Genomic DNA, 51,031 nt, shown 5'->3' with positions numbered 1-51,031 from the left:
TAACAACAATAAATGCTACGTATCAAAATTTAAATATTATATAGGTTTAACTCTAGTCACTGGTCAGGATCATAGTATGGAAACGCCATTACCACTACACTGCAAATCCATAAAGATTCATCTCAAGAACCACGAAATCTATTAATGGGATCATCTTGTATTGTATCACTGCACTTCACTAACCTGGCCAGTTACAATGAGGCAATTGTAAACCATTGCAAGCCATCTTCCCTCAAACTCAACTTTGATTTATTGATACCTTAGCATTTGATTCAGAGAATCTAATATGCTCCGGCATCCAGATTCCACCTGTGTTTAAACATTCTAATATAATGGACTGGAGATTTAGCATATGCCTCAAAGCATCTTTGTACATGCCTAGATCTCTTTCTTCATGAGGCTCCAAATTAGTCTGGGAAAACGTTATGTTTAGGCAGGAAGCAGACTAGTTATTGCATACTTAAAATGTTGAGCATAACCAAGATTACTAACGAACACTGGGCACCATATGGCAATAGAATTCAAGCAATTATTCTGACACCCGAGAAGTTGAGACTCGAGTAATCCTCTCATTCTCATGAGTGGAGACTAGATACAAAAATGGTTTATTCATTACCTATGTTTGTGCTAATGACTCCATTTTCTCATGTCTCCCAAAATCATGAAACACCTCATTTTTAATCTAAGGAACATTGATAAAAATTATAAAACGCCTTATATAATCTATGGAATATCGATAAGGGTTGTTGGAACGTGGGGATTGGGGAGAGGAGAGTAGAGTGGAAGGTAGTCGGAATATACTTAAATATCGTACATTCTACTCACTTTTCTCCTCTTCCCTCTCCCTCCATCCAAACAAAAGTAAGGGAACAAATGGAGGTGAATGAATAATGACAATCTGCTAAAGAAATCAATCTGATATCTTATTGCTTTGAATCATGCAAACAATAACAAGAACAAAAATGTTCAAACTACTAGACTAATATGCCGGTGAGATTTTAATCATTGAGTACTACACAAACAAAAAAGAAAAGGAAAAACATTTTGACATGGATCAAACCACTACAAAACAAGTTTAAATATACAAAACATGCCCAACTAAAGCGACAAAGCTTTGTCTAAATTGTCCTGCAGCAGAATGAATCTAATGCCTCTATAGATTCGCCTCAAAACTTCTCGAAGATTGGATTAAATTCTAACCTCAATGCCTTCCTGTAACAAGTGTTCTTTTACAGATTGTACAGGCACCTGCAACCCATAAATCAAGGAACACAGATGAAGTGATGAACCACTATGGCATTGACAGTAAAATCAAAGGTTATGCTGGTTGAAGGTTTTTAATATATTAAGATGATAAGTAATAAATTGAAAGAGGAGAGAAGTGGATGATGCTCATATTAAAAAGAAGAAAAAAAATTAAAATGATAAGGAATAGCCTCTATATATATATATATAAAAAGGTGAAGACAAAATAATGATAATCTCCATCAGCATTGGCATATAAATGAAGTTCAAGAAATATTTCTATAGTTTTGTACCTCCTTCCTATGGAAGATGCCAGCAGCAAGGGCAGCAGATGCATTTGTTTTTGTGAACACCTCTGTGAAGTGCTCAACAGCACCAGCACCACTACTTGCAATCACAGGGATGCTTACAGCATCTGAGATCAACTTTATTAGATCTATATCAAATCCTTTTCCTTGACCTGTAAAAAAATTTAACCATGAAACAATAAACTAATTTCAGAATGAACCAAGTACAAGGTGACTGATACAATTAAAGCTGCCATCTAGAGGAAGACAAAGAACTAGTTTAGTTTGTCAAACCTCCAAGAAGTTTGCATCTTATGGCCACAAAATCTTTACAAAGAAAAAATTTTGTGAAAAAATTGGATTGGTATACTGTATAGCAAAATGTATGGTGTAGATATAGACAAATGGGTTCTGTTACCAGTTTCGAATAAATGCTTCAAATATGATTTGATGGTCAAAATGAAAACCTATGGGGGCATTTTCTAATAAAAACAAGAGTTGGATTTACCATCACAATCAATGCAATTTAGCAGTATTTCTCCAGCTCCCAACTCTTCAACTGCTTTTGCAAGCTCATAAGCTCCAATTGGTCGACCTTCTCGCCCACCATTAACCTTAATGACAAACAACAGAGAGTTGAGTAAGACCAAAAAATCTTCTAAAAATGAAAGCAGGCAAGTAAAAATCTATAATTACAATGTAGAATGACATGTAAAACGTATCATTCCCAAAATACAATTGCACTACTACTCCATCAGCAGTGGAGATGAGTGCGCTTACAAAGAAAGCAAGGAAGACTTACAGTGCACTGGTACCAGGCATACTCTTCCCCATTTGGACCTGAATTCAACGTAAGAAAGATGGTTACAAACACACTTCACGAAAAATGGAAGACAAGTAGTACATCTTTGGACCTGCCTGGTTCTCTCTCAGATACAGGTAATTTGTTTTTCACCCTGGGGTGGAGAGAAAGGAGTAGCAAATTTTCTTCTTTATTGTTGAAAACTGACCATATTAACCTCTCATATTTGATAAAAGAATCTACTGGGTGGCCCAATAACATTAGATTAACAGCTTCCTAGGAAAACTAGCTAAAACTTATACTGACACCAAGTCAGACATGGCAATCCAATATATACCTAGCAAGAGAATTTTCAGTCTTAAATGGGGTTTTCCAAGCACTAAAAATATGAATTTACAGAGAAAATAAAAAACAACAAATAAGATTTTTTAAATTAATTTCCTTTTACCTGGGTTTTTCAACTTAACAGCCTTGAACTCTACATCATTGGGATTCTTGAGGTACACCCTACGAGGATCAATACTTACAACTACAGCCTGAAAAGTAAATAAATAATTAACCAACAGTAAAGGCAGCTTCAATCATGCATCTTGAGAATAATGACTTTGCAGTCTAAGCACACAGCACAAATTACATCCCCCAGGAATAATTACAAGATATGTGCTAATGCAACAATTCAAAATGAAATAATGAAAAATCCAGTATGTTATTTATGCTTTCAACATTAAACTTGCAAAAGGAAAAAAGTTTTTGCTAATATTTTATGTTTCTGGAAGATCACTGATTTTTCCAACGGACAAAGATGAAAGACCACGGAAACCAGAAACTGAAAAAAGTCTCAGCACAAGAAACTAACTAAATTTTACAGGAGTAAAACCCACCAAAAAGAATAAGAGAGGTGGCATATTTTTCCTTAATAGAATGTATATACATGGATTCTTCATGAATCATTTTATATACAGGAAGCACTTCTCTCCCCTTTTATGGATTCTCTCTGAATCATTTTAAGAACAAATGCAAAGAAATGCAACAAAAACATTGGATCAATTACTCTCGCATTTGTATGCTTAGGACATTTATTATGCTTTAGATTAATGCAAAGAATGTATATACATGGATGACGGGGGATATGGACATGCATACATTTATAGCGAGACATGAAGTACCTGATTTCCATAAACTCTTGATATCTGCTCTAAGCTAGTCTTTCCAGTCTTTACCTGAAATAAAAGACAAAGTTTATCAAAAGGGACACACACGCAAACACTCATGCACAGGCTCTCATGCAAATTTGCATGGATGGTTAGGGAATTAAAAAGTGGGAAGCATACTCCTGTTCTTAAATATTCTTCAGCAGCGTAAACAGCATCACTTCCAATGGAAATCTTATCAGCACCAGATCTGAAATATTCTGAAGCAACTTCCAAACTAGTATAGTGCCTGAAGAAAGGGAAATGGGGGATGCCTTAAATATGAGACTTCACTAAATTGTGAATGATCAAGTAAATAATTATAAAACTACAAAATCAGGGCATTTCTAAAGAGAACCATTGTTATGGAAATTAAAATCAAACATAATACACTAGCAACAAAAGTAACACCAAAGAGTATACCTTCCATTTGCATCTGTAAAATCTCTAATGCCACCGCCAACAGTTAATGGTACAAAAACATTTTCTGAAGTGTATCTTAATACCTACAATAGAAAGCAGATTAAAATCAGAGAACAGAATCAACATATAGCATTTGTAGTAAAATAAATTTATACTGTTACATGAAAAGATTAATGTTGGATATTTTTGCTGCAAAACAAACCTGCAGCATTGGCAAATCGCCTAGAGGAAAGTCTCGGAAACCAGTAATATTCAGAAAGCTAACCTGCAGTTTAATATTACCACTTTATTTAGAATATAATTAATAAGTAATGATGTATAAGCATTCAATTCTGTCCAAAGCATACCTCGTCAGCCCCATCTATGTAATACTGTCCAGCAAGCTCCACTGGCTTGCCAAGGTTTCTAACCTACAAAAGGTTTATGACAATTTGATTACATTATACCAAAATACAACGAATTTAGGAGGGAGTTAGAGGCAGCTCCCATATCATTTTATTTAATTCTCTTCAACTTTTATGACTTAATGATGCCAAATGAGTGCACAATGTCTGTACCCATAAATCAGATACATTACCTCATTCTCTTCTGTATGCTCTCTTACATCATATTGGTCTCCTTTCGTTACAACAAGATCACCTTTATCATTTGCCCTCACATCAAGACAAGCAATTACCTAGACATAATATAGTTAAACATGGAGCCTTTGTCAGAAGATCAAAATACAATAAAATGATGTAGCCACTAAAGCATAAAAAAAAAGGCTAAGAATTCTTTGAAGCCCCATGATAACATTAATTGGGTCAGGCCATAAAGGCTAAAAATTCTTTAAATCCCCATGATAACATTAGTTGCACCGGGCCATAAGTGGTGCATGGAGAAAACTAAAAAATTGACACGTGCAAGCAAGCGCACATACACACACACACAAAAAGGGGCAGTGGGAAATTTAAATGAAGAAAACAAAGGTTTTATTTTAAACTACTATTACCCTTTTTGCAAGTTTTGAAGCTTTTCCTTCAGTAGGCTTCTGTCTTCACATAAACATTTCAGAATGTTAGATAGTTTAACTGAGAAGTTGAGAAACATAAGAGATGCATAAATATCAAAGGTACGAAGGCTACCTTTGTCGTGGTTGACTTTGGATACAAGAATCTTCTCAATATTGAAAGACCAACATCTGAAACATTCATTTTCGGGTATTACAGATGTTAATGGAGTGGTAAACTGATTTATAATATGTCTACATCATTTTCTCAATCTATCTATTAATATGAGACTTGCAAAAAAAAACCTATTTGATAATCATATAGTGACAAATTATTACATAGCGAATCAGATCAGGAGGAATCCACTAAAAGGAAAATATGGAAGACTTTTACAATTATCTTCAATGCCAACAGGGCTGAGACAAGAATCTGTACACTTTGAGCTACCAAAAAGTGAGAGTAATAGATATCTTGCCTCCACTCTTTTCTGGATGGAACTGAACTGCATGCACATTTCCTCTTCTAATAGATGCTATAAAATTGTCACCATAGTTGCAGGTAGATGATATCCACTCTTTGTTGTCATCTGACTGGAGAAAAAATTGTCACTAATTTACATGCAAATTAATGTATGTGTAGTTGAAGCATGCAACAGCTAAGAAGACAACCTTATTAAGTTTAAAAGAAAAAAAAAATTAAAGCACATACTGGCATGGCACGGTAAGAGTGAACAAAATAGACATGGCGGTTTCCAATATCATCCAAAATTTCTGAGTTGTTTTTTATATGCAAAGCATTCCAGCCAATATGGGGTACTCTGAAGCCATTTGACGAGTCAAAACGCCCAACCACACCCGGTATTAAGCCAAGACCATTTACTGAGACATATATAAAGCTGTTAGTTGAAGGTAAAAGAAAGGAATCTGGAAGTACTGACTGTGTTTACCTATAAAGTGTTGAAAAATTGTAATACATTCAATTCCATTCACAGGGAATTTATACCAACCTTAATAGGTTTGTATATTTACAACTCTTTTGCTTCTATATTTTACAAATTTAGATACCTCCATAAGCTTCGCACACCTCCATCTCTCCTAATTTTTACCCTTTTCATATCATTTATTGATTATTTAATATCACCATCAAGATCATTATAATAAGTCCACTAAACTGCACAAAGCTGAATGCTGAGTATGCAAATAAGATAAAGAAATGATTATTGTTTTGTAAAGTAAATTTAAAAAATAAAATATAAAATCAAGCCAAGAGGCTTGTACTTTGGTAATAGTGCGTGATCGCCTTTTTGATGAGGACCAGGGCTCAATTTCCCCCTTCTTACTTGTTGTAAAAATTGAATTAAAAAAAAAATATATATATATATATATATATATATAATCAACATAGAGAAGGATTACATAAATGAATGCTTTCACTACCAAATTTTGTTCACATTTCCATACACTTCTAAATTAGATATATGTCACAAAGAGTCTTGTAGCTCAATGGCATTACTAGTTCTTCCATGGAGGAGAACCTGGGTTCAAATCCCTCCTCTCCCAGTTATTATAAGCCAAAAAAAAAAAAAAAAAAAACAGATATATGTTCAGAGGAACAAAAAAATTCACATAAATCAGATATGACTAACCTGGTCCGTTCTCCTCACTGGACTCAAAAAGTAACTGAAGTCCAAGACAAATGCCCAAAAAAGGGCGATCCTTCTCAATATAGGAACAGAGTGCTTCAGCCATCCTGCAAAACATCAAAACACCAAAGCATCTACACTGAATTAAAATATTCGTTTATTTTTTAGCTAAGTAGAATCTACACTGAAAATTGAGCATAAATAGCTTTAGTCAGATCAATAAATTGAAAAGCTTCTACATGTAGCTCAATTTTGGATTGCACCACCTAATTAACCTTAAAGTTTCTGTTCAAAGTGATTGATTCCAATATTACTACATGATTCTGTAAAGCAACTCACCCAATGGGTCTTGAACCAACGACCTCCCCATCCACCTTGCTCTTAAAAGGGAATGCTACAAGGGGATGAGGGAGGTGCCATTTGAGCTAGAACTCATGAGCTCTGTATAGCATCTGTGACCATTACTTTTTTTTGGGGGGTGATAAAAACTATGACCATTGCTTGTATACTTTACAAGGTTAATTTTTGTTTGATATACTTTTCATAACATTTGAATACAACCTAAAGCATTATAAGTTACACACTTAAGAGTCATTACCACTTCAAGGAATTAGACAAGCAATTGCTCCTAATAAATAGTGCACAAAAAAAAATTCAACACAAAAAACAAATACCCATTTTTGTTCAGCACATCCATGGCCGCCGCAAATGCCCCCACACCTGGAAAAACAAGTCGATCTGCCTTTAAAATGTCCTCTGGAGTTTGCACCTACATTTCAAATTACATAAAGAAAATTAATACACTATCCTATATTCATCCAATCTAGGAAAACTAGAGTTATTTGCACACTATACTTAAAAGCCTTATTAAAACTAAACATGCTTCTCTCTAATTCAAAAAACAAATAAATCAAGTATAAATAAATATAAATTACAACAAAAGCACTAAAAAAGTTGATAAGTGAAGCAATTCTACGAATTTAATTATAAAAAAAGTGAAAAAGATTACATCTTTGATGTCAAAGCCGAGATAGCGAATCGCATTCCTCACGCTACGAACGTTTCCAGCTCCATAATCAAGCAGCGTCACAACTTCAAATTTTTAATTAAAAAATAAAATTAATTAATTAAACAATTATCAGAAAGCTTAAAAATAATTTGTGTGAAAGAGAGAGAGTACCAGAGTCGCCGGACGCTCGGACGGAGAGGTTTCTAGGAGATTTGAATTTGGCGGAATAGTGAGTTTTGCTGAAACTATTGCGACGAAATAAGAGAGATGAAGACGAAGACGAAGACGACGACAATATTCGAGCTGTTGAAGATAACGGGGACGAAGAACAAGAAGAAGAAAATGGAGGCGCCTCCATTGTCAAAGCCCGAAACTGCCGCTCTCTTTGTCTCTCTCAGTCTGTGTATTGTTTGTGAGTGACGACTCGAAGAAGACAGCATGGTATGCGTTATATAGCTGTCTCTGTATGGGTGGGCTCGATTATTGATTGGGCTCTATGGCTTGTTTTATTTTGGGCCTTGGCACTATACAGGCCCACATTGGATCTGGTTTAGACAAGTCCATTCTTGTTTTGTTTGTTTTTGGGCCTGAACCCCATTCTGTTGGCACAAAAAGGTCATAATATTTTGTGTTTCACTTTGAAGCAATGAAGAAACTAGACTAAAATTAATATGAACGCTACAAATGTAAGAACATTGTGGTGGGCCTTTTTGTTATTTTGGGCTAGACTTCCTCCTACTGTATTGGGTCAAAGTATTCTGGATAAGAGAGTTGGGACCAGCCCAATTGCAACTCACTTTGATTCAACTTGCGCACAAACTATGCCTTCATTTACCGAAACTATTGTCACACGCCCACGGCAGACGAAACTGTCGCAGAAGAAAGTTGTGGCAGAATGAGTGCAACAAAACAATGATAAACAAGATACGTTATTGTTAAGCAAACTAAACAAACAATCTTTCGCTAAAATAAAAGAAAAGAAAAAGTTGTAAGAGTAATAATAAAGGCTGGAGGAGAAAATATAGCAATAATCAGTAAAGTCAAAGAAAAATATGACTACTTTGCCACATTTAGTTTAGATACGGGGCTGTGGCCAAGAAAGAAACCATTTCCTCAATGTGGGTAATCTCGCAGGAGCATCGTACCGCGGAAATTACACACTTTGAGGGAGCGGACTTGAATGGCTTGTGTCCGAAAGTATTGCTTAGCAAAGGGTAGGCTTTAAGAGGGAGAGAAGGAGAAAATTTCATTGATGCATGCCTGCCATTCTAATCTCTCTTACTCATTTTCGTTTAACTCTCTGTTTCTTTCCCCCGTTTTACTATTTCAATTCTTCTTTTTGTTTTCTCTCTTTTCTTTAGTGCTTTCTTGTGCGATGTAATGGTGATCACTCTTGTGGTGATTGCTACCGTTGCCTCCTTCCACTGTGCACGGCAAAGACTCTTTATATACTACCTGCCGCAACTGTTTCTTTACTATTTTACTCCTCAACAACCCTTGTTTGGTTTAGGTGTTCTTGTCGACCACTACTGGTCTGTCAGTGCCCCAACCACCACCACTTGTGCTGGTTGTGCCATTCCCCATTACCAGACAAAGAAGGTTGTTTTGTTTGTTTGCTCACTGTGGCCTTCTCATCTACCACGGTGTGGGTGTTCTCCCTTCCTATCCCTCATGGCATGCACCTAGTGGTTCCCGTTCATCCTCTCTCTTTTGGGTGGTATGTCATCACAACAGGACATTTCCCCCAAAAGAGTTTGAGCAGGAACCCCAGAATAAGCTTCCCTTCCTCTCTGCCACCAGACCATACCCTCTCTTACCTCTGACCTATGACCCACCACTTTTGTATTAGTTAGTACAGACTGGTAAGGCCTGGGTCTTGCGTGTGCTCCACTTCCTGTGTACATCCAAAATCTATTTGTTACTCATGCGTTTGCCATGGTCTAGGGCTTGTCTGTGCATTCTGCTGCCCATCCTTGACCTCTTATGACGTGAACCATCTTATGGTCTTTCATTCCTTATTGGCCTGCTTCTTTTCAAGGCCTGGGCCTTGCTTGGGTTTCTCCTTTTAGTCAATTTCTTGCTTCACCTGTAGTCTTATTGTCATTCTTGCCACACCATTCTGCTATTCTTGCCACAGTGTTATTGGACCCGTGTTTGCTGGGCCTCTTTGGGCCTACTGCCTAACCTTCTTTCAATGACTCTGTATGGTCATTCATGTTACATTGCTTTCCTAATCCGTTATATTGCTTGTGGGCTTTTTTGTCCCATTTCTTTCTTCTTGGGCATCCTTGGCCCATTTGTTTTCCTTGAGCACCCTCAGCCCATTTCCTAATTCTATATTCCCATGGGCACTTTGCTAACTCTTTTGGGCTTCCTTGGCTCAATGCTTGGGGCTGATGGGCTTTTCATCAACCCTTTTCTTTCTTACTTCATTACATCGGGCATGCTGTGGCCCATTCTTACTTCTCTTCATTACATAATGTTCATGGGTTTACTACTTCCTCCTTTGGGCTCCTCTAAGCCTATTCACTTTTCTCAATACCCATTTATTTATTTTTTGGGCCTATGATCCATTATTCCTGCTGTTAATGGTTCTTTCCTATCAATCTGCTAACTCTCTTCTTGCCCATATTGTTGGGCTTCTTCCTGCTGGTGGGCTTTTTAAAAAAATGAGCCTCAACAAATATTTTCAATAGCTTATCTAAATTTTTGTATTGTTTAAACGGTGAACAGTGACATTTAGTTTTTACTTACTTACTTTTTCAAATACATTTTTCAACAAATTCTCTATCATTTTCTTCATCTCATTTAAATATTATTTCTTCATTCATTCTTTTTTTTTTTTAATCATCATTTATTCTTCATATGTTCATTCCCAACAAGTATTTTTTTTTTTAATGAAAAGTGTTATATTCACAATATTTTTCACAATACTTTCACAAGAATCACAACAAAATCTTATGTGGAAAGTTGTTACTAGTTCCAATTTAAACCCACCACTGAAATTATTTTTTTACTCATTAATATTAGCTAATACCAATCTGTTACTTAAAATTTATTGTGAGAATATTGCGGTAACATTTCTTAATTGTCATTTCTTATTCTTTATATTATTTTTCCTTTCAATTTTATCCATACGTTTTTTTTCTCTTGTTTTTTCTCCACCACACACATATACCCACTCTAGCTTCCTTCTTTTTCCTTTTTTGCTTGATTCCAAATCACTTTCTCCAGCTCTCTCTCTCTCTCTCTCTCTCTCTCTCTCTCTCTCTCTCTACTTTTTCTTTTTTCTACTTGATTCTAGAACATTCTATAGCTCTCTATGTGATAAGAAACAGAGAAAGAACAAGCAAGAGATATCTTGTTTGCCCCATCGTTGATCGAAGGACACAGACAGGCATAGAATCTTGCTTGCTCCACCGTTGCTAGCTCTCTGTCCTATTTCTTTTTTTCTTTTTTTGCGTTTATTGTTATGATTTGATTAATTTTAAAATTGTGTTTTTGAGTTTGTATTTTGATTATGCTTGAGTTTTGAGATGTTTAAGGAAAGGATTGTTGTGTTTGTAGCCGTTGTGAGAGGAGAGAGAAAGAATTGTTTTTTATTGAGTTGTATGATTTTTTTAAGTAGAAAAATTTATTTGGAGTTACTACAGTATTTTCTATATCTAAAGAAGCACTGTAACAACTTCAAAAAAAATTTGGAAAAGTTTTGCATTTGGAGAGTTTGTTGGAGCTGATTTTTGGGGTTTGTTCTCCAAAAAATAGACTTAGCTATATTGGAGATTCTCTAAGGCCATGGAGGAGACCATTGATCAAGAAGCCATATAATAAGTAGCTCAAAGGTTAATCCAAACTAAAGCCAAAAGAAGTAAAATGTTCCAGAAGTTAAACAAAATGGAAAAACAATTTAAAAAAAATAGGTAATATAATAAAGTGACATGGATTTTTAGATACATAAAATGTTGCTAATTCAAACAACATGAGTGAACCTTGTCAGGAACCTTATAGTTTAGTGATATTGTTTACTCTCTTTTACAAGAATTAGGTTTCAAATTTCTCATCCATTGTTCTATCTATTGAATTATCAAAACATAAGTGAACCTTGTGTTTATATTTCATGCTGGAAATTTACTTTTCTAGTGTACATAAATGTGTAGATGGATGTGTACTTGCAATAATGTGGTGCATCATAATAATTCCATGGTATAAGATAACTAAACCTTGGTACTAAGTGTTTTAGTTCACAGAGATTGAGTTGATCAATTTTTCTATGTTGATGTTCATTTTGGGAAGCCCAGTAGGAAGAAGAAGCCCAACAACATGAGCAGAAAAGAGTTAGTAATTGGATAGAAAAGCCATTAAGCCCAAGCGGCAAGAATAATGGATCATAAGTCCATAAAACAAACAAATGGACTTTGAGAAAGTAAACGGGCCTAAAAGAGCCCGGAGAGAGAGAAGTAGCAAGCCCATGGGCAGTATGTGATTTAGAAAAGTGATAATGGGCCACAGCAAGCCCAAAGTAATGAAAGTAAAGAAAGTAAGGGGTTGATGGAGAGTCCATAAGTCCCAAAGATGAATGATAGAGTGATTGAGCCAGAGAAGCCCAAGGAGTTAGTAAAAACCCATGGGGAACGCAGAATTAGAAAGAGCCAAGGATGCCCAAGTAAATGGGTCAAAGATGCCTAAAAGGAAATAAATGGGACATAGGAGCCCGTAAGTAATGTAGTAAAAAGCCCAATGATCATACTGAGTCATTAAAAGAAGAATAAGCAGCAGACCAAAAGAGGCCCAGTAAGCTTGGGTTAAGTAACACCACATTAGGAATAGCAGAGTAGTGAGGTAGGAAATGGTAACAAGACTGCAGGAATGAACAAAAGAGTGGACTGAAGGAAGAAAAACCCACTATCAAGCAAAGCCTAGCCCCTAAAAGAAGCAAGCCAATAAAGAAGGGGTAATTAGAAAACAACTGACACCAAAAGAAGTCAAGGATTGACAATGGAATGTGCAGATGAGCCTCTAGACCGCGGGGAACGCATGAGTAACAGACAGTTTTTGGTCAAACATGTAAGTGAAGCATGCGTAAGGCCTAGACACTACCAGCTTATACCCAGACAATACAGGAAGTTGTCGGTCATGGGTCAGAGATAAGAGGGCATGGTCTAGCGGTAATGAGAGGGGAAAATCTATTCTGCGATTCTTGCTCAGGCTCTTTTGGGGGAAATGTCCTACTGGGATGACATACTGTCCAAAAGAAGTAAGGATGAGTTGGAACCACTAGGTGCATGCCATGAGGGATGGAGAGAGAGAACACCCACGCCGTAGCAGGTAAGAATGCCATGACAAGCAAACAAACAAAATAGTCATTTTCGTCTGGTGATGTGGAGTGGCACAGCCAGCATAGGTAAGTAGAGATGGCTGGGCAACTAACTGATCAGTGATGGTCGACAAGGACACCCACACCAGACAAAGGTGGATAAAGGCTAAAATAGTAAAAGTCAGCTGCGGCAGGCATTGTATAAGGGACCCTTAACGTGCACAGCATAAGGGAGATGACGAATACAGTAATAGTAACCTTTAGGAAAGAATCACAACAAAGAAGCAAACATTGAAAAAGAAAACGAAACGAAAAGAAAAGAATTAGAAAGAACAAAAAATAGAAAGCATAGAATGGCAGACATGCACCAAATAAGTTGATCCCCTATCTCCCTCTAAGGCCTTGTTCTCTGCTAAAGGCAAAAGGATTCTTATGGGCATAGACCACTTAGCCCCGTTTCCTTAAAGCGATTAATTTCTTTTTTTTAGGGAGATTATTTGCATTGAGAAAATGGTTCCCTTTTTGGTTCTGGCCTTGTGATATGATTTGGCACGGCAGACTGATATTTACCTCTTTGATTCAATAAACCTATTACTATTCTTTCCCCATTTAGTTCTGTTGTTTTATGTACGGGGTATCCTTTGTCACTTCTCTTTACTTATTCTGTTTAAATAGTGAACGCATTTCCTTTGTTATCGTTATTATATCTGTCATGGGCATGTGATCAAAACTTTGACAAACGGGACATGGTTTGTGCATAAGCCGGACCAAGGTTGGTTGCAATTGGACTAGTCCCAACTCCCTAATCCAGAACATTTGGGTTCAGTACAACAAAAGGCAGCCCAGCCCAACATTACAAAAAGGCCCACCACATTTAAATTGGCGACTCCACTGGGGAGTTGGGAAGCAGATAGGAATAGAAATCCTCGCACACAAATGCCCTTGAAATTCAGACAATGCAAAACATAAGCGTCGTGCCCTCCCAAGCAAAGTCTAGGCCAACGACGCCTCACCAGCATCAGCCTAACCAAGTGGAAGGCACCAACTGGCTGGGGGCTAAACCCCAACCACAGGCAAGAATCCCCACTAACAATGCTAATGTTTTTGTTGAGGTGCTGCAGGTGCTGCAACATTCACAACAGCAGATGATAGAGGAAATCCGTCAGTTGAAGGCAAATAAGACAAAAAAGAAGGGGAGCCAACACGTCGTAGAGCAAGTGGCAGACAAAGAGGAGATACTAGTTGAAGGTGCTCCGTAGAAAACAGGACAACGTTACATTACTATGGCTGACGTAGCGGCTTTCTTAGAGCAGGAGAGGGCTAGAGTGCCAAATGAGAGATTCTATACACGAAGGCCTCCTTACCCATTGAGGGTGCTCAACAAATCATACCTTGAGAGGTATGAACCATGAGCTTTTGCTCAATATGATGGCAGGAAGGGAAGTGTCATTGAGCACGTGAGCAAGTTTATTGATACTTTTGGCCCTTAAGCAGCAGACGTGGACTTATGTCTTCGGGAATTTTCTAAATCACTATGTGACCGTGCCTATACCTGGTATATCGGTCTAAAGCCAGGATCAATCCCAACTTGGGATGACATGATGAATGTATTTTGCACTAAATACTTCCATGGAGAAGAAACGGTAACACTGGCAACCTTGCAAGCAACCAAACAAAGAAGTGGTGAGGATGTAATTCAAAGACATAGCACTTGATTGCTATGATCATTATGAGGAAAAGACATTGGTAGAAATGTGTATGACAAACATGATTAGGGAGTACAGAGCCGTTTTGGAAAACCTGAAAATCTCCCAGTTTGCGCAATTGTTACAAAAAGCCAGAAAGACTGCTTAGTCAGTAAAGCCAAGTTCTAACAAAAGAAATGCTGCAAAGGCCATAGCGGCATCCACTAGCGAGAGAAAAAGGAAAGCTGACGGGAGGGAGTACGATACCCTTTCACCAATACTATGTGCCCTAAAGGAGTTAAATGTGCTCCTAGACAAGTGGATAGCAGATGGAGTCTTTAAGCCTAATCAAGTCTCTAGAAAGCCCACAGAAGAAGAGCGCAGGGACCCACGCTTCTGCTGTTTGCATAACTACGTGCAACATCCTACATCAGAATGTTAGGTGCTCCACAGACTGTTACACCGTAGGATTAAAGAAGGGACTCTAAAGCTATCTCAACAGGAAGTTTAAAGAAACTCACTCCCAAACCACAGAGGGAAGGGTGTAGCAGCAGTAGTAATTTGTGTAGATCCAGGGAAGACGAGGAGAAGAATCCAGCCCTGCCTGCCGCAGCAATTACCACCCTATAGAAGAGCTCTAAATTCAAAAATCTGTTTGACCAACTGGGGCTTACGACGAAAGAGCGAAAGATAGCCACAGAGGCCTTGGTGAGCATTGCCTCCTGAGTAGGAATAGAATGTTTATTAGTGGAAGCCACAAATGACAGAGCTCTCTTACAAGAATCAAGTGAAATCACTTTCAGTAATAAGGGTATGGAGGTGGGGTAACCCCGACCACAAGAGGCCCCTTTACTTAGCAACATCCATAAATTAAATCCCCATTAAAAGGGCCTTGGTGGATATAGGTGCTTCAGTAAATCTCGTTCCATTAAGCACTCTACAAGCGGCAGGAATTTTAGAAAGAAAGATTCAGGGGTGCCCAATGGAAAAGACCAGGTTCGGAGGAAATGGCGAATACACCGTAGGCCACATCCAACTATGGTTAAAAGTGGGCCCTATAGCTTCTTTAGCTCGATTCCATGTGGTGAAGACGGAGGCTTCATATCATGTGCTTTTAGGAATGCCATGGTTGCACAAACATCGATTAGTCTCGTCTACCTACCACCAGTGCGTGAAGGGAAGATTGAATGGTAGGATGATACGCATAGCAGCAAATCTGTCACCATTTGAGCAAGCAGAAGCCCATCTAGTAGAAACCATGTTCTACAACCAATGGGTGCCATATTTGGGGAAGGCTTAATGTCAAAACTACGAGGCATCTTCGTTCTTAGGTAGGAGGACATTCAGAGTGACTCGGAACCTGATCTGAGAGAGTTACTACCTCAGGGGAAAAAGAGGAAAGAAGCACCTGCTGTAGAGCTAGATGACACAATAGAATGTGTTAGGGTCCGAGGCCCTGATGGCAAGATTGTATACAAATTATGAAGGTACGCGGGGCCTACAAGTGAAACACAAGCGGGCCCCAGACAAAAGAAGCAGCACAAGAGCCTGGTGTGTTGCGTGGCTAAGAAAACTCAAGGGAAGGAAGTAACAAAGAGAAAGAAAAGGAAGTCGTGGCTGAAAAAGACGCACAAGTTATGGCAGAAGAAAAGCTAGAAGAAATTAACCTAGGATCTGACCCGTAGAAACCGAGACCCATCTTAATCAGTTCATGATTGTCGGAAGAGGAGAAAGCAGAATTGATACTGTTGCCGAACGAATACAAGGATGTCTTTGCATGGAATTATAGTAAAATGTCGGGGTTGGATTCAGGGCTAGTAGTACATACATTGAATGTGGATCCCGAGGCCAAGCCAATGGCCCAATCTGCCAGGATATTCCACATCGAGATAGAAGGGCAGATAGTCAAAGAGGTACAAAAATTATTGGCCGCAGGATTCATTAGGCCCATTCAACACCCACGCTGGTTATCCAACATAATGCCAGTAAAGAAGAAGAACAAGCAGATAAGGTGTTGCGTAGATTTCAGGAATCTCAACAGGGTCTGCCCGAAAGACGAATTCCCACTGCCAAACATGGATTTACTAATAGATTATATGGCTAGAAGCACCATGTTTTCATTCATGGACGGATTCAGTGGGTATAATCAAATTAGAATGGCGCCAAAGGATGCGAAGAAACTGCCTTTAGGACATCCATAGGCAACTTCTACTACATAGTAATGCCGTTTGGGTTAAGAAATGCAGGTGTAACTTATCAACGGACAATGACGGCTATATTCCACAACATGATACATCAGGAACTAGAAGACTATGTGGATGACATAGTGGTAAAATCAAAGAAGCGAGAAGAACATGTCCAAGTGTTGAATAAGGTATTTGAGAGGTGTAGAACTTTCAAACTAAGGATGAACCCTCTCAAGTGCGCGTTTGGAGTGTCCTCAAGAAAATTCTTGGGTTTCCTAGTTCACAGTAGAGGAGTAGACGTGGACTCGGCCAAAGCTACAACCATAGCAACCGTGAAACCTCCAGCCACGGTAAAGGAGTTGAAGAGTTTTTTGGGAAAAGTCTTAGATATCCGAAGATTCATCCCTGGATTGGCATCCATTACTTTTGCTTTCAACAAACTACTCAAGAAGGGGCAAAGCTTTGAGTGCGGAGAAGCACAGAAGACGGCCTTCAAAAGGCTACAACAGATTATGATGAACCTCCCTATTCTGCAAGCCCCAATCCGCAAGAAGCCATTGCTGCTATACCTAGCCACCAACTAGTGTGCCATAGGTGCGTTGATCACCTAAGAGGATGGAGATGGTATTAAGCAACCAGTTTACTACATCAGTCGTGCTCTAAAAGATACAGAAACTCGTTACCCAATGGCATAAAGGGCATGCCTGGCTATTGTGTATGCTTCGCAAAGGTTACGCCATTATTTCTTGGCTTATGAGGTGTGGTTGATGACTAAGTCCCACACCATCAAAGCCTTGTTGTGATAACCGATCCTCTCTGGTAGAATATTCCAGTGGTTATTACAATTGTCATAGTATGATCTGAAGGTGGGAATGCCTAAAGCTGTAAAGAGTCAGGCCATAGCAGATTTGTTGGCACAATTCTCAGGAGAAGAGGAATTCCCGCTGGATGATGAACTCCTTGGAGAAGTAGCCACGGCAGAAGAAGTCAGAGAGAAATGGGTAATAAAATTTGATGGGTTTTCTACCACCCAATCTGGGGGAGTGAGAGTAGTTTTGTATCATGAAGAAGACAAGGTTGAGGCATTATCATTCAAATTAGAATTTCCATGTTCAAACAACACGACAGAATATGAAGCCTATCTAACTGGGTTAGCCACAGCCCTCGAAATGGGAATCAAGCACTTAAGAGTAATGGGTGATTCGAACCTAGTGGTCTGCCAGACCTAAAGGAGCTTCACCTTGAAGGAATCCAGTCTGGCCCCATACAGAGCAATGACCCAAAAGATGGAGGAAAAGTTTTCAACCTTTGAAATAGATCATACTCCAAGGAGCGAAAACCGGTTTGCAAATGCATTGGTCGCATTAGGCTCATAAATAATTTTTGAAGGGGATAACACCAGGATAGAAGTCAGCAAGAGGAAAGAGTCTATTATTGAAATATTGAAGGAAAGGTTCCAGGAGGAACAGTGTGAAGGAGATTGGCGGATTCCTATAAAGGAGGCCTTGATAAAGGAAAGAAGTGCTGCAGAACTAAAGGTGCTAAAAGACTACACCCTGATAAGAGGAGAATTGTTCTGTAGGATGCCAGGTGGGGTCTTGTCTGGATACGTAGGGCAAGAGGAGGCCCAAAGAAAGTTGAAGGAAGTGCATGACAAGACTTGCAAATCCTGCGGAAGGATCAATCTTTACCGCAGACTTTAAAGGGTAGGCTTTTATTGGCCAAGTATGGACAAAGACGCGGATCAAGTCCAAACCCAATGCAAGACCTGCCAACTTGCGGCAGACAGAGAAGAAAGTTACGCTGTGTTCATCAGCGAAGACTGGAGAAGTCCATTCACGTAGTATTTAGCAGAAGGTATCCTGCCACAAAAGCACAGTGAAATATACAAGCTTAAGAGGTTGGCAACACGTTACTTTTTGCATAATGCAATCCTTTTTAAAAAAGGGTATGATAGGGATCCCTTAAGATGTCTAAGTCCCGAGGAAGAAAGAGATATGATGAAGGAAGTGCACGCAAGAAAATGTGGGGAACACCAGGGGAGGAAGAAGCTGTACAGATGCCTGCTACAAATGGGTTACTACTGGCCCATCATGAAAAAGGATAAGGCAGAATTCGTGAAAAGATGCCACAGTTGCCAAGTACAAGCCAACTTAATTCACACCTACCCGCATAGCTTACACAGTATGGTTACCCCATGACCCTTCCATACTTGGAGGCTTGATTTGGTGGGGCCAGTTAACCCACCATCACGTGGATACATATGGATCTTGGTGGCTACAGAGTATTTTACCAAATGGGCAGAGGCAGTGCCACTTCGTAAGGCGACAGGGGGAGTAGTAGCTAACTTCATCAAAGAAAACATAATTGTGAGGTTTGGGGTACCTCATTAGATCATTAGCGACAATGGCACGCCGTTTGTCAACAGTGACGTGAGGAAGATGTTGGAATTCTACTAGGTCAAACACCATCATTCATCACCCTACTACCTAGAAGGAAATGGGCAAGTAGAGGCGACAAACAAAACCTTCATAAAGATCATCAACATAATGAGCCAAGAGTATATAGAAGGATGGGCAATGCATCTGCTAGATGTTCTCTAGGCCTATAGAAATTCGCCAAAGTCAGCCACAGGGTTTTAACCTTTTTCCTTAGTCTACGAGATAGAGGTAATGAGCCAAGTAGAAGTAATGACTCCGTCCTTAAGAGTTATGCAGATGCGAGAAAAGAAAAAAGAAAAGGAGGTCTTTGCGACAGAAAGATATGAAGGCCTAGAAGGGCTTGATGAAAGAAGAGAAGAGGCTCAAGAGCACAACCACAAATATAGACAGAGGATGATCGAAACCTATGGCAGAATGACTAAAGAGAGAGTATTCGTGGAATGGCAACTTGTGTTAAAGGTAGCAGACTACATCAGGCGAGATATGACAGGACCTTCCAAGTTTGTACCAAAATGGGAGGGACCCCTTGTGATAAGAGAGACGCATCCAAGTGGGTATTACCGTTTGACCTAGATGGATGGAAAGGACTTGATGGATCCCATTAATGGGAAGTGGCTGAAGCGTTATTACGCATAAAAAAAAAAGAAAAAAAAAAAGAGGTTATGAAGTTGTCCCTTCTGTTTAATGTGTTTTATGTTTCCTTTTTTTTCCCCTTCAAGTGACTATGTCACAAAACAAGATTGTAACGTGCTTTTATGAAGTATGCAATGAAAAGTTACGAAGTATTAGAAAAGCATTCTATGTCATAGCAGTAGCGAAAGCGGTAACAAAGTGTAGTATTTTATAGTTACAAACCTAAACTGTGGCAGTCATACCAAACTTGCCAAATGAGTGCTAAAAAAAATATAAAAAAAAAAGGGAACCACATCATCATCAACGAAGCCCAAAGATAAGGAGCTAGTCTCCAAAATAGCTGGATCCACCAATGCTAGAAAGAAGGTGCTCACGACGACCCTCCAAGTCTGCCACCTCCTTCCTCAGAGCCTCAATGCATGTATCAATGGCATCAATAGCAGGTTGAACCCTCCTTATAAAGAAGGCTTGGGCGATCTCACGAAGATGATCTAGAACGAACTCCATAACAAAGCCCACGCTAACGAGCTCCCGAATCGCAGCCTTCCACTGCAGGATCCTTTCAGTAGAAACAATATTAACAAAATTATGTTCAATGTCATTCATCACACTCCCTAGTAGCTTCAAAAAGTGTTCCTTGGCAAAACGGTCAAGGTGGAACCCCTGCATAAACTCACCACGACTACTGTAGACCGCCTCCAGATGAGAAGCACAATCCTCAGGTACACTGAAGCTGTGGAAGTTAATGTAAAGAGGCCCAAAACCCCAGAAGTCTGCAGGATCAAGGTCATTGACCTCATGTTGGTCGAAATGAGTGAAGAAGGCTGCGGCCTCACTCACCGGATCTGGAACTATGGTAGAACTGTTGCCCACCTCAAATTGAGAAGGAGCGGTGGGAAGCCAATAAAGAAGCAAGCATTAAAAAAGAAAATGAAAAGAAAAGAAAAGAAGAATTATAAAGAACAAAAAATGGAGAGCATAGAATGGCAAGCATGCACCAAATAGGTTGATCCCCCTCTCTCCCTCTAAGGCCCTGTTCTCTGCTAAAGGCAAAAGGATTCTTTTGGGCATAAACCACTTAGCCCCGTTCCCTTAAAGCGATTAATCTCTTTTTTTTTTAGGGAGATTATTTATATTGAGGAAATGGTTCCCTTTTTGGTTCCGGCCCTGTGATATGGTTTGGCACGGCAAACTAATATTTCCCTCTTTGATTCAATAAACCTATTACTATTCTTTCCCCATTTAGTTTTGTTGTTTTATGTACGGGGTGTCTTTTGCCACTCTTTTTTACTTATTCTGTCTAAATAGTGAACGCATTTCTTTTGTTGTCTTTATTATATCTGCCTACCGTAACTTTCCATGGCAGCTCCACCTGTCATGGGCATGTGATCAAAGTTTTGACAAACGGAGCATGGTTTGTGCACAAGCTGGATCAAGGTGGGTTGCAATTGGACCGATTCCAACTCCCTAATTCAGAACATTCGGGCCTAGTACAGCAGGAGGCAGCCCAACCCCACATTACAAAAAGGCTCACCACACTCTATTATTTTGTTTATCACTAAATGATTGGAACTACCAAGCATTAAGTTTTTTTTTTTTTCCTTCTACTTGGTTATATGTTGTCAAAGAGGTCACACAATGTTTTATCAAAATGTATACATAGCATTTCAATATATGAATTCATTCGTGTTGGAAGAAATTTGGTACTGGAACAAGAAAATTGATGGCATTGGATCAATTTCATGAATTACTTGTGGTACCAAAATTTTATGGCCTATTTCAATATATGAATTAATCTATGTTGGACACATTTGGTAAACTAAATGGGGATAACAACATGAATGGTAATCTTTATTATTTGGAATAAAATGTGTTGTAATGGAATAACTAAACATATTTATAAGTTTGTTGTTGTTGTTGTTTTTTTTTTTTTTTTTTTTTTTTTGAGATCATAGGAATAATGATTACATTACAGTGTTTATTATAGTCTACCAAACATACACTAGATGTATTATTAATGACTAATGTTTCAATATAAAGGACAAATTTACACATAAGCTTCTATATATATATATATATATATATCAAACAAACTTGGATTGATGTGGGATGCAGGAGCTGTAAGAAGCAGAACACGTATTTGCTTATGAAAGATAATCTCTAATCCAGGAGAGTTCCTCGAATCCACTAGGGTCCTTTAGGGCTGGCCCTAGACATTTTGAGGCCTAAGGTGAGAACTAAAAATTAGGCCTTTTTTTTATACTTATATATTAATTAAATTAATGTCTATTTAATATTTTTATATTATAATATATTTCATTTAAAATCTATTTTTCTTGCATTTTCAGATGCAAATTGACTAATTAAATTTTTGTATTCAAGTTCTTATAACATCTCTTTTTCAATCGATAATATAGTTAATCCACTTAATCTTTCTTGGGATATTGTCAATCTTAGATATGATTTTATTAATTTTAATTTTGCAAAACTTCTTTCTGCAGAAGCTACTATAACAGATATTGTTAGTAAAATCCTATAAGCAATGCATGTATTTGGAAATGAATCTAATCTTTTTATATAATTTAATATGTCAATTGGAGTATAATCTTTTTTTTGTAAAATTTCTCTTAAAACTTTTAACTTTGAAAATAAATCTAAACCATCAATATCATAATAAACATCATGTTTGAGAAAATCTTCAAGTTTAAGACAGTATTTTTGTAAACTATCACTATCTAGTGACTTCAATTTTGTGAAGTTAAATAGAAAACCAAAAATATCTTCATATATTTGAAATTGTTCAAATCTATTCTCAATTGAACTAATTGCTTTATCTACTATATATAAAGACTAAAATAAAAAATAACTTTCAAGTGTAGAGCAAATGAGAAATAGAACTTGATTTATATAAAAAGTATTGTTGTAGTTTCACCAAACAATAACAATTTTTTAGCAATCTCAACCTGTATAAATAAAGACTTTTTAAATATATTACCACTCACTAAAATATATATATAAAAACACAAGATTAAAATTTTTTAAAAAAAATTAAGCAAAAGCATAACAAAACTTTAAGCACAACTATAACACAAGGCTTATTAATAAAACCCACCCACAAAAAAATACAAAACAAATCCTATCAAATCTATAACCCAAAAAAAAAAAAAAATGCAGGCTTTAAAGCACCAGCTCTGCAGCCTAATCTCTTAGCGCAACGCGGCAAAAGGAAGAGAACACAAATGCGGGGTAAACTAAAATCTAATAAAACAAAGGACATGTATCTTTATTACATAGTTCCTATCTAATCTATATCCCAAAAAAAAAAAAAAAAAAACATAGGCTTTATAAAATTAAAAAAAAATTGAAGGCCCAAAGGCCAAAACTAACAAACAAAACCAGGGGTCCAGGGCCCAATCTTATTACATTTACAAGTCAAAGTATTTATACCTGCTTAACAATGAACGGCTGAACCTGATACAGTGAGAGGCGGAGAAACCGATTTAGAGAAACTGAGAAAGAATGAGAGAGGTCGGAGGCAGAGAAACTGATTCAGAGAAAGAATGAGAGAGGCTGTCCAGGCGGAGGAAGCTTGCTGCCTTGCTTGAGCTGTTGAGCAAATGATAACAGGGGAGAGAAAGAGAATCAAAGAGAATGAGAGATAGAGAGAGGCGGAGAGTAGAGACTAGAGAGAAAGGTAAAATTTTTAGGGATTTGAGTTGTTTTATTTGTTTTGATTTGTGATTGTTTTGTGGTTAATATCTTAGACCGGATTTGTAGTTATCTGGTTGATTTTTGGTTTGTATAGAGGATAATAATGTTTGATTTACCAAAATTTTTGTTTTTTGGTTAAAAGGATGTGCCAAATTTTTATAATTCAACTGAAACTTTTTTTTTTGGCCCCCACTCTCTCTTATTTTCTAAAATTTTAGGGCCTTAAGCAATTGCCTAACTCGCCTAAGAGAAGGGCCAGCCCTGGGGTCCTTGAATCCACAAGGGAAAAAAGATTCTAAAGTCCATCAAAGAACTCAATAGACAAAATTTTGAGTTTTATTTTGATTTCTACAACTTGTACTAGTTTGTGGTGCAAGTCATCGGCGAGCATGTGTAGCACTTTGCTCTTGATGATCTTCAAGATAAACATAAATATATTTCCTAGTGGTTAACGCAGCTTAGGAAAGATGATAGCCCGTAAAACTTGATAAACAACAAAATATATTCTAAAATATATCCTAATTAATACCTAACCATAATATAAACTAAGTTTGACTTAAAAAGTATTTAAAATACCTTAAAAACAAGAAAATAAATACCATAAACCTAAATTAACGAAAATTACATTAAAAATACCAAAATTAATAAATTGAAAAAAATAAAATAACAGTTTCTATCCTACATCAATAAGTCGAGCATTCTTCAAACAAAAAAAAAAAGTCAAACATTCATGGAACATCCAAAAGTGTTTCAACTATTTATATTTGAACCACCGCGCACCCTTGGTGCGGTGGTCACTCTACAAGTATAAATACTTGTGGGGTGTGGGGGGGCAAGGGACGGGGTTCAAGTCTCCAAGAAAGAGCTTCACACATGTATACACTTAGATTAGGCTAGAGCAAAAACATAATATATATTTGTCATTTATTTGAGCTTTGTTGACAGTTAATTAGTTACCTGATACTTACATAGAAGTTAGAACTCTCACTAAGTTCACGTAAACAATGAGTTCTTTATTTTTGTTTAAAACAAATCTTGAGCTTCAGATATACTAAATTCATGTAATCTTGAGCTTCCGATATTGTAACAAATTCATGTAAAAATGAAAAATAAACAAGTCATTGTTTACCTGAATTTAGTACAATATTTGAAGCCAAGATTTGTTTTAAACAAAAAAAAACTTATATAGAACTCCCACCCAAAAAAAAAAACAAAAAAAAAACACTTATATATATAGAACTCAAGTTAGGGAACTTATCTTGAACATCGATCAAGAACAGCGATCGCTTCTTTCGGTCTTGAGTGCTAATGCAAAAATCTTTACGGCCACAAAATCATATCTCAGCTTCGAATGTTGTACCAAGTTCATGTAAACAATGAGTTGTTTATTTCAAAAATAAACAAAGTTACATGAACTTGGTGCAACACTTGAAGGCAAGATTTGTTCTAAACAAAAATAAACTCATATAGACCTTAGGGGAACCTCTCTTGAAGATCTATCAAGAACAACGGCCGCTTCTTTTGGCCTTGAGTGCCAATGCAAAATTTTTACGTCCAAAAATCATTTTGAACAATGGAAACCCAGTCATAAAGATGATGAATTTCACAAAAGATATATGCTTCATATCTTTCTTTTTCTCTCTCAAGAAATCACTTCTTCTATGGTCAAAATGACTGTAAACCTCAATCTTTATATAGGTGTGCAAATTTTAAAGGCTTTCAATTCAGCATTTAGATAATATAAAACATGTTACACGTTGTTATGTTACCAAGACTCGTCCATATGCTCAGAATTTGAAAGTAATCGTGTTGTTCCTTCTTGCACAAACCCAACTATGGAAAAACATTAATGTTCTCATTCACTTCCAATGTTTTACAAAATCGATTTTGCTAAGATTCCCTGCTAAAATTATAGATCTATATTAAAATTAATAATTAATATTTCATTTTTGGCTTGTTTAGGAGTCAATAATTAATATTTCATATTGTTTCATGTTTTTCCCTTTTAAGCAAAACGCAAGGAACAAGTAACGTGGTTTTGGCAGGTAAAGGAGAAGTAATCATGACTGTAAAATTGGACGGCATAATTGAGTGAGCGATGCCATTACTCGCGCATTCACCTTGTACAGAAAGAAAGAACAAAAGAGGGAGAGGGGGAAGGAAATTAAGAAAGAAATTTCTGGTTAGTTAATTTCATAAAAGACACGAAATCCATTGTTTAGATCTCTGATTTTGAAAGAAATTAAATAATTTAAAATGTAACATGATATTATATTAATATCTATATGCAATGAAGTACTGAATTAATTGTATTTTCGATATTGCATTATAAACCTCTATATACGATAGTCACTGGATACAGAATTTGTACTCAGGGCCACTTGTGCCATGATACCATAATAAATTGAGATTGATCCCAAAAGCTTAATCTATTACAAAATGATGAACTTAATAGTTAATCATGATTCAAAAGTATATAATAATATAGCTTAGAACCGTATGCATCAAGGCGAAACAGCTGGGGAAAAAATGTAGCAAAAAATGACCCATATGCACTAATTGATGGGGTTCCTCTTCTTATTGTGACAACAAATGGAAAATGAGAAAGATCGGGTAGTGTCATTGAACAAACACTACTCGAGACCTTGGTACATATATAATTTAAAGCAAACAATACTAACTCAAATTGCTCATAACTCAAACTGTATGTTGAAATTGTGATTGAAACAATTTGTGAGGTCAATGAAGGCTTAAGAAATTCCGTGATAGAAGGACCCATCTCTTATGTATTTCTTGATATATGGGAGGAAATGCATACAACACGGATTATGCATGTGTTTCATTTGATTCAAAATTTTAGAAACATTGTAATGTGGCATAAAAATTATTTTCAAAAATATAAATAAACAAGCGTATATGTATATTACAAATTTAATATAATCTTAATTTAATTTATGTAATCTAAATATAATTTTATAAGATCTTATAAGAAATCAACTATTAAGAATTTTTTTTTTTAATATATATCAATAGTTGGGGATATGATTTGAACCATATATGTATGTATCCATTGGAAACACTATAATGTGTTGGTTGAGTTATAAGGCTTCTAGCGACTATTTTCAAGCTTAATATATAAAAAGTAATTAAAGGAGATGATATTTAATATATAATAAAGTCACTTACTTGAGGAAAAAAACAAAAGCAAAAGGTTTTGTTGTCTCATATTATTATAATAAAAAATAAATTTTCTTTTGTTTATTTAAAATCTATAAATAAAAATAATATCTAATCATTTAAATTATTGATAAATCTTCATAGATGAAAAAAAAATTCAAGATTATAATAAAAATATGAAAATGTTGATGTTTAATATACAATAGTAAAACATGGAAATAAAAATTTGGATTTTGATAAATTCTTTGTCATATATAATAACATATCCTAAAAGTTAAACAATTAAATTGTTGATAACAATATTGATGTTCAATAAATTAAAGTATTTTGGTAAAAGTATAATACAAGGAGCGTTTGTTACATATTTTACACGTTTGAATATACAAATTATGTAGTTTTTAGAGTAATTTTATTTTATCCAATATATAAGAGTTGTTTAAAAAATGCATGTGTAATGTATAGTATAATCTACATTAATTTTATTGACTATATAATATGTATGACCGTGTTTACCAAAAAAAAGAAAAGAAAAAGAAAGCTATGCTTGATTGCTTCTCCTCCCATACTTAATTGAAAAGTAAAAGAATGAAATTATATAAATTCAATTGAGTGTTTTCTCTTACAAATGAAATTCTATGAACCAAACATATCATTTTATTTGTGAGAGCCTAAATACAAAGTCATCGACTCACCAACCAATGGCAGAAATTAATAATGGGTAAACCTATACATGTTTATCTTATACGACTGGTGTATATAACATTACTCTTCATATACGCAAGATCAACACACGTAAATCCTACCTGCAAGTGAGAGTATCATTATTACATATATTCTTTGCACAAAACTATCACCCCTTTTGATACACAAAATATTATTGCATATATTCTTTGCTACACAATATCACCGTCTTTAATTTTGTTTACGTAGAAAGTTTAGGTGCTTTTCTTTTCCTGAATAGAAAGTTTATATACTTGCATGAAGAGAAATCTATAAATTAAGTAAGCCATTGCTTCACTAGCAAAATACAATGGAATAGGTTAGAAGTCTTAAAAGAAATGAGAATACTCCATGGGGCAAAGAATATAATATTTGACTCAAAACACACACGTCCTTAGGAAATACATATAAAGCATGTTGACGTTGATTTCTTACTTTAAGCTATTGTGTGCCTCCTAGCCCTAGGGTCATGGAAAGTACATATTCTTGGATTGAACAAGGTGAATTCCAGAAGTAGATACCAAAACTACCATAAAATCATACGTAATATAGGCTCACTTTTTGGTCATCTACTTCATCATACAAAATCAACCATCATTTCTGCAAAAAGAAGTAAAATCTTTTGGCAAAAAATTAGCAAATATGATTCAACTTTTGTTTACGCTTGTATTGGCGGAAATGGCACTGATTATGACCCTTCTGATTAGAACCCCGCTAAGGAAGCTAGTAATCATGGGGTTGGACCAGTTGAAGCAGGGAATGGGTTCCTTGGTAGCAAAGAGTGTGGCAGGGACAATGGTGGTGGTGTTTGGGTGTAGCATTTATAGTGTAATGAAAATCCAAAAACGTTCTGCGGATGCTGGCATAGTTAATCCAACTGATCAGGTTCTTATGGCATATCGTCAACTAGAAGTGTGTCTTATAGGTAAGTTTCTATATGTATAGCCTCAACATTTTTTTTTATCCTACTTTTTGATAGATATGTTTTGTTTCCATTCTAATGTTCAGGCAATTGTGCCTGCCATGAATTAGGATTCTAACTATATTCATTATTGAATAGGTAGTTAATAATTTATTATATAATTTTTAGTTTAAATAGATTCCGAAATAATACTAATAAATGTTTGTTTAGATACCATGATGTGACAAAATTTTAACAACTGTAATTTAGATTTTAAGAACTCAATGTTAGTGTTACCTAAATAAATCTTATGTTTTATTAATGTTCTTGTATCTTTAACATTCATTATTCTATCATTTGTTTTATGTTTTTTAAGCATTAGGACTAATTTTTAATGTGTACACAACCTCAAGATGAAGCTTTCAAAGAGTGCATATTAGAACTGAGCCCCAGTTACGGTTGAAGAGGCTGAAAATTGTTACTAGACAAGTAGAAATTTTTTTGGTCTATAGATTTATCATGTGTTTCTCCTTTTAAACTTAAAGCTTATTAGTGAAAATCTTGTCCCTTGGATTGCACAGGGTTTTTCTTTTTCCTTGCGTTGATGATAGACAGACTACAATATTATATTAGAGAGCTCCAACATCTGAGAACAAGCTTGGAAATGACAAAGAAATTAATAGAAATTTGGATTGGTATACACATTTAGCCATGCAAAGAGTCATGTCCTCTTATTGGTACCACAACAGGAAATTTATGGCATTGGATTATTTTCTTGTTTACATGTAATATCAAAATTTCAGCCCTATTAATTACAAGGTGTGTCAGTGACCGCTGCTTCAGTCAAGAACCTATTAATGAATCTGTAATGACCCTATTAATTAATGAAAAGATGACTTCACACATAATATTCTACATCAAGCAAACTTGGACAAGTTGAACATTCTTGGGCCAGCCAAAATGTCCTAAAAATACTTGATCAGCCCCATGAGGTTACTTTGGGGTGCCCTGCCAAGTTTCCATTTGAATATCCTAGCATAGCTCAAGTCCATGTTATACAACATCCAAATTTTGGCCAAAATGGATATTTATTATCTACCCCTAATTTGAGAACTACGTAACAAAATGCCCATCTTTTGAAAATATTTAATAAAATGCCTTTGTTTTTGGAACTCGATTTTAATAAAATCGAGTAATTACATGTATAACTTGATTTAACTTTTTGAAATTTTAAGTGAAACTCAATATTGCTAATATCAAGTCTTACTTAAAAATATACATAGAATTCAATTTTGAGGATATCGAGTTCTATATAGAACTCGATTGTGTTAAAATCAAGTTCCAAAACATGGGCATTTTACCAAATAATTTCAAAACATGAGCATTTTTTTTTTTTACATAGTTTTCAAATTAAGGGTAAATACTCATTCCCCCCCCCCCCCCCCCCAAATTTTTACCTCCTATTCCTACAAAAAAAGTTACCTCATGTTTGTAGGGTCAATTTTAAAACCTCATCAATCAAAATTCTTAGACCACGATTATGTGCACAACTAACTCTCTTTTCTTTTTTTTTTTTCTTTTTTAACTTAACATATTAGATTTTCCTCTCTTCAAGACTTCAACAAAATCTAGATTTGGCGGAAAAAAAAAAACTAGAATTGTATTTTTTATTTTGTAGAAAGTTGTATTAGGGGCACAAAACTCCCCGGCCGCTTCTATGGACTTCCGAAAAGGTAATTAATTGGTAAGAAATATCATTAATACCTTTCATAAAGATGATGAATTTCACAAAAGATATGTGCTCCATCTTTCTTTCTTTCTTTCTTTTTCTCTCTCAAGAAATCACTTCTTCTATGGTCGAAATGAATGAAAATCTGAACTTTATTTATATAGCCGTGCAAATTTTAAACGCTTTCAATGCAGCATTTAATTTAGATAATATGTAACATATTAGTATATTACACGTTGTTATGTGCTATGGCTACCAAGACTCGTCCATTTGCTCAGAATTTGAAAAGCAATTGTGTTGTTCCTTCTTGAACAAAGCCAACTATGGGAAAATTAAACATTAATGTTCTCATTCACTTCCAATGTTTTACAAAATCAATTTTGCCAAGATTCCCTGCTAAAATTATATATCTAATATTAAAATTAATTAATTATTAATATTTCTTGTTGCTTCCTGTCTTTCCTTTTTAAGCAAAAAAAAAAAACACAAGGGACAAGTAATGTGGTTTTGGCAGGTAAAAGGGAAGTAATCATTGTTGGAGTAAGTGTGTTTCAAACTCTTAAACTATGCTTGTGTCCCACATTGGTTAGAGATGAGCTCTCATATAGGTTTATAAACCATAGCACCTTGAGTAGTAGATTGAAAGAAATGGGCTAAGGGTTAGAGTTGGGCTTGGGTTGAATTTAGACTTGTCTCTATCTCTCTTGGGCCTCATTCCTTATCTATCCTTTTGCCTTAGCCCAATCTGATTCTGCCCGTTGGGGTATTTAATGTGCAACCCGTTGGCTGCATAGTAGACGTTGGTGCACAGCCTAGCCCTCCCATCAATTAGTTTATAAACCCTACAAAACACACTATTCATCACATATTCTTCTCATCTTCTCCAGCCGTAGTAGTTCCCTGCCTCTCTGTTCTGTTTTTTTTTTGGCTGCATAGAAATTTTCTGCTTCATTTTTCTTAAGAAAAGGAAAGGCAAGTAAGGTTGTTCCTAGTTCTTCTTGCTTGAGTGTGTGATCAACTTGAAGAAATTACTATAGTCTAATCTTGGGGGGTTGTTCAGCCAAGAGAGCCATTCACACCGAGTTCTACTCCGAGTGGCACGAATCAACATTTAAAGACAACGCATTTTGCGTGATTCTATAGTTTGTGAGATTTTTCTAACTCTATCTATTTATTTTTGTCATTGCTAAATTTTTAGGGTTTGTATTGTTGAATCAAAACTTGTTTATTTAGACATTTTTTCCAACAATCATGACTGTAAAATTTGGCAGCATAATTGAGAGAGTGATGCTACATTCACCTTATATAGAAAGAAAGAACGAAAGAGGGGGGAGGGGGGGGGGGGAAGGAAAGAGAGAAATTTCTGGTTAGTTGTTTAGATCTCTGATTTTTAAAGACATTCACTTGCAATGTTGTGTTGAAGACTCATCTAGCACTATATGACCTTACCGGTCTCAGATGTAATAGATAATGCACTGAACCCGGCCTTAGGTCAACATCTACCATTAGCTTCTAAAAGTGCTGCTATAGGTCTTCTATAGCAACGGTTTTGAAAGGCATAGGAAAAAAAAAACCCTTATAGGACGAGTTTTTTGTAGTGTCCCTATTACCACACAAAAAAATAATAAAATAAATAATAAAAAATTGAGTGTTTTGTCTTTCCTAATACTATGAACCGAACATATTATTTCATTTTTAGGAGCCTAAATACAAAGTCATTGACTGACCAATCAAAGGCAAAAATAATGGGCAAACCTATACAAGTTGTCCAGAGGATATTCTATTTTTAAAAAGGCAAAAATGCAAAATTAACCCACTAACTTTCACGTTTTTTTTATTTCAATCCTCTAACTTTTAGTTTTGTCATTTCAGTCCTCTAACTTTCAATTTTTGTCAATGCAGGACTCCGTTACAACTTAATTAGTGGTTGCCGTTAGAATTCTTAAAACGACACCGTTTTGCATTTTTTTTTAAATTCGAAATTAAAAGAAAATAAGAAAAATCTGGAAAAAAAAAAAATCAAAGGAGGCAAGTTATTCGCAAAGGTCGCTAAAGGTTGATTCATCAAAGATCTCAGTCGGAAGTCTTTTTAGCAACTCATCTCCGTCGTCGGATTCTACCATTCGCGCGGCATCTTCCACCACGATCTCAAGCCAAAGAATCTCCTTCTCGACGAGAGCGGCAATTTGAAAGTCTTCGATTTTGGACTCTCTGTCGTCAAGGAGTAGATTCGACCTGACAAGCTTTTGCACACCCTATGCGGCACGCCTGCTTACATGGCGCCAGAGATTTTGACGAAGAGAGGCTATGACGGCGCGATGGTCTGGTTTGTTTGATGACTCGTGTAACTCGAGCGATAGTGGGCTACAACGATTCGTGTCCACCGAGTCACCGGAGAAGATCGTGGAGAAAATTGAGGACTTTGCAAAGGTGGAGAAGTTGAAGGTGAAGAGCAAGAAAGATTGGGGTCATGGAGTATTGGCTGAGGAGTGCTGATCTGCTAAATTAAAACAGTCAGGGATTTGGGTATTCTTTAGATCTTTGGTCCTTAGATCTGTTAAAAATTTGTTTTTTTTTTTTTTTTTTTTCAGATTTTTCTTAATTTCTTTTAATTCCATTTTTTTTTTTTAAATGCAAAATGGTGTCGTTTTAGGATTTCTAATGATAGCCACTAATTGAGTTGTAATGGAGTCTTGCATTGACAAAAATTGAAAGTTAGATGACTAAAATGACAAAACTAAAAGTTAGAGGACTGAAGTGAAAAAATGTGAAAGTTAGAGGGTCAGATTTGCATTTTTGTCTTTTAAAAATTATCTTATACGATTGATGTGTATAACATTCCTCTTCATATACTCAAGATCAACATACATAAATCCTACCTACAAGTGAGAGTATTATTATTATTATTATTATTATTACATATATTTTCTTTGCTAAACAAAAATATTACCTCTTTTGATATACAAACTATTATTGCATATATTCTTTGCTACACAAACATCACCTTCTTAATTTTGTTTACAGAGAAAGTTTATGTGCTTTTCTTTTCCTGAATGGAAAGTTTGTATACTTGCATGAAGAGAAGTTGACCTATAAATTAAGTAAGCCATTGCTTCACTAGCAAAACACAAAGGAATAGGTTAAAAGTCTTAAAAGAAATGAGTGCACATCGGGCAAAGAATATAATATTTGAATCAAACACATATTTAAGAAATAAAAAATGCTAGAACCACAACTTTTGTCATAACTTGCTCAAATGGCAAGTTGTGAGTGGTGGGTACACAATCTCACCACTCATGACTTGCCACATAAATAAGTTATGACAAAAGTTGTGACAAAAATTGTTGTCGGCATCACTCCTTAGGAAATACATATAAAGCATGTTTGACGTTGATTTCTCACTTTTAAGCTATTTTGTGCATCCTAGCCCGAGGGTCATGGAAAGTATATATTCTTGGATTGAACCATGTGAATTGTAGAAGTAAATACCAAAAGTACCATAACATCACACGTGATATAGGCTCACTTTTTGGTCATCTACTTCATCGTACAAAATCAACCATCATTTCTGCAAAAAGAAGTAAAATCTTTAATTTGGTGAAAAATTAGCAAAGATGATTCAACTTTTGTTTACGATTGTATTGGCGGAAATGGCACTGATTATGACCCTTTTGTTTTGGACCCCGCTAAGGAAGCTAGTGATCATGGGGTTAGACCAGTTGAAGCAGGGAAGGGGTCCTTTGGTGACAAAGAGTGTGGGAGGGACAATGGTGGTGGTGTTTGGGTCTAGCATATATAGTTTAATGAAAATCCAGAAACGTTCTACGGATTCTGGCATAGTTAATCCAACTGATCAGGTTCTTATGGCATATCGTCATCTAGAAGTGTGTCTTATTGGTAAATTTTTTGCATTTGTAGCCTCAACATTTTTTTTTCCTTAGTTTTGATAGTTTTTTATTTCTATTCTGAATTTTGGGAAATTGTGCCTGTCGTGAATTAGGATCCTAACCATTCATTACTAAATAGGTAGTCAAGATTTTATTATATAATTTTAGCTTAAACAGATTCCAAACTAATACTAATAAATGTTTGTTTAGATACCATGATGTGACAAAATTTTAACAATTGTAATCTTAGATTTTAAGAACTATGTTAGGGTTAATTACCTTAAGAAATCTTATCTGTAGTTGTTTTATTAATGTTCTTGTATCTTTAACATTCTTAATTCTATCATTTCTTATATGTTTTTTAGACATTAGGACTAATTTTTACTGTGTATACAATCTCAAGATGAAGCCCTCAAAGAATGCATATTAGAACTGAGCCCCAGCTATGGTTGAAGAGGCTGAAAATTATTACTAGACAAGTATAAATTTTTTTGGTTTATAGATTTATGCTGTGTTTCTCTTGTTAAACTTGAAGCTTATTAGTGAAAATTTTGTCCCTTGGATTGCGCAGGGTTTTCCTTATTCCTTGCGTTGATGATAGATAGACTACATTATTATATTAGAGAGCTCCAGCATCTGAGAAAAAACTTGGAAATGACAAAGAAATATAGCCAGGATTCTGAGCAACTGGAAATGAGGAAATTTGAGGAGACGAATAAGCCACAGGTTAAGCAGCTGGAATCTGAATCAAAACAAAGCCAAAACAGACAAATGTCCCAGAAACCAGCGCAGGGATGATAAAAGAAACAACCAGGAAGAGGTTGTGGAGGGCCTTATGGTTTGCTTGAAGTGTAATATATCTCTCATTAAGACCCAATGTGGATGTATGTATGTTTACTTATCCAAAAAAAGAAAAGAAAAAGGCATGTATTTTATTTATGATAGAGATGCAACAATGTTGTGCATCATATTAGATTATTAACTCCTTGGTATTCGATCACCTGTAAATTACATATACGTGGTGCTAATTGTTATAACTCTCAATTGCATTTTCCTCTTTCAATTTCTCAAATTACAAAGATGGGAATCATAAAGTATTATGGTGCTCCTATAATCTTGTGATTTTCTCCAGTCCTGTGAAGAGAGGTTTTACAATTACGTACTATGGTTAGGAAGGGCCACTCCGGAATTCAATCAACAGCCTATTTGCTTAACCGGTTGACATTGATCACTTAATTAATCAAATTAATTTTCAAGGGAAGGTGATTGTTCAAAATGATCATTAGGAGTGGACCATTGAAGATCTTGATTCCCAAGACAACTCTGATCTACTTGAACATCTATATTAATTAATTTACGTCATTATGTAAGGGTATAATCAATTCATGAACCCCAGATCAGAAAAGAAGTGAAGTAACCCTTTATTTTCCCTTTTTTCTTTTGAAACAGAATCATCAATTCTCTTATCTTTTGTCCAAAAATGCATATGGTACGTTTGGATGGAAGGAAAGAGAAATGGGGTAAATTAGAGTAGCGTAGATTTAGTACAAAATTAGTTTATTTTTAGCAAACTCTACTTTTTCTTCTTCCCCCCTTCATCCAAACAAGTCATTAGTCTAAAAAGAAGACACGGAACATCTGAATATTTTAAACTTTTTAGGCGGTTCCTTTAGTTATGAAATGACAAAGCAAATAAAAATAATAAAATACAATAATTCAATCAAAGAAATTCATTTTATTTATTAATGCACAGTCACACATAACAATAATTCGACACCACCGCTCCCCCTTGGTGCGGTGGTCACTCTACAAGTATAAATGCTTGTGAGGTGTGGGAGGCAAAGGCCGGGGTTCAAGTCTCTAGGAAGGAGCTTCACACACATATACACTTAAATTATGCTAGAGTATAAATTCTACCTTGTAAAAAAAAAAAAACAACAACAACAACAACAATAATAATTCGACCAAGGAAATCCATTTTATTCATTAATGCAATCACATTTGCTATATATATATATATATATTTCTAAAGCCAAATGTATAATATATAGTAAGGGAAGATCGTTCCTTTCATGCTTGCTCCTCTAAGTTGTATCTACTGTCAGCAGATGCACCTTCCACCCACCTTCTAAACAGATAATTATACTGATTAGATTCAAGGAATAAATAATGATTACTAAACGGAAATAAAGGATTATGTCCAATAAAATTTTAAGAATTGATTTAACAATAACAAATGTACAACTTCCACTTGAAATAGTCTTGAACTTTTTACATACCTAATATTAACATACAACAAGAGTTAGAGGAACCTCTCTGGAAATTAAAACTCTACCATGAATATCGATCGCCTCTTTCACCCTTGACCTTGACTGCCAATGCAAAAATCTTTACGTCCAAAAATCATTTTAAACATGGATACCCAGTCATAAACAAGAAGAATTTCACAATTGATAGGTGTATCACCTCCAAGTTTATATAAGTGTGTAAATACTAGAATGTTTTCATTACAAAAATATGCTCACATTACTCATTTTTACATACCATACATATACTTGTCAATATGCTCATAATTTCAAAAGTTGTCATATTTGATATTACTGTTCCTCCTCGTGTAAAACCAACTAAGAATTTTATTTTATTTTTTATTTTTCCCATTAACTCCCATGTTTTACAAAATAATATTGCCAAGATTACTTGCCAAAATTATCTATGATTGGCAACGATGATTAACTTTTCCAAATGCATGTCCTTCATGCTTTTCCTTTTTAAGCAAATGCAAGGGACAAGTAAACTATATTTGGTAAGTAAGGAACAAGAAATAATGATTGTAGAAATTTGGTAGGGTAATTGAGTGAGTGATGGTTACTTGTGGACTCACCTTGCATGAAAGGAAAGACTCGATAAAAAAAAAATTAAGAAAAAAAATTCTTCCTTCATTTTTTAATAAACATAATTCATTGTTCAGATATCTGATTTTTAAGGCATTAATTGCAACAAATTGATGTTTTCATAATTAGTGATGAAGACATGAATTTTTTTTAGGAATCGAAGCGCACTACAACAAAATGTATTTTCAGTGACGAAAAAATTCGTCACTAAAAGTCCAGTTTTTCGTCACTAAGAACCTTTAGTGACGAAATCGGACTTTTAGTGACGAAACTCATTTCGTCGCTGAAACCCCGTCACTAAAAGTCCTAGTGACGAAAAATTTCGTCACTAAAAGTCCGATTTGATTAAAAAAAAAAAATTTTAGAGACGAAAACGTTTCGTCGCTAAATATTTTCCTCGCTAAAAACACCTTTCAGTGACGAAAATATTTCGTCACTAAAAACACTTTAGTTTATTAAATCATATTTAGTGACGAATAATTTCGTCACTAAAACTATTTTCGGGTACATATAGTGACGAAAAAGTTCGTCACTAAAACTATTTTTAAGAAAATCCAGGCATATATAGCGACCAAAATTTTCATCACTAAAACCATTTCTTACCAAATTTTGCTATATTTAGTGATGAAATATTTCGTCACTAAAGCAATTTTTTATTGCTATATTTGTGACGAAAAAATTCGTTACTATAACTTATTACACACAAAGTATTTCTATAACAAGATCTCACATATATTATTTTCTTTTATATATGTATAACACAAATATTTCGGTCATTTTAATCTCTACAAAACTTAAAATAAATTTTTTTTTTCATTGAGTTAGTTTGTAAACTATGTGTGGGGGGTAAAAGGACCCAAGTGGGCATATGGGCCTTTGGACTGTAACATGGAGGGCCGACCTGCTCCAGAATTAAACTCTACGAATTGGCCCATACGTCGAGGATCCAAGGGTACAACCGAGAACGAGCTTCTCCTCGGACAAATCTAAGAGAACTCAAAACTTCATTATGAAGGTCATGGCATAACTCTGGAAAGACTAATGGTTAAAAGGGGACACCCTGAACCTTCTAGATGCACCAGCGTTAAAGAAAATATCAAGTGCAAAGGCTGCCACCTCCGCATTAAAGGCTCTGCACCTACCTCTCTGGCCGCATTAATGGGGAAGTGACTCCTGAACAGTAAGACTGAAGCTTCTAGTCACTGTCCCAAATGTATCAGGGAAGGAAGTATTTAAGGGGGGTGGAGGTCAGAGAAAGAAAAGGAGATCAGCAAAAAAGAAAGAAACTAAGAATTGTAACTTCTAAGGAAGAAATATCAATAATACAGAAGTGGTCCTCGGTTTATGTCCGAGGAGGCCTATTTTCAGTTATCCTTTGTTATCTACATGTGTTTGTAACTCTTAGCCCATTATTAAGTTCTCAGCGCTTCTAATCTAGGTTACAAGCCCAAGCTCTACAAATTTTATTGTCTAAGTCTCATTGGGCCTGAGCCCGTAGTTGTCTTTGGGTCCAGGTGCAATTGTGCTCTTACAATTGGCGCCGTCTGTGGGAAATCTAGTCTAGAAGGAGTTGGGATACTATGGCAGGCTTGGGTTCTCACCATGCAGAGTCACAGGGATCACAACCGGAGGATCTTTTCGAGCGTCTTGAGCGTCGAAGGGATCGTGAGGGAAGTGTCCATACAGAATACCCCGGGGCTAGCCATACTCATGGTGGGGGTAGCACCACCCATGAAGATGGTGCTAAAGACATGCAGAAGGAGATTAATCGTTTAAAGAGAAAGTTACGTCGCGCCAGACGCAGATCTTCACCATCCTCATCTGATCCTTCCTCAGAGGAGGTACGGGGAGGTAGCTATAGCTCAAGGTCATGCTCACCCCCCAGTGCAATGTCCTCTGGTGAGGAGGACAACCAGCCAGCTCGCAGACGCAAAAAGCTTCCTTCTAGGGGCTTAGGTAATGATGCTTTGAGTCGGGCGTTGCACCAACTCTCCAAATCTCCATTTTCACGGAGGATTGAAAAGGGGAGGCTTCCCAGGAGGTTTGCGCAACCCACCTTTACCATTTACAATGGCCGGACTGATCCGGTGGAGCACGTAAGTCACTTTAACCAGAGGATGGCGGTGCACTCTCACAACGAGACCCTGATGTGTAAAGTTTTCCCCTCTAGCTTGGGACCTGTTGCTATGAGGTGGTTCAACGGCCTTAAATCGGAGTCTATAGGTTCCTTTGGGGAGCTTACTAGAGCATTCGCTTCGTGGTTCATTACGTGTAGCAGAGTACCTCAGCCATTGGACTCGCTGTTATCTATGACCATGAGGGAAGGGGAGACGTTGAAAGCATACTCCGACCGTTACTAGGAGATGTTTAATGAAATAGATGGCGACTTTGATGAGGTGGTGCTCAATACCTTTAAGGTAGGTCTTCCTACTGATCACGATCTGAGAAAGTCTTTGACTAAAAAGCCCGTCCGCAACGTACGTCGCCTCATGGACTGTATTGACGAGTACAAGAGGGTGGAGGAAGACCAACAGCAAGGAAAGGGTAAGGAGAAGGTTATCCCGCAGGAAAGAAGGGATTTCAGGTCTGACAGGTACCACAATAACAAGCCGAGAAGAGATTATGTTGGGCAGCCCGGCTCGGCAGCACCTCAGGCCGTGAACACTGTGTTCCGAGAACCAGTACATCAGTTGCTGGAAAAATTTCATAAGGAGCCCTTCTTTAGGTGGCCTAGCAAGATGGCAGGAGATCCCACAAAGAGGAACCAGAACCTTTTCTGCCAATACCATCAGGATGTGGGCCACACTACCGAGAATTTTCGGACCCTTTAGAACCACTTGGAGCAGCTTTTCAGTGAAGGAAAACTGAAGCAGCACTTGTGCCAACCTAGCGGGCAGGGCAGTCAATCTGGTTTAAACAATCAGAGGAATAATTCATCTTGGCCGGCGTTAGGAACAATTAATGTTATTTTTGCTGCACCTGGCAGGACTGGCTCGGGTCCCACCAGGGTGATGGCAGTTTCACATCCTCAGGCCGAGGAGTTGGGCTGCAGGCCGAAGAGGTTGAAGCTAAATTTGCCCGTCTTGGGATTTTTCGATGAGGATAAGGTAGGGACTATCCAACCCCATGACGATGCTCTTGTAGTTACGCTTAGGATAGGGAACTATGATGTGAGGAGGGTGATGATAGATCAGGGCAGCGGTGCAGATATCATGTACCCTGATCTATTTAAGGGGTTAAGATTGAAGCTGGAAGATCTTACTCCTTATGACTCGCCACTTATAAGCTTCGAAGGGAGAGCCGTTGTGCCGAAGGGACAGATCCGTTTGCCCGTTCAATCCGGCTCAGAAACGGTTGAGGTGGATTTCATTATGGTCGACGCGTACTCTCCATATACAGCCATCCTCGCCAGGCCATGGCTGCACGCTCTTGGAGCTGTCTCCTCTACCTTGCATGTTAAAGTTAAGTTCCCCTCGGGGGAATGTGTTGAAGAGATCCTCGGCAGCCAGTCGGTGGCTAGGCAATGCATATCGGCTGCAGTGCTGCACCAGACGGAAGCCGAGTCTTTGGCTCTGATCACCAAAGACTTATAGCAGTTAACGCCCCGATGCACCTGGAATGGTGACAGGAGAGGAGGCTCATTGTGAGGAGTTAGAGAAGTTTCTGATAGCCGATGATCCAAAGAGGTTCTTCCAAGTAGGCATATGTTTGCCACACCAGGAGAAGATGGAGTTGTTGGAATTTTTGAAGGACAATATTGATGTTTTTGCATGGGACCCTTATGAGGCTCCAAGCATAGATCCGAACTTCATTTGTCATCGTTTGAATGTCAACCCTGCCATTGTGCCGAGAAGGCAGCCACCTCGACGTTCTTCCAAAGAGCATGCCGAGGCTGTAAAGGAAGAGGTGCTTAAACTCAAGAGGGCTAGGGCTATTAAAGAAATTTTCTACCCCGAATGGTTGGCGCATACGGTTGTGGTTAAAAAGAAGAATGGAACGTGAAGAGTATGTGTGGACTTCACAGATTTGAACAGGGCCTGCCCCAAGGATTCGTTCCCAATGCCGCATATTGATCAACTGGTGGATGCCACTGTCGGACATCCTCGAATGAGTTTTTTGGACACCTTCCAGGGTTACCATCAGATTCCACTAGCATTGGAAGATCAGGAGAAAACTACTTTCATTACTCCAATAGGAAACTACCACTATAAGGTCATGCCGTTCGGGTTGAAGAATGCTGGGGCTACCTACCAGAGAATGATGACTAGAATGTTCGAACAGCAACTAGGGAAGACCATTGAGGTGTACGTAGATGATATGGTGGTGAAGAGTAAAACAATAATTTCACACGTCAAAGATCTAGCCGACACCTTCCAGGTGCTAAGAAAATACAAGCTGCGCCTTAACGCCTCAAAGTGCTCTTTTGGGGTGGGGTCCGGAAAGTTTTTGGGATACATGATTACTCACAGAGGCATAGAGGTGAACCCAGTGCAGGTCAAGGCTATTCAGGATTTGCAGCCGCCTCGGAACCCAAAAGAGATCCAAAAATTGACCGGAATGATTGCCACATTGAATAGGTTTATCTCTCGGTCAGCTGACCGATGCCGTCCTTTCTTCCAATTGTTGAATAAATGGAAAGGGTTTCAGTGGACCGAGGATTGCGTGTTAGCTTTTCAGCAGCTTAAACAATATCTTTCTCGGCCACCCATCTTGTCTCGCCCCGAGGCGGACGAGGTCTTGTTCGCTTATCTGGCAGTGGTCGTCCACGCGGTCAGCCTGGTCCTTATAAGGAATGAAAGCGGGGTGCAAAGACTGGTCTACTACGTTAGTAAGTCTTTAAATGAGGCCGAGGTGCGCTATCTGCTCTTGGAGAAAGCGCTTCTGGCCATAGTTCACGCCACGCACAAGCTTCCTCATTATTTCCAGTCTCACACCGTAGTGGTTCTGACCCAATTGCCTCTCAAGGCGGTGTTACGCAGCGTCGATTACTCTGGTAGGGTGGCAAAGTGGGGGACCATTTTAGGGGCTTTTGACATTAAATACCAGCCTCGCACCTCGGTGAAGGGCCAGGTCATCGCTGACTTGGTGGCAGAGTTTACTGAACCATTGCTAGAAGAAACTCTAAAAGAGGCATACTTGGATGGGAAATCAGTTGGTGTGATCATGGCCGCAGTGCCTTCGACTTGGAAAGTATATGTGGATGGGGCTGCTAATCAGAGAGGGTCTGGTGTTGGACTTGTTCTAATGTCCCCTGAGGGAATGGTCTTCGAAAAATCTTTGAGATTGGCATTCTCGGCTACTAACAATGAGGCCGAGTATGAAGCAATCTTGGTGGGCATGCAGATGGTACGTAGGATGGGTGGAAAGGAAATCCATGTGTTCTCGAACTCTCAGTTAGTGGTCGGCCAAGTCATGGGGACCATGGAGGCTAGGGACCCCAGAATGCAGGAATATTTGGCCCAGGTCAAGCGTCAGCAGGCTGAATTTGACTCCTTTGTCTTAGCTCATATTTCTAGGAGTGGAAACACCAATGCAGATTCTTTGGCTACATTGGCGACGTCCTCGGCTCAGGACCTGCCAAGGGTTATCCTCGTGGAGGATTTGTTGGAGCCAACTCTTACCGTTGTCAGCTCAGTTCACGTTCATCTGATAAGACCTGGACCTAGTTGGATCGACCCGGTTATATCTTTTCTTAAGAATGATACCCTTCCTGAGGACAAATCTGAAGCAGAAAAGATACGTCGAAAGGCGCCACGTTTTTGGTTGTCCGAGGACCAGAAGCTGTACAAACGATCCTTCTCAGGACCATACTTGTTGTGTATGCACCCCGAATCAACGGAAGCACTACTAGAGGAACTGCATGAGGGAATTTGTGGAAGCCACACTGGGGGAAGGTTCTTAGCCCATAGAGCTCTGACTCAGGGTTATCAGTGGCCCAATATGCAGAGAGAGGCTCAAGACTATGCCAGAAAATGTGATCAATGCCAGAGGTTCACCCCTAATATTCATCAACCTGGAGGGGTTCTTAACCCTCTCTCCAGTCCTTGGCCTTTTGCCCAATGGGGATTGGACATAGTGGGGCCATTTTCGAGAGCTGCAGGAAACAAAAGATGGCTTCTTGTGGGAACAGACTATTTCACTAAATGGGTTGAGGCCAAGCCCTTAGCAAACATCAGAGATGTTGATTCTAAGAAGTTTTTCTGGAAAAATATTGTCACTAGATTCGGTGTACCACATACACTTATCTCAGACAATGGCGTTCAATTTGACAGCAAGGCTTTTAGGCAATATTGTGGTGACATGGGTATCATAAATAGATACTCCACCCCAGCTTATCCTCAGGGTAATGGGCAAACCGAGGCCGTTAACAAGGTCATAGTCAGTGGGCTTAAGAAAAGGTTGGACGATGCGAAAGGAAGATGGGTAGAAGAGCTCCCTCATGTTCTGTAGACGTATCGGACCACACCGCGCAGGTCCATGGGAGAAACGTCATTCTCTATGACTTATGAAGCCGAGGCGGTGATACCTCTGGAATCCGGTTTTCCCACCCTAAAGACGAGCTCTTTTAGCCCGGAGAATAACAATGGACTCCTGGAGAAAGATCTTGATTTACTTGAGGAACGACGCGAGGCAGCTATGGTCCAAATGGCCTATTATCAACAGAAGCTAAAACGGGGATATGATGCTCACGTGAAGCTAAGGCTGCTCGCAATTGGTGATCTTGTACTGAGGAAAGTTGTGGGCACTTCTAAGAACCCAGCTTGGGGTAAGTTAGGTCCCAACTGGGAAGGCCCCTATCGCATTGTTTCAGTAGCAGGCATAGGGTCATATCGGCTAGCTGACTTAGATGAAAGAATTGTACCACGCCCATGGAATGTAAATAACCTTAGAATGTATTATTATTAATAAAATGTGCTTTTGTTAGTTAACATTTCAAAGTTATAAGTACCTCTTACATTTGAAGTTACTATTCTTAAGAATCAAACAGAAACTTGGTTAAGTATAGTCCTCGGACCACAAACCTTGTGGAAATTGATGTCTTGTCATTTGTTAAACAGAACCTTAGTTATGTCGGGTCCTCGGACCTCCTACTTTGGGGAAATTAACATTTGAAGTTATAGTTCTTAAGAATCAAACAGAAACTTGGTTAAGTGTAGTCCTCGGACCACAAACCTCATTTGTTAAACAGAACTTTAGTTATGCCGGGTGCTCGGACCTCCTACTTTGGGGAAATTAACATTTGGAGTTACAGTTCTTAAGAATCAAACAGAAACTTGGTTAAGTGCAGTCCTCGAACCACAAACCTTGTCACTGTTCTTACTTTTATCACCCATTTTGTGGAAATCATTATCTCACTATTCATTAATTTGGATCTCAAGTTCTTCATTTTTTAAGTGTTAAACAAATTTTTGTAAGGAATGGTCTTCGGACCTTACATCCTACTGAAAGCAATATGTCAGATTACAACGGTTTAGCTGTCATGTGAGTTGTCTAACTGTGACATTATTTGATGTCTAAATTAAGTTATGTGGCTGTTTTGAAGTCATAGTGGTTTGCATGGTGGAGTTATACTTATTTATTCTGTTTTCCCTTTAACTATTTGTTATTGAAAACTTTCATGGCAAGCACAAAAAGAATAAAGTAAAACGAAGACAACATGAACGAAAGTTGAATAAAAATTTTCTTCATTAATTATATACAAAGAAGGAGAGTACAGAAAGTTCCTATACTAGGCCCTAAACTAGGGAAGGGGGGTTTTGAAGGGAGCTGCTGCCAGCCTCAGTACTCTTCAATTCCAGCTCAAAGGTGGACAAGGCTTGTTTCCCTTTGTCTGTTGAAGGAATAGGGGGCTCCATGCTTTGGATCTGCTCCTTCTCGGCGCCACTGCACTCGTCCTTCTCTTTATAGGAACCTTTAGGTTCTGTAGGAGCAGGAATGAGATCTTGCACCACAGGAGGAAGGGCAGGAGAGGCAGCAACAGGAGGGTCTTCAATCTTCTGTATGTCTAGGGGAAGCCAGATGTTCTCGGGCTTCCTTAGCTTGGAAGCTTGAGGAACCCCTGCTGCATTCATGGCCTCTCCCCAGACCTGCTGACAGTACTCTCGGCACAAGGCCGCAAAAGCCTCTGTCAGCTCTTCTTGCGTTCTAGCCACCCCCTCTTGATAACTGGCCTTCTTCGCGGCCTCTAGGGTGTGCTTGTGGGCGCGAGCTTCCTCCTTCGCCCACGTAAGCTCCTTTTCCAAGTCAGAGCGTGCCTGTTGGACTTGGGCAAGCTCGTCATCCTTTTAGCGGAGAAGCTTACGCTGCCCCTCCACTTGGCTCTCCATCGTCTTCAAGCTGGCCTTATCACCATCTCTTTCTCTTTTCAAGTCGGCCAGCTGTGACGTGAGCTTCCCATTTTCTGCTAGGGCCTGGTCTAGGGACCTTTCTGCCTCTTGTCTTAGCTCCTGCTCCATCCCAGCGCGCTTTCGAGAGTCATCCACGAACTTCTCGGCCGCGAAAACCTCTTGGATGGACTACAAAAATGTTAGGAGGTTAAATGCAGTGAAGTGTTTACAAATAAAAATATAATAGAAGTGTAAGATAGAACTTACCAGAGCTAAACCCCTCTTTAACGAGAGGAACAGTTGCGGCTGGCCCATCTTCTCCAAGGATTCCATATCCTTGGGCAACAGAAGAGGACGCTCCAACACCTCGGCTAAGTGGTGGGCGTGGCCCTGTTGGACTGCCCTAATGCTGGAGTGGCAGGGAATTGGGGCGCCGTCCAGCCTCAAGTCAGGAGACCAAGTGGCTGGTGCTCAGCGCACCTCGGCCACGTCCCTGATCTCCCCACTCTCAACTGAGCGGGCGCGCCCTTTGCCCTTGTCCAGCTTCTGCTGCTGGGCCGGCGGTGGCTGTTGTTTCAGCTTCTTTGGCTTCTCGCCACTAGCCCCCTCGGCATCCACTTTTCTTTTCTTCTTAGAATCGTCAGTGGGAGGTTTTGGCTCGGCTGGAGGAGGGGGTGGTGGCAAGGCAGGGGGAGCTTGGGACCCTCTTGCTCCTTTCTTTGCCACTCGGGCGCCTCTATCAGTCATAAGGTTCTTTAGCTTATCCATCTCTTCTTCAATGGAACTGTCGTCTGGATGCGCTATCACTAGACCCGCGATCCCAGAGGCCTCGGCTTCTTCTTCTTCCTCGTCGGAAAGGATGACAAACGGGTTTCCGCGAGGTCGTGGGGAGTCCTCGAGCCGAAACTGGTCTATCTCCTCGTCCAATGTGTTCGAGGAAGACACTCGCTCTCCTCTGGACGGCAATTGCCTGAGAGTGCACGGCGAGTGGGATGGCCGCGATGGGCTGTGTGTACAATACGGTGTTTGGGGCGTCAGGGATGTCGTGATCGGCCAAAAAGTGAGGTCTGGCTACATTGATTCTCCTACGCCTTCGGTCACCCGCGATTATTGCGTTCTCGATCTCCTGGAAGTCCGAGGAGACGGGATCGTACCCCAATCAAGTGGGCCGCCCCTAAGTTGTAAGTCTCTGCCGACGAACACCTCGGAACGTAGCACTCGTTCAAATCCGCAACGTTGCAAAGTGGCTCAAGCGAGGGTGTACGTTTTGCTTATCTGCAAAGAAAAACATCCAAATAAACAAACATGGTCAGAGGTGCAGAACATATAATAAATTAAAGGTAGACGCTCAAGTAAATGCAAATGCACATTCCTAGATGATTTAGGGAGTTATGGGATGGGAAGTTAAATCCTAAGGTGTCGCACCTAGAACTCCCCACTCAACCTGGGCAGGGCCGTCGTGCCAGTTGCCAGAAACGATGAGGTAGTCATCCTTCATGCCTTTATTGGACTTGAGCAAACAGGAGATCAACCTAACTACGCTGGAGCGGGATTTGATGTAGTAACCTACTCTAGTGAGTTTGTGGCATTCGTACATGAAGACGACATCATGCCAGGTGAGGTTCAGACCCATTTGCTCGTTTAGAGTGTCGACGCTACCCAAAACTCTAAAAACGTTTGGGGCGCATTGATCAGGACACAACCGGTGGTTGAAGAGGTACTCCCTGGTTACAGGCTTCATTGGGAGGGTCATCCCACCTTCTACGAAGGCTACCATTGGGATGATAACCTCTCCAGCCTTCCTAGAACCGGCCACGGCTTCCGCCGGGCAATATTCTAAACCTACGTCGTTGGGAATACGATACTTGGCTCTAAAGCCTTCCATCCCAGCGGCGGTATCAACTAAACATTTAAACTTTCCCATTAGAAAGGAATGAAAAACTAAGTTCTAAGAGGGAGAATTGTTATAAGGGGAGCCGAGGACAGGGTCCGAGGAGAAAGGGTTAAGAGAAAAGAAATGAGAACTTATAAATTTCAAGTTGTGCAAATTTCCACGGATTTCTGCGGACAAAAGGTGATTGCTGATGTTTTGATGGGATTAGCCTCTGGAGAAATAAATGAAGGCGCAGGTTCCCGAAGCGTCACGACGTGCGGGAAGCGGCCTCGAAATTGTATTTATCCCCCCCAAATTTTCGTGGAGTAACAAGGACCGTTGGATGCTCATCTCACCGTTGAACGTGGGGGACAAGGTATAACTTACGGTAATAAATGCGCGCATTTTTGAAAATAAAACCGCCAAGTGGTATCCTCTGGAACGCGAAACGGTCTTCACACGTGTAATTATTTACAGAACGTGTGGGGAGAGTTTTCGTTGGATCAAAACCCTATTTTTCTCCTCGGATGATGAAAAATAGAGTTTTGAGGGGCTATTGTGGGGGGTAAAAGGACCCAAGTGGGCATATGGGCCTTTGGACTGTAACATGGAGGGCCGACCTGCTCCAGAATTAAACTCTACGAATTGGCCCATACGCCGAGGATCCGAGGGTACAGCCGAGAACGAGCTTCTCCTCGGACAAATCTAAGAGAACTCAAAACTTCATTATGAAGGTCATGGCATAACTCTGGAAAGACTAATGGTTAAAAGGGGATACCCTGAACCTTCTAGATGCACCAGCATTAAAGAAAATATCAAGTGCAAAGGCTGCCACCTCCACATTAAAGGCTCTACACCTACCTCCCTGGCCGCATTAATGGGGAAGTGACCCCTGAACAGTAAGACTGAAGCTTCTAGTCACTGTCCCAAATGTATTAGGGAAGGAAGTATTTAAGGGGGGTGGAGGTCAGAGAAATGGGGAGATCAGCAAAAAAGAAAGAAACTAAGAATTGTAACTTCTAAGGAAGAAATATCAATAATACAGAAGTGGTCCTCGGTTTATGTCCGAGGAGGCCTATTTTCAATTATCCTTTGTTATCTACATGTGTTTGTAGCTCTTAGCCCATTATTAAGTTCTCAGCGCTTCTAATCTAGGTTACAAGCCCAAGCTCTACAAATTTTATTGTCTAAGTCTCATTGGGCCTGAGCCCGTAGTTGTCTTTGGGTCCAGGTGCAATTGTGCTCTTACACTATGAATTATCTTTTAAATAATATTAATTACAATTAGTATTTTTAAACATTTAATATTACATGATTAATTTGTATACAATTACAATTTTAAAAAGTAAGAAACATATAAAATTTAATCAATTTAAATAATAAACATCATTTTACGTTCCTCAACATATACAAGTCGATATATATATAATAAATAAATAAAACAATTGTGCACCCTAAAGAAAAAACAACTTTTTCCCCTATAGATAACAAATGCAATATAGATAGGTAACTCCTAACAAAGAAATTCACAATTGTCATTTCTTCTTAAAAAATAGTGTCTATATCTCTAATTCTCCAATTAAAAAATAAATAAAAGGTTTAATTTTTTAAAAACATAGAAGACAATCCAAAATCATTGTAATAATAATTTTTTTTTTGAAAAAAAAAAAATCATTCTAACTCGTCGTTTTAGGAAAAAGCCTTGTAAAGGGCAGATAGTCATGGGCCTTGCTTTCTTCGTTTGTGGGCTTGGAATTTTTTGTTTCTTACCTTAGCAGCTTGGGCTAGCTGCGCTGATTGTAATGCCTACGGGTCCACTCACATCTCCTCCGTACCCTATTAAAGTTTTGAAAAATAGTGTGATAGGCCAGTTTCTCTTGGGCCTTCTGTTTTCTTTTTGTTTAATATTTTCCTTTAAATTTTTTTAAATGGTGCTGAATCGAGTAGGGCAAACCTCATTTCTTTACCAGCCCAAATTCAATTATATTAAAAACCCCTTGGTATTCACCTCATCACCTGTAAATTACATATACGTAGTGCTAATTGTTGTAACTCTCAATTGCGTTTTCCTGTTTCAATTTCTCAAATTAAAATATGGGAATCATAAAGGATTAAGGTGCTCCTATAATCTTGTGGTTTTTCTGCAGTTCTATGAAGAGAGATTGCGCAATTACTATGGTTTGGAAGGGCCACTTCAAAATTCAATTAACCACATATTTGGTTAACCGGTTTACAATGACTGAATTCATCAAATTTTGTAGGGAAGGTGATTGTGTAAAATGGTCATTCTGAGTGGACCATTGAAGATCTTGATTCCCAAGACAACTTTGAACTACTTCAACATCTATATTAGTTTACCTCATGTTGTAGTAGTATAATTCAACACATGAACCTTAGATCAGAACATTAGTAAGCCTTTATTTTCCATTTTTCTTTTGGAACAGAATCATCAATTCTCTTATCTTTTGTCCAAAAATGCATATTAGCATCCTTTATTTAGTCTAAAAGGAAGGCATGGAAATATTCCAAACCATTTAGGCGGTTCCTTTAGTTATGAAACGACAAAGCAAATAAAAATAACAAAAGTAGTACTAGTATAATTCACCAAAGAAATCCATTTTATTAATGCAAATACATTTATTATCACACACACACACATATATATATATATATATATATATATATATATATATATATATATATATATATATATATAATTTCTAAAGCCAAATGAATAATATATTTTAACGGAAAATTGTTCAATTCATGCTTTCTCCTCCAAGTTGTATGTATTCTCAGCAGATGCACCTTCCATCCACCTTCAAAATAAATATGATGAATGATAAATCAAGGTAAAAAATAGGTTATGTCCAAGAAAAATTTAAGAATTGATTTAACAATAAAAAAAAATACAACTTGCACTTGGAGTCTTGAACTTTTCACATACCTAGTATTAACATACAATCAAAGTTAGAGGAACCTTTCTTGAAACTCTACCATGAATATTGATAGCCTCTTTCGGCCTTGACCTTGACTGCCAATGCAAAAATCTTTGCGTCCAAAAATCATTTCAAACAATAGATATCCATTCATAAACAAGAAGAATTTCACAATTGATAGGTGTTCCATCTCTCTTTCTTATTCTCTCTCAAGAAATCACTTTCTTCTATAATGGAAATGGTTGTAACCTCCAAGTTTATATAGGCGTGCAAATATCCAATGCTTTCATTACAACAATATGCTCACATTACCCATATTTACATACCATACATAGACTTGTCAATATGCTCACAATTTCAAAAGTTGTCATATTATTGTTCCAATCCTCGTGTAAAACCAACTAAGAATTTTATTTTATTTTTCCCATAACTCCCATGCTTTACTAAATAATAGTGCCAAGATAACATGCCAAAATTATCTATGATTGGCAACGATGATTAAAATTTCAAATGCACGTCCTTACATGCCTTTCCTTTTTAAGCAAACGCAAGGGACAAGTAATCTATTTTTTTTTTTTTTGAAAAGAAGTAATCTATATTTGGTAAATAAGGAACAAGAAATAATAATTGTAGAAATTTGGCAGGGTAATTGAGTTAGTGATGGCTACTCATGCATTCACATTGCATGAAAGGAAAAACTCGATAATTAAAAAAAAAAAAAATATTCTTCCTTTGTTAATAAACATAATTCATTGTTCAGATTAAAGGCGGAGCCAAGGGGGTCGAGGGGGGCAGTTGCCCCCCTTGGCTCCTTGAAAAAAAATCCTTGAAATAAGTATGTTATGAACTATTCTTTGGTACTTTATCCAAAAAAAAAAAGAACTCCCACTTTAATACATGTATAGACCTTTAACACCAAGAAAGTAGAAAAAAAAAAAAAAATCTTCTCCCACATACCAAATCATACCACTTTTTCACCAAATTTACTATTCTTATTAGTTTTATCTCACCATGTACATCTTTACCCATT

The 51,031-nt window shown here is 37.9% G+C and overlaps 3 protein-coding genes and 1 long non-coding RNA gene across 4 annotated transcripts; 2 read left to right on the top strand and 2 right to left on the bottom strand.

Moving 5' to 3' along the window:
- Positions 1-902: 902 nt before the first annotated feature.
- Positions 903-8,008, bottom strand: LOC142641671 (imidazole glycerol phosphate synthase hisHF, chloroplastic). Its single transcript, XM_075816145.1, has 19 exons — positions 7,759-8,008; positions 7,588-7,670; positions 7,253-7,347; positions 6,582-6,685; positions 5,645-5,814; positions 5,412-5,526; positions 5,072-5,127; positions 4,939-4,977; positions 4,525-4,623; positions 4,295-4,357; positions 4,150-4,212; positions 3,948-4,030; positions 3,666-3,774; positions 3,501-3,554; positions 2,783-2,870; positions 2,335-2,372; positions 2,041-2,146; positions 1,539-1,705; positions 903-1,248 (listed from the first exon to the last, which is right to left on the bottom strand). The coding sequence occupies exons 1-19, from the start codon at positions 7,943-7,945 to the stop codon at positions 1,189-1,191; spliced, it is 1,779 nt and encodes a 592-aa protein (XP_075672260.1). The 5' UTR covers positions 7,946-8,008; the 3' UTR covers positions 903-1,188.
- Positions 8,009-20,170: 12,162 nt separating this feature from the next.
- Positions 20,171-21,225, bottom strand: LOC142639400 (uncharacterized). Its single transcript, XM_075813589.1, has 2 exons — positions 21,195-21,225; positions 20,171-20,691 (listed from the first exon to the last, which is right to left on the bottom strand). The coding sequence occupies exons 1-2, from the start codon at positions 21,223-21,225 to the stop codon at positions 20,171-20,173; spliced, it is 552 nt and encodes a 183-aa protein (XP_075669704.1).
- A 6,700-nt stretch (positions 21,226-27,925) lies between these two features.
- On the top strand, positions 27,926-29,260 carry LOC142638327 (uncharacterized). The gene is made up of 2 exons (XR_012845004.1): positions 27,926-28,379; positions 28,937-29,260. It is a non-coding gene; the product is annotated as an uncharacterized LOC142638327 (long non-coding RNA).
- Positions 29,261-33,439: 4,179 nt separating this feature from the next.
- On the top strand, positions 33,440-35,050 carry LOC142641569 (uncharacterized). Its single transcript, XM_075816014.1, has 2 exons — positions 33,440-33,981; positions 34,543-35,050. The coding sequence occupies exons 1-2, from the start codon at positions 33,699-33,701 to the stop codon at positions 34,767-34,769; spliced, it is 510 nt and encodes a 169-aa protein (XP_075672129.1). The 5' UTR covers positions 33,440-33,698; the 3' UTR covers positions 34,770-35,050.
- The last annotated feature ends 15,981 nt before the right edge of the window (positions 35,051-51,031 follow it).

The sequence above is a fragment of the Castanea sativa genome, chromosome 6, assembly GCF_040712315.1.
Source record: "Castanea sativa cultivar Marrone di Chiusa Pesio chromosome 6, ASM4071231v1".
Taxonomy (NCBI): Eukaryota; Viridiplantae; Streptophyta; class Magnoliopsida; order Fagales; family Fagaceae; genus Castanea; species Castanea sativa.
The sequence above is the reverse complement of the archived record's forward strand: the minus strand, read 5'-3'. Positions and strand labels throughout refer to the sequence as shown.

Bases quoted from the DNA above. Each gene is read 5' to 3' on its own strand.
- LOC142641671 (XM_075816145.1), bottom strand. From the start codon at position 7,945: ATGGAGGCGCCTCCATTTTCTTCTTCTTGTTCTTCGTCCCCGTTATCT. The intron at 7,671-7,758 runs GTACTCTCTCTC...AAAAATTTGAAG, and splicing joins CCGAGCGTCCGGCGACTCTG to TTGTGACGCTGCTTGATTAT. The intron at 4,978-5,071 runs GTAGCCTTCGTA...ATGTGAAGACAG, and splicing joins CAAAGTCAACCACGACAAAG to AAGCCTACTGAAGGAAAAGC.
- LOC142641569 (XM_075816014.1), top strand. From the start codon at position 33,699: ATGATTCAACTTTTGTTTACGATTGTATTGGCGGAAATGGCACTGATT. The intron at 33,982-34,542 runs GTAAATTTTTTG...TGGATTGCGCAG, and splicing joins TCTAGAAGTGTGTCTTATTG to GGTTTTCCTTATTCCTTGCG.
- LOC142639400 (XM_075813589.1), bottom strand. From the start codon at position 21,225: ATGACAGGTGGAGCTGCCATGGAAAGTTACG. The intron at 20,692-21,194 runs GTAGGCAGATAT...CCATAGTTCCAG, and splicing joins AGCTGCCATGGAAAGTTACG to ATCCGGTGAGTGAGGCCGCA.